Source organism: Ipomoea nil, unplaced genomic scaffold, assembly GCF_001879475.1.
Source record: "Ipomoea nil cultivar Tokyo-kokei standard unplaced genomic scaffold, Asagao_1.1 scaffold0205, whole genome shotgun sequence".
NCBI lineage: Eukaryota > Viridiplantae > Streptophyta > Magnoliopsida > Solanales > Convolvulaceae > Ipomoea > Ipomoea nil.
Genome location: NW_017616633.1, coordinates 415,295 through 485,195, shown reverse-complemented (window position 1 = coordinate 485,195; position 69,901 = coordinate 415,295). Strand labels below are relative to the sequence as shown.

Genomic DNA, 69,901 nt, shown 5'->3' with positions numbered 1-69,901 from the left:
TTTTTTTTTTTTTTTTTTGTGCGATTATGGTTTTTCTTCATAATTTGTATATGTTGTTAGTAGTTCACATTTTAGTGTTTGTGGTTGTATTAATTTCTAGTGGTTTAGTTGTGATATATTGATCAATGACTTTGTTAGGGTTTATTATTAGTAGATTGAACTTAGTGTGCTATTTGCTTCTGTTGTCTTTGGGTGCATCATCTTCTGTCTTCAATTGCATCATTTTGTTCCTTCGAGTGCATAATTTATTTGTATTCGTGTTTATAGTAATGTATATGAGTTCACATTTCTTTTTCCCCAAGTTTTTGTTGGGTTGATTTGGAGTGCACATTTTGTTTTCTTTGAGTGCACATTTTAGAGCCTTTAAGTGCATATTATAGCCTTCAAGATTTATTTTGCTTTGAATTTTTCCTTTTATGCCTTCAAATGCTCAATTTCATGCTTTTGAGTGCACATTTTGGTTACTTTGATTGCCCATTTTTTGAGATTGAATTGTATTTTTTATATTCAATTGTGTTTGGATTAGTGTACATTTTTATGCCTTCAAGTGCTTTATTTCATGCCTTCAAGTGCATATTTTGGTTACTCTAAGTGCAAATTTTTGAGCCTTGCAATCTTTTTTTTTTTTTTTTTTTTTTTTTTTTTTTTTAATCTTCTATTGTGTTTGGATTAGGTTGGATTTTAAATACTATCTAATCTAATTTTGTATTATGTTTTGTTTGACTATTTGTGTTTAGTTCCAAACCCTCGAAAAAGGCTTGATCAAACTAGGTCAAAACAGGTTGTAGTATATAAAAAATCAAGGAAAGGATCACGGAATACCTATAAGCATGTTGGCCCTAAGCAGTGCAACATCTCCTGTGAATTTGTCATGATCTTTACAAGTAAAGCAGCCAGTCTAGAAGCGTAGTGCCTACCCTACATTGAAAACAAGGTCATCTACACACCAATTCATATATGCCATGCAGGATTTAAGTGAGGTACAAAGGGTTGTTGTTGCTGAGCTTGGGTTTGGTAGTCTTTTAAGTTTAAAAATTGCAGAGATGCCTATTAGACTTGGGTATTGGGTTGTAGACAATTACAATCCTGTTGGTTTAACGTTTGTCTTTGCCAAAATGTGCCTTTCAATAATATTATTATATTATATTGTTGTGGTTATCTTACTTATCTACAATGTTAGGCTATTCTTATCTCTACAAATACCTCTCACCTTTAAAAATTGATCACACTTTCATATTATATTATTATATTATAAAATAAAAAACATATATACAAAAAAGTGGCATCGGCTTTGGCAGCAAAAAGCTGCCACATTGTAGTTTAGTAAGCACTTGCAAATTTGCAATACTTGTAATACACATTAGCATTAAATAAAAAAAAAAAATAATACTTTCTCTTTCTTCCACATCATTTAACACGGATACAAATTTCTGGGATGAGATTAGCCTTAGTTAGTTTGGCTAATTTTTTATTGAGCTAATTCTATTTTTAGTCCTAGACTATTGTGGCATTGCCACACTTAGTCCTACTCTTTTAATTTTATCATATTACGTCATCGACTTTAATTTGATTGTCACTATTGGTCCTCCGCTAAACTTTCCGTTAATTTACCGTTAATAATAAGGTCAATAATATAATTTAATAACTTGTCTCAAATACTAATCAAAATTCATATTTTTTATTATACTTCCTCCCCGTAACTCTCTCTGATAGGGTCAAGGCCACCAATATGTGAGAGTAGGTGCAGAAACTGTGGCCAGTGTGAAGCAGTCCAAGTCCCCGTTGTTCCAACCTTCAAACACCAACAGACAAGTAGAGGCAGTCCCCAAGAATGTGGCCTATACAAGAGGGTATTATCTCTCCAATTACAAGCCCATGTGCTGGAAGTGTAAATCCGGGGACCTACTTTTCAACCCATGATGAACTAGCTAAGTAGGAAAAGAAGATCAGATTAGAAGAAACCCAAATTATACTCAGATCATATTTCATCATGATGAACTACTAGCTAAACTGTGACTTGAATTAATTGTATTAATAGTCTGATTCTTCGCCCAAGTGAGAATTTCAATTTCTTTCTCTATTACTTTCCTAGTGATTAGGGTTAAATAATTCAAGGAGAGAGATGGATAGAGCAGAGGAGCTCTGAGAAAGAGATAGTACAGGCACCACAGAGAAGGACAAAGAGATAGCGCATAGAAGTTATGATACTTCTGAGAAAGGGATAGCGCAATTAACCCAAAAAAAAAAATAGCACGATTAACCAAAAAAAAAAAGCGGGGGATAGCGCGAAAGTTACGAGAGAAAGGAAGTCTAATAAAAAAGATGGATTTTGATATATATTTGAGATAAGTTATTAAATTACATTAATTGACCTTATTATTAACGGTAAACTAACGAAAATTTTAACGGAGGATCAATAGTTGCAATCAAATTAAAGTCAGGAATTTAATATGGAAAAATTAATAAAGTAAGATTAAACGTGGCAATGCCACAATAGTCTAGGATTAAAAATGGAATTTACTCTTCTTTATTTTTTATTGTTTTTTGGCAAATAGTTGGCTAATTATCTTGAATTTCAATTATATTCATGTATGAAAATTATAGACTTTGTGATCATCTTGGTATGGTGTCTTCGTTAACGGAGCTCTGCCGTGACATCGGTGGCGGAGCGGCGGGCATTTTAATTTGGGGTGGTACGGCATGATCCGATTCCCGTCCTCGTCGTAAATAATCTCCTCTTGACTGTCGTTGCGGACTTTATTTTTCTCTCCTAAAATGATATGATCGTCTTCTTCCATATGGAATCCTCGTGTTTTAGCTTCTTGTTGCGCACCTTCATGCTCATGCTCGACACCAGGTTCTTTTTTGTCGGCGGCCCCATCAGCGACGCCTGCGAGCTCGACCGGTAATGGTACGACGTCGACGGCATCGCCGACGGCTGCGGCAGCGGCTGGCTCATCACCCCGTCGTTCGCCACGTTGCCACCCTCCACCGCTGCCTCGTCTTCGTTGTTGTTAGAAGGGGGAGACGTTATGGTGTCTCCACCGTCATTCTTCTCACCATTATTATTATCGCCATCTTTCTCTACTCCCTGTAGAATAATTTGAGGTATAAGACTTCAGAATAGAGGTACATTGAAACTAATGTTGTAACAAGACCATAGATATGAGACAAAAAGAAAATAACAAAGAAAAATATTTATTGCAGATGATTATACTCTATATCTTGTTCATTACAAAGTTTGTGTGAGCAAGTAGAAAATACTAGTTACCACCGAGTGATAAGAGTGTTCATAGGCCCACATATTGGTATGGACGAGTTCCAATGGTTGTTTTGCATGCCTAAGGAACTTCCAGGAATGGTAACGAATGACTTTTTTCAAAAGCATAAGCTTCACGCATATGCTTGAGATAACTAATACAAGGTAAGCCCTTTACCATATTCTGTTTAGCAAGTTGCTCAAGACTTTTGAAATTTAGGTATACAGAAGGAAGATGCCAATGCCACGAGTCATCACCCACAATTGCACTCAAGCATTTATATTCGCCTTTAGAAATATCAATTGAAAACATTCAATTCTTTGATAAATAGGTTTTAAGAATCATAATACATTGTTTATTAAATATAATGCAGACAATGCTTTCTGTGCAATAGTTGCGGATTCACCATCAAGTATATAAAAATGCACCACACAGTGTTCAGAAATGCACCACAAAACGCACCACACCTAATAGTGCATTTTCGAATACTTTGTGGTGTATTTATGTGTACCTAATGATCACGGGAACCTTACCCCCCCCCCCCCCCGCACATACACACACACACACACATATATATAATTAAAGACATTATGATAAATTGATCTATACAACCTAAAATATAATCATTAACCAAACAAATTAATATTATATAATCGCAATCCAAACCAAACACATAAGATAATCTTACATTCTCAAAATCTTATATTACCTTCCTCGAGGTAATCTTATACGTAGTATATTACATGGGGTAATATAAGATTCCATAAACCAAACGCCCCTTAAGATACAAAATTTTATAACACAAGACACATAAACTCACAATTCGAGACACATACATATGTTATATATTTACTTATTTTCAAATCTGATTTAGGTAGAGAATTTTTGTTATATAGGGACATAATTTCACAGCACAAAACATAAATTCATCAATAAGACGCACAATATGTTGTGTGTTACACATCTACTAATTTGTTGTAGGCTTGTAGGTATAAAATTCACTCTTAAAGTACAAAATTTAATAACACAAATTACAAAAACTCACAATACAAGATAAATACACATGTTTTATAGTATTTAAAAAAAAAAAAAAAAAAACTGTAACATATATTGGACAACCAAATAGTCACCCGTCAAAATTAAAATTTAAAAACGTTATGGTATAGGACCAGGATCCATAGTGTACTGTGAACCCTAGTCAATGATGTAAGGATTGGTTATAGCGGTAGATGTAAGTATTGGTTATAGCGGTAGCATGTGGGTTGAACATAATCCTGTAATCCATGACTCCTCAATTGGTTCTCTCTTTCTTCAGGGTAACTATATCATACAAATTCAAACTTTACCCTTAGTATCAGCACTTGTCTAGCCCACGCAAGTACGCCAAACTAATCCTAAACTCTATAATCCCTGTTCAAAAGTCACTGAAGAAGATAAATTATAAATCATTTCGTTAGTTCTCAAGTGTTCACTCCTTGTCTGTACACTCTGCATACAAGAATCTTTATAACATTTGATCAATTAAGGTTTCTCAATGATCCCAAAATTTCAGAATCCCCATATTATAATTGGAGTAAAACTTTAGGCTGATCTTTAGAACTAACTGAGCAATCCTAATCCCGCGGGGCATCAAATAAACCGTCACTTTTATTTCTCTAAAAACTAAAATTTGGATATACGTCACCGACACTATAGATCGAGACCGTCTTCAATGTTTGGCCGGGCAAAGAAACTGCAAGTTGGAAAAATTAATCGTTGAAATTAAATCACATTGTACAAATCTGGAAATTAAAAACCATGATCCCTGCCTGATACAATTACTCGCTGCATGTTTCTAAATCTCTTTCGAACTCTTGACTCTTGAGTGTGAAGTCATTCTATATCCATTTGCAAGAAACATATTTATTTCTGCCACTAGAATCGTTAAACGTAGCCGACTATTGCAATACTCAATTCTTTGGAAATTAACAAAATTTACTCTACTACCCATGAGAAAATCTATTTACAGATTATTTCATAAGCCTTGAAAATACCAAAAAAAGTTATTAGACATTAAACATACTCGCATTTTAGAAAGAAGTTTGGGAATATATATATATATATATATATATATATATATATATATATATATATATATATATATATATATATATAGAGAGAGAGAGAGAGAGAGGGCATGCCTCTAATGAGAGCTCTTTTCAGAATGACTGGAGAAAGGAAGAGGCCTGGAGCAGACCTCCCTCTTTGTGTAGGGCTTGCAATCGGTCTTGCCGCTCGTTTATGTAATTCTGCTGGTCTAGGAGTGGCTCCCCTGCTTCAGGAGTCTCCGCCCTTCTCTTATAGTGCAACTAGACCAGAGCGAGCTAGCTGATAGAGCTCTTACCGTTTCCCTTTCTTGAATCGAATATGCGAGCCAACCTAAAGCGATTGATGAGTGGCCTAATGACTATCCAGTAATACTTCATTGTGATAATATATCAGCTATTCGGATGCCAGAGAACTCGGTATTTCACGCGAGGACCAAAATCATGTAGAAGTTCATTATCCAGACTCCTACGGGAGATAGCAATGGGGAATTTTCGACAATGGGCGAAAGCCTGACGGAGCAGTGCCATGTGGAGGTAGAAGGCCCACGGGTGGTGAACTTCGTTTCCCGGACCACCACCGGTAAATTCAGCAGTGTTGGAAATTTATATAGTAATGGAGATTAATGGTTCGGATGGACTACCATGAAAGCTTAAATAATATTTGGAGTTGTGGAGTTATAAATATTATTTTAGTTTGGTAGAAAGTTATATGGAGAATGAGATTGCTGGAAGGCTTTGGCCCTGTTTGGCAGAGCTTATTTAGGAGCTTATAGCTTATTTTAAGCTACTAATAAGCTATAAGCTCTGTTTGGTAATGTTCTTAAAATAAGCCCCTAGCTTAAAATAAGAGCTTATTTTGGAACGCTACTTTAGGTAGCTTTTCAAAATAAGCTCCTAGCTTCCTAACTTTTTTTCCATCTTTATCCTTATTATTTTAAAGAAATGACATAATTTACTCTTCTCAATTAAAACCTTTTTCTGTTCTCCTTTAATTTATCCGCAACTTTCACCGTAATTATTATTATTATTATTATTATTATTATTATTATTATTATTATTATTATTATTATTATTATTATTATTATTATGAGATTTGCAACAATATTGCTACTTCATTATGAGATACTAAATCATGATTATGCTAATAGTTTTATTTCAAAACGTTAATTTTTTTTAAAGACAAAATGTTAAATTTTAATATGCATGTAAACAAACTAATTTAAATTTTATGAAGATGTCCTTTTTAGTCTTTTTATATTTATCAGCTTGTCAAAAAGCTAATTTTACGAAACACTTTCAATCATAACAGCTAGCTTAACAGCTCTTCAGTTTTCAGCTCCGAGCTTATAGCTTTTCAACTTTCAGCTCCTAGCTTATAGCTTTTCAGCTAAGTTTGCCAAACAGAGCCTTTGTCTACTCCCCAACATTGGGGGATTATTCCCCAACATTGGGGTATTATTCCCCAATATAGGAGAATTGTGTATTTCATTTAGAAAATGATTATATAGCATGTAAGCTTCCAATTTTTCACACTTACATGCAAAAGTGTGCTAGAAAATTATAATATATATATATATATATATATATATATATATATATATATATATATATATTTGCACAGTTATTTGCATGCGGTTCACAACCTTACAAAGGTTCATAATTACATATATATTCATGTTGAACATGATTTATGTAATTAATATTCTCTTATGATAAATATATAATTTAAGATATATTTTATGGAAGATAAGTTTTTAAAACTGTAGAAAACTTCCATGTAACTTCTCCAACAGTCATATTTTCATTTATAAATAGTTTGGAGAAACATCTGAAAATATACATGTAATAAACTTGCATTAATCTTGATATTTCACAGTTCTACAATTCTACAGGAAATTCTTAAACAAAGCAACTTAAGAATTTCATTTATCTTCTTGTATCCCATAAGATTAAATCTTGAACCTGTTGCTTTTATAGAGGGAGATTTAAAGCTTATAGGAAAGTGATTACACGCCTGAAGATATCAAATGATCCAGTTTTTGTTCCCTGTTGTTTTCTGTATTTTGTTGTAATTCAAATGTATTACAGATTACAAGCAATTTTTCCAACAATCTATAAGCTTTAAAATTTATAAACCTGTGATCATTGGTCTTGCCTTGAAAGTTTTGAAGGCAAGATGTCAGGCATTGAAGAAAAGTTCTCATCACGGTAATATTTTCAGAATGAGATTCCGAATTTGTTGATGAGAGGATGACAGAAATCACTTTTGGGTTTGTCATTGTTTATTGTACAAGAAGATTTTCGTGTGGTTTTGCATGGTGTTCATGGCATGCTTATGTACATGTTGTACATGTGGTTTGAATACATGCTATGAAGTTTCATTTACGTTTTTACTCAAAATCATGGGCATATCAAATTATGCCAAGATGATTAGTGAGATGTGTAAAATGATTTTATTTAAATAAATCATTTTGTTAGCGATGATTTAATTGGCATGAGAAGAGATGTTCTCTCCACGGTGGGGTGAGTGGTTTTAGCGCATCAAAGGCCGGAAGAGATAGATTATCAAGGCAGATACAAGTTACAGGATGAGATCAGTACAATATCGTTTATATATTTGTCTCGGCCTCGGCAGGTACGTAAGTTTTATTTTAATTACTGGTTAAGTTCTAGATTAAGTCTAGAAGATATGCATGAGATTCTTTTGAAATTTTGCATAGCCTGTTAAATACAAGGATATGTTTATGCATGTGTATAAATATTTTTATATTGTCTTTTTCTCAGTTGCATGCATAGTATACAAGATACATGTATAATATGTTGGATCTTGAAGTGCTGTAAATCTATCAAATTTGGATTAATTTGGTGTCATCAATTTGTTGTTTTCTTATGCATGGTTACAATGTTTAATGATTGTAAGTTGGAATTAATTTCAATGTCATGCATGAAATTATTGATTATTTTAGCACACAGATAATTTTATCCTTGTGAAAGTGTGAAATATTATGTTATATATATTTCTGATTAAGGCAGGAAACCTTTGAAATATTTGTTATATTTCTGATAAAGGCAGAAAGCCCAGGAAATATTCGGTTATATTTCTTATAAAGGCATACAGAAACTTTTATGCATGAAGTATGCATAATTAAATTCATAAAAATTTATGAATGTATTTAACACACAGTTTCTCATATTGATAATGTGTTAAAATTTTGAAAGCTAACAAGTTTACTAGTTTATCTAGTATGGCTGGCAATTAGTAGTGAAAAGAAAGTTTAAATTTAAATAATGGATTATGATTTAAGATGTCATGATTCTTCAGTTTAGAAGAAACATGAAAAGTTAAAAGCTTAAAATCAAAATGGTTTATTCTCCAAAGTTGATGTTCTCTGAATGGAGGAAGTTTATTCTCCAAAGTCGATGATGACTCAAATGGAGGAGGTTGAATTTTATTTTAAGGAGTCCTCACTACTAATAAATTCAACATGATGATTGGAATTCTTGGTTGTAGAATTTGCAGGATATAAATATTTATTGACTAGGAACCTATAAAGGGGTTCCGGTATAATCAATTGAATATTTTATTTCACCAGTTCATTAATAGAATATTAAAATTCTATCTATCATCATGTTCAGTTGGCTAAGTGGATGAGATTAAAAGAAATTTTGATATACTTGAATAAAACCATTAATTATGGTTTAGTATATTTAATAGAAATTTCCATCCTAGAAAGATATTCTAATGCCAGTTGAATGTCTAATCATGAAACTTGTTCCTCAATTAGTAGATGAATATTTCTGCTTGGAGGAGGTGTTGTGTTATGGGTTTCTAAAATCAAAGTTGTCTTTTCAACTACGGCATCTGAATTTCTTACGCTGGCTTTGACATGCAAGAAGTTGATTGGCTAAGGAATTTGATTATTTAGATTCCGGTTTGGCCAAAACCGATGTCACCAGTTTTAGTACATTGTGACAGCGCTACTACACTGGCCAAAGCATATAACAATAAGTTATAATGGCAAGTTAAGACACATAGGCATGAGATATAGCTATGTGCGGGAGCTCCTAAGTTATGGTGTTGTAGCACTAGACTTTGTACGGTCCCGGTTTATTTTAACGGATCCGTTTGCAAAAGTCTTTGCAAGGGACATGGTTCTAAAGACATCGGAAGGGATATGGAAAGCCTAATTATTTAATTGCAATTGAAGGAAAGCTGAACTCACGTCTAAGTTATTACGTTAGACCTTGAGTTCAATGTAGATGAGTACTTCATTTTGTGATTTCCAAGCATCAAAAGTTTAATTAAAAATTATATCCCAAGAAAAAGTGATGCTTGGTTCTGCATTGTTGTAGGGATGAGTTTTTACTCTTAACTGATCTTTTGAAAAAATGCAAGGTGCAGTGCATGATATAAAAGATTAGCCTATGTGAGCATGAAGTGTGGCCGCTTCAAACAAGTTTGGGCTTTACTTGGTACATGCTCATTAATGGATACGGAAACATGACCTTTAATAGTGTCAAGTTATTTTAAGTTGTAGTTACTATAAAACTTGTGTGTATTACATCTACGTTTATTCAAAGAGACTGCGTGATTCAAGGTTCGTCCATCACTGCAATCCGAATTTATGTACCGCATATAATACTATGTGAAAGTTCAATCTCTAAGACACTTTCATTTATGCATAAGTTTTGGATCTATCTTGGTGCAGTATTAATTTTTACTATATAAATGGAGGAGGAATGTTGGAAATTTATATAGTAATGGAGATTAATGGTTCAGATGGACTACATAATATTTGGAGTTGTGGAGTTATAAATATTATTTTAGTTTGGTAGAAAGTTATATGGAGATTGAGATTGCTGGAAGGCTTTGTCTATTCTCCAACATTGGGGGACTATTCCCCAATATAGGGGAATTGTGTATTTCATTTGGAAAATGATTATACAGCACGTAAGCTTCCAATTTCCCAAACTTACATGCAAAAGTGTGCTAGAAAATCTACATCTAAAATTTTAATAAGAGCGAATCTTGTTATCTACAATTTTAATAAGAGCGAATCTTGTTAGACCCTTAACTGGAATAAAAAAATGTCGGTACAACACATGCTCTACCGAGTTGTACTTTTGTCTTTTGTAGTAGTACAATACCAACTGCAAATCCTAATATAACCTTAATGCCAACTGCAAATCCTAATATAACCTTATCTTTCTTATAATTTAAACAAATTTACACCGTCAGATTTAACGATTCTGTCAACAAAGCTGTGCGGTGGCAAATTTGAAATTTACGTCAAATTGAAAGGCAATTACGAGGGGGGATTAAGGCAATTCGAAGAAGCGATCTGGAAGAAGCACAATTCGAAAAAGCGATCTGGAAGAAGCACATCAAAGAAAGTACAACGGCGATTCTGGAGGCAGTTCGAAGAAGCGATCTCCGGCAGCAGTTCGGAGAAGGCAAATCCGGCGGAACAATAAGCTCATGGAGATTCTCTCTGGTCCTTCCTCCGATTAGCTTCTGTCTTTTCTCTGGTATTCTGGAGGCAGTTCGAAGAAGCGATCTCCGGCATCAGTTCAGAGAAGGCAAATCCGGCGGAACAATAAGCTCATGGAGATTCTCTCTGGTCCTTCCTCCGATTAGCTTCCGTCTTTTCTCTGGTAATTCGTTTCGCTGCCCTAATTTATCTCTTGCAAATCCGGCAGAAAAATAAGCTTTCACTTGCCTAATTTGAATTGAATTTTTGTAGCATTGATTTATAGGATTCAAACCCCATGTGAACAAACCTGTTAGAGTTCAAAAACTTTTTGAAAAATAATAAAAAATTGAAGAGATTTTTATCTTGTGAAATTTGGGCTGCTGGTGTTGTCGTGTTGATTTGTCATACAAATTATGGTGGTGGTGATATGCTCAGTTTAGGTAGAGTAGTGTTGGTAGATAGCATTATTATGAGATTAACCCTACATGACTGTTAGATTCAATAAAGAGAGAGAGAGAGAGAGAGAGAGAGTATCAAATTTCCATGTTCTTCCAGTGACGAAACATTCCCATTTTTCCTCTATTTGGCAGAGCATTGTTCAGTGGAGTTATGATGGAAGTTTATCTGCTTATGATCTTTCCAGTACAAGTGATTGTGTGTATGTGTATATAAAATTTGAATATATTGTATAAAGTAAGATTTGACATGCATAAATTTTACTAGAAAGTAATATTAAAACATAGAACTATCATCATGTAAGATAAAAGGGAAACTCATATCATCATACTGAATACTAATATTATATATTCTTTTTTTTTTTTTTATAACTCTGAGCTTTCTAGCATAGGCTATAGAATAAATATTCATTATTTTAGTAAGTTATGTTAAACGAAAGTATGTATAGTAAAGGGCAGAAAAGTTGTCAAGAATGCATAATTTGCAGCTAGCCTATAGTTTGATTTTAGCAGTAGGGTGGTGAGGATGGGGCACTACTTTTTCTTGCTTAGATGCAGATTCCCTTTAACTTTATATATCTAGAGATTTGCGAAGGTGGAACCAATTGTAAACTTCGTCTTTTGGTTCTAATCGGTAAATGATCACAATAAGATAAATCAACCTAATTTAGATATAATTAATCAAATTCTCTAAGAAGGATTCTGTGCTCCAATTGTGTCAAGGACTTTGTTTTCCTAGCATCTCTTTAGTATAAGGCCTCAAGACTATTTTAAGTAATGAAAGGCTGACATGATACTTTGAATGCAAGGTTATTATTAAATATATAGTTCTTGTAGTTTAATAAATATTATTGAGTATTATATGTCTTGTACAAATTTCTTTGTATTGTTTAGATTCCTTTCCTTTTCTGGGTTCAAATTATAAATCTTAATTTAAAATGCTTTGATTGGGAAGCAAACAAGCTTGACCATTCAGTATTAATGCCATAAAAGCTTTTATATACATCATTTAATATGAAAATATGAAACTGCATATACAAAAATTGCAACTCACATAAAACAAATTTACTTCCTATCCTGTTTTGTCTAATATAAAAATGTATACACAACATTTGAATATTAATCCTAATCAACAGCAGGCAGAGAGAGAGAGAAAGCCACAAAGGTATCAACAGTAGTGGAACAATTATGCCCCACGATCGCATGCAGAATAAGCATGGAGAATAACAAAAAATCTACTCTCATCTCTAATATCACTTGATTTGATGGTTATATAATGGACAGAGATGGTCATTAGAGCTTCTGTGTGGACTTATTTTTGTGATATGCTCAGTTTAGGTAGAGTAGTGTTGGTAGATAGCATTATTGTGAGATTAACCCTACATGACTGTTAGATTCAATAAAGAGAGAGAGAGAGAGAGAGAGTATCAAATTCCCATGTTCTTCCTGTGACGAAACATTCCCATTTTTCCTCTATTTGGCAGAGCATTGTTCAGTGGAGTTATGATGGGAGTTTATCTGCTTATATAATTTTCTTTTATAATACTCGGTATTTTATTGAGGTGCAGAGAAGAGGATTGGAATAATGCCTTTAATTTTACTTAGAATTTGAGCTAAGTGAGTTCGTGTGTTGTCAAAACTCGAGGTAAGATTGTACTTCATTTTTTGTAATGTTTACTGCTGGAAAAATTTAAGTAGTAAGATATCTGAGCTTTGTGAATTTGTGACAAGATCTATGAATTTGCCAAGTTCATTAACTTTTGTCTAATGTATTTCTACTTTTAATTTGAGTGGTAACACCAACTGAATCACATATGTTGAAATTAAAGACTGGTTTAGGAGGTTCAGTCAAGCAATTATTTGACAACCTAATCTTACTTGTGTTTAAGTAAAACGAAATGAGAGTGAAAACTCTATCAAGCTTAGTAGTATTTTATTAGGTGATTACAATCAGGATTAGATTAGTTCTGACTGGAAATGTTACCTCCCCACTCTCTATTTAGTAGGGAATAGTTGATTAGTTCACCTGTTTATGATTGGGTAAAGACTATATTGCCCTTGGTCGCTTTCAAAAAATAATATATGGCGGCACTCTGGCTAATGGAATGTTTACATGAAAATAACATCAAACTCTCATTTCTTTCAAGAATGTGTTGATAAAATTAAAAATGATGCTATAAGTGAAACTGCATAAAAAAATCATGCATGCTATATTCAATGAATTTCTTCCTTTCATACTGGAGTAAATTTTCACTCTCATATATATTTGTCTCCATCAGTTGTAATTTCGATCACGACTTGGGTGGCTCCAGTTCTATTGTTATCTAAGCTTCAACCTTATCTGCAACATATTTAGCCTTCAAAATGACATTCTTGAATTCCTTGTTTTCTAAGTTCCACATGAAGGCTTTGATTAGTGTTTTGTCTTCTTCATCCCTTAGTACATTATTTCAGGAAAGAGTACTTCGGCATGTGCTCTAAGCGGAGGCTTACATGCTCAGGGAAAGCTTATTTATGTTCTTGATGGTGACAATCTCCGTCATGGTCTAAATAGTGATCTTAGCTTTGGAGCAAAGGATAGGGCAGAGAACATAAGACGGGTTGGTGGGTTACTGAGTTCTTTTCTTGAAAAAGTTCTCATTTGTCCTCATGAATATTCTCATTTTAGTTTTGCTTGTAATACATAAGAGAGGTGGTCAAGTTGTTTGCAGATGCTGGATTTATCTGCATTGCCAGTTTGATATCTCCATACAGAGAGATGCTTGTCGTGCTTTACTTCCAGAATGAGATTTCATTGAGGTTTGTGCTTCTCATTGCAAGACTTCTAGATTCATTTTTGTTTCTTAGTGATATGATGCTTAGACAAGATAGAGCTTTTAACGTGAGATGTTATTTCTCTCATCCTTGTCCACCTTGCATAAACTTCAAATTGCAATTCATTTACAGCAAGGAATTTAATTGGGGGTGATTAGAAAGGAGTTGGGTTTATTATTTATTAATATTTGATAAGGATAGTTTAATAAAATGTCTAGATTTATATTATATTTTATAAATATATATGTAGAATATGTATTTTTTTATTAATTGTAGTAAGTATGATAAAGAACATATTTATCTTTAAATCCTTATTATTGATTTTTAGGATTGTAGTAAGTATGATAATAGGATTCTAAAATCTTAATATGTTTTTAAAATACAAACGTTGAAATCCCATTGAGTAACATCCTTTTTTTTTTTTTTCTCTGGAACCGATTTTTACCTTTAAATCCTTATTATTGATTTTTATAGGAAGTTTGGAACAAATTCAACTAAGAGGAGTAGTAGGAAGTGGCCAAGACATCAACCCAACTAAACTGCTGCTAAAGCTATTGTAATTGATAGATAGTCAGCTTTAGTTAGTGGTTTACTTGTTTTTTGCTTTATTCTAATTTAGCTCTTTCTACTACTCTTTTCATTATAGATAGTCAGCTTTAGTTAGTGGTTTATTTGTTTTTACTTTAATTCTAATTTAGCTATTTCGAATTTCTTTATCTTTTATTAAAATATATAATCACCAAGACTATTTCTATATCACCCTTTATTAATTTTGCTTTCTATCTCTCTCTCTCTCTCTCTCTCTCTCTCTCTCTCTCTCTCTCATTACTATATTATATGAATACTTTAACCAATTAAGAAACACTAATTTATAAATACACATTGGACATTGGTCTAATCGCGCAAAGCGCGTGTCAAAACTAGTTATAATATATATATATATATATATATATATATATATATATATATATATATATATATATATATATTTGCACCGTTATTTGCATGCGGTTCACAACCTTACAAAGGTTCATAATTACATATATATTCATGTTGAACATGATTTATGTAATTAATATTCTCTTATGATAAATATATGATTTAAGATATATTTTATGGAAGATAAGTTTTTAAAACTGCAGAAAACTTCCATGTAACTTCTCCAACAGTCATATTTTCATTTATAAATAGTTTGGAGAAACATCTGAAAATATACATGTAATAAACTTGCATTAATCTTGATATTTCACAGTTCTACAATTCTACAGGAAATTCTTAAACAATGCAACTTAAGACTTTCATTTATCTTCTTGTATCCATAAGATTAAATCTTGAACCTATTGCTTTTATAGAGGGAGATTTAAAGCTTATAGGAAAGTGATTACACGCCTGAAGATATCAAATGATCCAGTTATTGTTCCCTGTTGTTTTCTGTATTTTGTTGTATTTCAAATGTATTACAGATTACAAGCAATTTTTCCAACAAGCAGCCTCCCTCATCAACAGTCGCCTCGCATTGGTGGGCTACTTGCGATGTTTCAAAAGTGGTCAATGCCTTTTGAATTATGGCTTGGCCCTGGTAGCCCTTCGCGCACTTTCTTGCTACCTAAAATAGTAGAGTTCAGGCGCGGCTGCGACTTCCCTTGCGGTCACACCAATAGTTATGCAAAGAGTTGATTATCAAAATGCTCCCTTGACTATAGTGAAATTACCAGTTTGGTCCTTGACTATTTCTTTTGACAAATTAAGTCCCTCAACTTTAAATATCTTACACAATTTGGTCCTCCGTTTGTTTTGCTGTTATAAATCCGTTAACTTATGACCGATTTGTATTTTTGCTATAATCAAGAGATCATTTCGGCAATTAACTTTAGGGATAGGCAATTCAGTTCAGTTTTCTCGAATTGCATAGTTGCATGCTTCCATTTGAAATGCTTTCATGTTAGGTAAGGTTATGAAATTATCCCCTATATGGTTGATGTGTTGAGATATTATCCAGTTTGGAATGTAAATTTGAAACTTTAAAATACATTTGTATCCGGGATTGGTTGTTCTAGAGTATGGTAAATTATGCCCTAGAAACGTGATATGAACCTAGTCCAAGGTTAAAATAAAATGGAATAATGTTCCAAGGATGCTCTCAAAAAGTAAGATAGAGATGGATCAAAGTACCTTAGACCTCACGAGAAACCCTTTGTCTCGAATCCTTAAAGACTTGGAAGAATCACATTGTAGCTTCAAGTACCTCGATGATGCAATCTTCAATCAACTAGAGTCGGATCTATTTTCCATCGATTCAAGAACGAGTCCACGAACCTAATCTAAGGTTGAAGAAAGGAAGATTGATTCGAGTTCACGAATCAATTTGCTAGTCGAGTCCACGACTAGCCACTAATTGAGTCCACAATTAGCCATAAGGTTTCTTACACAAGTGTAAAGAAAAACTTAAAAATTTTATTGAATTAAAGCCTCCTCCAAACTGATATGGATGTGCCCTATTTATAGGTATAGGGGCAGCATTATAATTCTAAATACAATGGGAAAAAGAGTTCTAAACCTAATCTAGAAAACAAGTAAATAGAGTTTTATTTAGAAAAGGATTTAAGGAATCCTTTCTAAATACAACTAGTGTTTTCTCTTTTACGCCAAACAATTTAAATTAATGATGACAAAAAATAATAGGGCTTATTTGGGCCTAATTTAGTCACCAAAATCAGCACTTAAACAATTATAAAAAGCCTTGAATTCTTCTTCATCTTTTGCAAATGGGCTTGACTTGGATTTCCACCATCTTTGAATATCACCAATGAAGAGTTGTCTTAATCGTTTGGACTTGGGCCTTGTGATTGGCCCAATTGGTACTCTTGATGGATCTTCATTATGTTGGGCCGCATCATCCTCCCCTTCTTGAAAGTGATTCGACCTTGAATCTTGTAAGCATTGTCTTCGATCCATGATATCACTTGAAATGGACCACTATAATACTTTCCTCTATCGAATGGAATTATTATTGCGCCTTCTTGTTTCTTGCACCAATGATTCTTTAAGGATGTAGTTATGGGCCTTGTGATGAGTCCACTATAGACCCTTATTGGATTCCATGTGTACTGGTTCTTATAATTCTCCCCTTCTTGAAAAGGATTCGTCCTCGAATCCAAATCTTCAATGAAAGACAAATTAGCAAGCTCACTTTGTGTTTTATCACGCTCAAGGAACTTTTTCTTGGGATGCTTAACACGAGTAGCTCCAATTATCATCCTACAATCAACAAGTAAGGGAATTAAGTCTAATGACACAGCATGAAATTTAAACATTTTTAATGGTAATAGTTCAACAAAATGAGACATATTAAATTTAGCCATCTTGTTTGAATTATCAACAAGCACAAGATCTTTCCGCCTAGAGCTTAAGGCTAAACCAAACACAAAATCCATGGAAATATCAAGTAATGATTTAGATGCATTGTGGTGGTAAGTAGCACAATTATGAACATAAGATTCTACATATTTTTTCTTCTTTGGCCAATGAAAATATCCTTGCAAAACATCATCACTCTTTGGAAAATCAAATTGTCCCTTATGTGAATCAATAATTAAACCATTGCTCAAATCCAAGCAAAAAGTGCCAATCCCATTGACTTTGAACGAAAACACCTTGAGCAAGTAGTATTTCACATAAGAAGTTTTCAAATGTGCCTTATAACTTCCCAGTGATTCCTTATCTCTATAAAATAAAGTTTTAGTAAAATCAAAATTTAAGGAATCTCGGATGTATGGATGCAAACAAATTTTTAACACATCTAGCAAGTAAGTCATTAATAGAAACATGGCAAACAAATCTAGAGAATTTTAATGCATGCTTTTGAAATAAAAGTGAGTAAATATTTACTCCCCTTCTTTTCTCTTGCTTATTATCCTTTTCTGTTAGCAAGCGAGGCTGCACTTTGATAGCTCTGGCTGGTTCTTTCCACTGTACCACTGATAGCGGTTCCTTTGTTTGGCTACAATCTAAGTTAGAGGACTGGAGTGGTGATTGCAATTCCAAACATGGAGGTTCCACTTTTCTCTCTTTGATTTCTTCCTTCTTTGAGGCTGGTTTGAGAGCTTGCATCAATATCAATTCAATTTCTTTTACTTGTTTAGGATACAAACGAGGCAAGACATATGTAACTCCATTGATGTGAAACACATAAGTGTTCCTCATTCCATCAGAACTTATTTTTCTGTCAAATTGCCATAGTCTACCTAACAAGATATGAGCAGCCTGCATTGGGATATTATCATACAAGATTTCATCAGAGTAACTGTTAATAGACAAAGGAATAAGAGCTTGTTTGGTTACTCTAGCTTCTCCTGCATCAGTTAACCGTTGCAAACAATAAGGATTTGGATGATTAAGCAAAGGTAACTGGAGAAATTTAACCATAGTTGCACTAGCCACATTTGTGCAACTTCTACAATCTATTGCCATAGCACAAGCATTCTCTCTAATTGACCCTTTAGCACAAAATATATTTTCTCTTTGAGACTCATCTTCTTTGAAATGGTGAACATTCAAAACCTCCTTAACAACAACAGTATGACTAGACTCACTATCAGCATATTTAGAATCAAATTTTAAAGGTATAAATGGTTCCCCCTCAACATGTTCATTGGGGGTTTCAAAATGGTCACAAACCTCATCCTCAGATTTATATTCAAGACAAGAAGTAAATTTTTCAGATTGTGTTGTTATCTTAACTACCCTCTTGTTAGGGCAATCACGAGCTATGTGGTTTCTCCCATTACATCTATAACAAATCAATTCTCTATCACGTTGAGGCGTCACTACCTCACTTACTTTTTCCTTACCTTTGTCTCGTGAATCATCTCTTGGAGGAGGATGTTCATCACGCCTTTGATTGGTGGAACAAGTGTTGTTCCATCTTGATGCATCATTGTTGGACTTGTACATTTTCATCTCTTTGATTTTTGCCTCAGATTCACATGCAGCATACAAGGCATCATAAAGGGTGTCATATCTCTGAAAACTCATACTACATCGAATTTCTAAGTTCAATCAATGTACGAAACGAGCAACAATTTTTGTCTCTTCTTCATGTATGTTTCCCTGTTTAAGCAAAATATTTATAGTTTGGTGGTACTCATCAACTGACATTGTTCCTTGCACGGTTTCCTGCAATTTTCTTTCAAGATCATAGAAAAAAAAAAAAGATTTAGGGCGAAAGTTTAGACGCATATCTTCCCTCACTTGAACCCAAGATTCATAGGGAATAAAATTAGCAACTCTCTCTATTTCTTTTTCGCCACCAAGATAATGCATACCCCTTAAAAGATGTAGCAACTAGCCTAATTTTTGTAAGATCAGAATAATGCTTTAAATAAAAAAGATTTTCAATAGCATTCTCCCATTCTATGTATTCGGTAGGTCCTTTCTCACAGGTGAAGTTAGGAATTTCATGTTTAATGTTTCCTAACTCCGCATTACACTGCGGGATTCTTTGACTTCTAGGATCCACTCTTCCTGCTGGTGGTAGGTGTCGCTCATCATTGTGTGGTGGTTGCACTTGCTGTGAGCGTTGCTCCAAAATATTCATTCGTTTGAGTAACCTGTCTATCTTTGGTTCTAATGTCTGGGGCAGGTTTGGAACTTGTTCAGCCATCTGTATAGGAAAAAATATATCTAAAAAAAACAAGAAGATGTGTGAGTAGTCACGTTAGTGAAACCAAAAAGTTGGCTCGCTCCCTCACTACTCTCGGCTCGCAGGTAAGAGGTGGATTATATGGCTCTGGTGGTGTACTACACACTCTTACAAACACACACTCCACTCGTGTATCACTCAAGGCGGCAGATACTCTCACAAGCCTTTTTCCAAAAAGGAAAATTCTAGTCCGGAACTCAAGTTGATATGGATTCAACCTCAAAGTTCAAGAAAACGTACCTTGGAAAACTTCACAAGCCTTTGAGAGTAAGGTGTATCGCGAGGTAGGTAATAAAATTGAGAGCAAGAAGCAAAGAAAAAGGACAATACAAGCAAAGAAACTAAGCAAGATTTGAAAGAAAAAAGGAAACCAAAGAAGGAAGTATGGCAGAAAGATATGCAAGACCAATATCAACAGATAGAGACAAATAGAATGTAAGAGGGGTTCAAGTATACCACAACAAAATAGGAATCTATCAAGAAATCCTTCCAACCTTATAATTTTCCCCTTCCTTTTCCCTCCAAGATTCTCCTACCAACCTTATTCTTTCCCCAACCTTATTCTTCTTCTTTATTGCTTTCTCTTTTTTAGTTTTTTTTTTTTCAACTTTCTAGATATTTTTTTTGATTTTTTTGATAATCAACCTCCAAATAACTACTGTAAATATCAACAAAAATTTCGGACCAAGAAGATCCACACAACCCCTTCAAAACAGAACCAAGAATTTCAAGAATCACCCAAAAAAACAGAAACGCTACCCTTACTTCGAAGATCAATATCTCAATGACCGTAAGGAATTAGCAAGTGTATAATATATAAATAGAACGCCCCAAAAGAGATCTACAACATATCAAAATTTCAGACAAAACTAACTAGTAGATCTCAAGATATAGGTCATTCTTTGAAACTGGTCACAGAACGTTGAAATCTGGACAGGGTGTGATTGCGACATGATTGCGCGAAAATGTGCTTTGGATATAGGTAAGGGTGCTTGGGAGGTTTGAGGTCTCGTTGATATACGATGGGAAAAAGGGAAAACTCTTTCGGGATTGTTTTTCAAGAAACTGGAGAACATGTATCAAGATTCAAGAACACAATCAAGAATGCAAAAGAAATTTTTTTGGAGTTTTTTTAATAAATAAGACACGAAAAAAATAGTATGTAAGATAAGCACGAGATAAACCTAGGGAACCAAAGAAACAAAATTTCTAACGATAACGAGATAAACCTAGGCTCTGAATACCAAATTGATATGAACCTAATCCAAGGTTCAAATAAAATGGAATATTGTCCCAAGAATGCTCTCAAAAAGTAAGATAGAGATGGATCAAAGTACCTTAGACCTCACGAGAAACCCTTTGTCTCGAATCCTCAAAGACTTGGAAGAATCCCATTGTAGCTTCAAGTACCTCGATGATGCAATCTTCAATCAACTAGAGTCGGATCTAGTTTCCTTCGATTCAAGAACAAGTCCACTAACCTAAATCTAAGGTTGAAGAAAGGAAGATTGATTCGAGTTCACGAATCAATTTGCTAGTCGAGTCCACGACTAGCCACTAATTGAGTCCACAATTAGCCATAAGGTTTCTTACACAAGTGTAAAGAAAAACTTAAGAATTTTATTGAATTAAAGCCTCCTCCAAACTGATATGGATGTGCCCTATTTATAGGTATAGGGGCAGCATTATAATTCTAAACACAATGGGAAAAAGAGTTCTAAACCTAATCTAGAAAACAAGTAAATAGAGTTTTATTTAGAAAAGGATTTAAGGAATCCTTTCTAAATACAACTAGTGTTTTCTCTTTTATGCCAAACAATTTAAATTAATGATGATAAAAAATAATAGGGCTGATTTGGGCCTAATTTAATCACCAAAATCAGCACTTAAACAATTATAAAAAGCCTTGAATTCTTCTCCATCTTTTGCAAATGGGCTTGACTTGGATTTCCACCATCTTTGAATATCACCAATGAAGAGTTGTCTTAATCGTTTGGACTTGGGCCTTGTGATTGGCCCAATTGGTACTCTTGATGGATCTTCATTATGTTGGGCCGTATCAAAACGTGTTCACTATTCATGGTGAAAACGGATTCAAACGGTGCCGTTTTTATGGAAAAAAAAATTCGCTAATGTGGTGTTAAGGACGCGCGTTTGGTCAGATTATGAATTTTCTGTTATGAGATTATGAATGTACTGTAAATTCATAATCTCATAACAGAAAATTCATAATCGCATAAAAGAAAAACATTTATTAAATTATGAATTTTCAGTTATGAGATTATAAATTTACTGTAAATTCATAATCTCATAACAGAAAATTCCTAATTTTATAATAGAAATTTCATAATCTCATAACAGAAAAATTCATAATCTCATAACAGAAAATTTATAATCTCATAACAGAAAATTTATAATCTCATAATATAAAATTCATAATCTCATAAAATAAAATTCATAATTTCATAACTACACATTCATAAATCCATGCAATTATGAATGTGCAGGCATGGATTTATGAATGTGCAATTATGAAATTATGAATTTTCTTTTTATGAGATTATGTTGAAGAAGCTTGCGCGAAGAGGAAGTGAAACCGCAAAATGTGAAAATGAAGAAGAAAAAGTCACGCAGTTAATTAAGAAAAAAATAATAATAATAACGGTGCACTGTTACCGTTAGGACCGTGTTCACCATGAATGATGAACACAGTTCCATGGCATAACGATCCCTAGAGTATTTGATGGCACGTGGATAAGAACGTTCCGTGGATGAGATTGTAGAACATGTCAGATTTCGGTTTGTATTTTATTTTGTAAACTCTTTTCACTTATAAATTTAATAGTAAAACTTAATGCTTAGTTCTATCATGCATAAACAAATTGTTTCTCCTCGAGAATTAACTGTTTCACTGATTAAGTTATTGTATGCATTTTACTTTATTATTATTATTTTTTTAAGAATCTTTCTCAACTCTGAGGATCCATATGAATATTTAGTTAAACTCAACACTAAATTTTTGGCATACCAAAGTAATTGTTGCCTTTTAACATGAGATCAAGCTTAAAACAAAATTCTTGAGTATTATATTTATCATACCAATATTGTTGCGAATCTTCTACATCTCAATAAAGGCCTCATTTAAATTTTCATTGATGGAGATTTTACTACTTGATTTTTGTTGATGGAGATATTACTACTTAAATCTTGAAGTTTATTGGGCGGTATGTAATCTGGATGCTGTTCAAGCACATTAAACATTATGTCATCTTGCGAATTATTTCGAATATAATGATGTAGTGTAAATTTGGCCATAATAACATCAATTTGGGTCTAAACACTAAACTGTGTCATTTTAGCAAATATCTTCCATCTCTTCTTCAATACTCCAAACGACCTCTCAATACAACTTCGAAGAGAAGAATGTGCACGATTGAAGCGCGCGCACACACACACACACACACACACACACACACACACACACACACACACACACACACACACACACACACACACACACACACACACACACACACACATATATATATATATATATATATATATATATATATATATATATATATATATATATATATATATATATATATATGACAGTACTAATTCCCCTCGGTATACGGGTGTATGTATTAGATGTATGTATATGGATATATGAGTGTATGAACAATAAGGAACAACACAAGAAATAGCTCAATACTCTCTTTTATTAAATGTTGTTCTTTTTTTGTCTTTGTATATGAAGAGAGAAGGAAGAGAGAAATAGTGTAGAGAGAAGGAGCTCCAAAAAAGGATCCCTAAGCCAAAGGGCTAAGGGCCCTTTTATAGGGTCAACCGAGGTGGCGGGTTTGACCCATCTCGGGTTTAACCCGTCACCTTTGACCCCGACCCGCAGGCCAAGACCCGAACCGTGAGACCCCGACCCGACTGTAAGCGATGGCACGGACCCGGGGTATATAACTTATCATGAAGCCCCCACAGCCCGTGCTCTGACGACGAGTTACCGAGGAAAGGTTCGGGTTGAAAAAACAGGTTACACGGTTCGTGACATGTGTTGTTTGCCTCATTAAAAACCTTAAGCTAACAAAAAACCGAAGGGGAAAAAACTTTAGCCAAGGGAAAAGAGTACAACGCTAAACACAGTTTAATGGACCAAAAAGGGAGCGCCCGACCCAGCGGTCGGACTTGCAACGCAACTTGCGAAAGGTTGAACTCAACCGGTTCAACAACTGGACTGTTGAACGTGAGCGGGTGGTCGATTCGATTGCGATCTGGAAATCTAACTAACCAACTTCGGGGTTGGATTTGCTTACGACCGAGAGATTGGGTTTACTCGGGCGAAACGTTACTTGGGCGAATGAACGCGATTCGACCGACGAACGTGCTACTCGGGCATCCCGAACGCGATTCGACCAATCCACTCAGGAAAACTAAGAAGCGAATGAGCTACTCGGGCCGGTGTAGCCCCCACTCCCGTAGGTGCGAGAATTGTCAACACAAGGGAGTGGATACGATGGGTTGCCGATCGGGAAACGACATCGCGATCGGGAAATAACTTAACCGGGTATGTGATGCGACGATCGGGAACGGCACCCCTAATAAATGCTACATTCACATCGCTGAAAAGCGGTAAAACATCGCACAAAGATGGTAAACGCATCGCTAAAAGCAGTATCTCCCAAAGGAGGTAAACACATCGCTAAGAAGCGGCATCGCCCAGAGGAGGTGAATACATCGCTAAAGAGCGGCATCGCTAAGAAGCGGTATATACATCGCTGAAAAAGCCGAAACAAAATCGCTAAAACGCGGCATCGCTAAGAAGCGGAATATACATCGCTGAAAAAGCGGCATCACTAAGAAGTGGAATATACATCGCTAAGAAGCGGCATCGCTAAGAAAGCGGTAACAACATCGTTAAAACACGACATCGCTTAAGAAGCAGAATATACATCGCTAAGAAGCGGCATCACTAAGAAGTGGAATATACATCGCTAAGAAGCGGCATCGCTAAAAAAAGCGGTATCAACCGGTATAACCAGACTCATAGCTCCAGTGGTGGCAATGCCGACCTAACCGGTCGCAGAGTGCCAGTGGTGGCGAGGCCAACCTAACTGGTCTTAGAAACGCCGGAGGTAGCAGTGCCGACCTGCTCGGGCTGGAAAAGCGCGTAGCTTACTTTCACTTCTCGTCGAAGGTGGCAGTGCCGACCTACTCGGACTGGAAAAGTGCGTAGTAGGCCAACCGGGCGCATGGCCTCAGGCGACCCACATACCAGAATTTGAGCGACTTTGTAGTCGTTGGGTTTTTACCCCTATCGGTCGGTGCCGAATGGGGGGCATTTACCCTTTATCGGCTTTAACCGAAAAGTAAACGTTGGGTTTTTACCCCTATCGGTCGATGCCGAATGGGGGGCATTTACCCTTATCAGCTTTAACCAAAAAGCAGGTCCCGGTGCTATCGGGCAAGTTTTTACTTCTCGTCGGAGGTGGTAGTACCGATCTACTCGGACTAAAGAAGTGCGTCGGCCGACCGGGCGCATGGCCTCGGGCGACCTACATACCAGTAAACTGACCGGGCGCATTGCCTCAGGCGATCCACATACCCTGTGGCAGTGGCCACTCCTTAATCGACCGCGCTACCCTGTCCAGCCCCCCACTGTCGGAAGCACTTAAGTATAAGGGCGTGTGGCAGTGGAATTAGCGGCCGTCATGCATTAAGAAGCAGCAAGCGGAAATAGGAAACTAAAAGGCAAAATGGTGTAATGGTTGGGAAGTTGGTCTAATAGCGTGATTAGCTGGGTTTGATTCCTTCCTTCTTCCCAGCTCTTTTCCAGAATCTCTTCATAATTTTTTGCTTGATGGCAAAAACGTAGCTTGTTGTCACTTCCCCACAGATGGCGCCAAAATGATAGTACTAATTTCCCCCGGTATACGGGTGTATGTATGTGGGTATATGAGTGTATGAACAATAAGGAACAACACAAGAAATAGCTCAAAACTCTCTTTTATTAAATGTTGTTCTTTCTTTGTCTTTGTATATGAAGAGAAAAGGAAGAGAGAAATAGTGTAGAGAGAAGGAGCCCCAAAAAAGGATCCCTAAGCCAAAGGGCTAAAGGCCCTTTTATAGGGTCAACCGAGGTGGCGGGTTTGACCCATCTCGGGTTTGACCCGTCACCTTTGACCCCGACCCTCAAGCCAAGACCCGAACTACGAGACCCCGACCCGACTGTAAGCGATGGCACGGACCCGGGGTATATAACTTATCAATATATAAAGTATAGAGATTTATAGAATCTTATAAAATATTATAAAACTCATATAATTGTATAGAATTTTAAGAAAGATTTTAGAGATATAATCATAATAATACAATCAAGTAGATCTCCACCATCGGTTAACGAGGTGGAATAAGTATAAATAACCTCATGGGCTCATTCTGTAACAATCAAGTGGTCTCAATTGTTCGAATTAAAATGAAAGAGGATGCTTTGGGGTGAAGGAGTCGCCCAGATGAATAAAAAAAAATATAGGGGAAAGAGAAAAACCTAAAAAAAAAAATTATTTGGGAGGGTAAATGATGTAATTTATTTAATGAAATTTGTGGAGTACTATATCTATATCAGTATATAATATCTGTTAGTCCCAAAAGAGGTAAGGTGAAAGTCTAGAGGGGAGGGGGGGGGGTGAATATACTTTCAAACTTTTTCGCACAACACAACAATTGCTAAGCCAGAGATAAACCAAAACTCTTAACTAGATTGTTAGAGTATGGTGCACAGTGGAAATAAATAAAGATAAAGTGTGTGTGAGATTGTGTGAGTATATATCTCGTGTAGAGCAAGTAAAGAGCAGTATGTAAAGAAAGCAGTAAAGAACACAAGACAATTATAGTGGTCCGGATGTGGTGTAATCCTCCTACTCCACTTGCTCTTATCTCTAAGAGCAATTCACTATATCAACCACTTCTTGGTTCCAAGATACAATGAATTCCGTGATCTAGTGCTTTGATCACCAAGCCCACACTAATCACGCCCAGCGGCACCACACTGCTGCTTCGGGTTTCACGTCGCCGCGCTACTATCCCAGGATTTCACGACTCCGCGTTACTTTCCCCCCGTCTTCCACACTCCGGTAGAAACGTATCCCGTGATCTAGTGCTTTGATCACAAAGCCCACACTAATCAAGCCCAGTGCCTCCGACACTGCTGCTTCGGATCTCATAGTTCCGTGTGACAATCCAGGATTTCACAGCTCCGTGCTACTTTCCTCCCTTCTCTTGTTTTGCTCCAAAACAAGTGTTGTCTTGCTTCCAACTTCTGAGACTCTGTAGTTGATCTTCAATGATGCGTAGGTCTCTTTGATGAAGATGTAACACTCTTTGAAAGATTTCTCTTGAATGCTCTGAGTGTTTTCTCTCTTTGAATATATCAAGTAAAGCACTTGATATTTATGCTCTGTTTAGCTCTGTTTAAGAACTCTCTGAATATTTTTCTTTGAAGCTCTCTGAGTTCTTTTTCTTTTCTCACTTCTCACTTGAAGATTTTTGGTATGCTCTGTACCAAATGAGATTTTTGCTATTTGCTCTTTTTATGCTCTTTGTTCGTGTTCTCTGCTTTGTGCTCTTCGTGATCTTCAAGTCTTCATATCTTCATCATTTTATAGCTGGTAATGAGAATCTGTCCGTTGGAAAGAAACGATCTCATTTTTGAATTCTTGTATCTTTTGTCAGAGATCTTATCTTATCTTCTGGCAAAGTGTCAGAAAAGATAAGGTAGCCGTTGATAAAGCTTCATCTCCATGTAAATGAGTACCTAAACTTCATCTGATATTCCTCTGGTTTTCTCACGTTTCTTGGAAATATCTGGGTCTTAGTTTTGTGTAGAATGGCTTCTCTGATCAGCTCTGAAGTGGTCCTTGTATCTTTGGGATTTAAAAAATATTCTTCAATTTAATCCCATACTAATTAGACTAGTATTTTTCCTTGTGAGAATATTTTCACTGTAAGTTTTCTTCATCTTCTTCATTCTCACGTCTGGGTGTTCTCAGACTTCAAACTGACTTTGAACTTCCTCCCAATTTGAATTTCTCCTTTGTAATTGATACCCAATTTGAATTGCAATTGACTTGTAACTAGCACCCAATTTGAATTTCTCCATTGTAATTGGCACTTTGACTTCGAAATTGGCTCCCAGACTTCTCGCATCCCATACTACAACTTGAACTAGCTCCCAATTTCAATTCCTATGAAATCGGCTCCCAATTCCCTTTGAATTGACTCCCAATTCCCTTTGAATTGACTCCCAAGTGCCCAATGCCAAACTAGCGCCCAACTCCATTAGAGTTAAACTAGCGCCCAACTTGTAATTGACGCCCAACCAAACTAGCGCCCAACTCCATTAGAGTTAAACTAGCGCCCAACTTGTAATTGACGCCCAACCAATTTCAATTCCTATGAAATCGGCTCCCAATTCCCTTTGAATTGGCTCCCAAGTGCCCAACTTGTAATTGACGCCCAATGCCAAACTAGCGCCCAACTCCATTAGACTTAAATAATTTTTGTCTTCTCAAATTTTACCTTGTAAAATTGTTGATAGTGAGATTCAAACTTAAACCATTTCGCATAATAAATTAGGCATCATCCACTTCATCCGTACAACTTATTAGTTAAATCTCCAATCATATTTGATGAACTCCTTTCTTTCCATAGATGTTTGATCTCCAAGTCAAATTCATGCAATCTTCCAATCTTAATTTTCTTTCACGAAAATTCTTCTGGGATATCTTATTGAGTAGCATTGATGTGAAACTCATATTATTCATCTTCTTCCATTTGTCATTTTCTCAAGACAAATTCTTGATTTTAGGCTTTATATCTTCTTTTTCTATTTTCATGCATCTTCCTCTGTTTTTCTCTTTTGCAACTTAAATAATTTCCCGATCATGGTCTAAGACTCTACTAGACCTATAAAATAAAATTGGGGGTTCTACAAATACATATTTGGCATATCAAAACCATTACACTTTATTCCTAACAATATCAAAACTACCATATGACTTGGTTACAAGGAAAGAATCTATATGATGAAGGTAAGTAATAAGAAAGATTTCTGAGCCTCGGTCTGTCTACTTAATCAACCTTATCAATTTGGGTATTATCTTTATCTCCTACTCCTTGGGTATTGTCTGCAAATTCTTGGGTATTGTCTCCATCTTGGGTGGTGGTGGTAGGCATCTGTGTACTGTAGTAGTGGATGAGAGACATGACATCTTGAAAGAGGTTGTTGGAGAAGAGGCCCATTCTCGATACTCCTGAAGGCCGGGTTGGAAAATCGGAAAAACCGCTGGGTCATCAATACCATCGCCGCCGCCTGGGTGCGAAGCGAAATTTCCTACCAGTGGAGTGTGAGGGAAGGCGTCGGTGGAGTGCGAGGGAAGGCGTCAGAGGACCTATAGCCCCTAGAACAATGCATCAGCTTGACTGTAAAATCAAATTGTACCAAATTAAAAGCTAAACAATACACATTAACGCACTAGATATAACATTATAAAATTAAAATTACCTTTGATATGAGATCTGAATCATTCCAGCATTACACAATGCATCACCTTGATCTGGCTTTGCCAATGCACCAAAAGCGATTCCACTCAAGTCAAATCAAATTGGCACATCGTTGGACATTCATTTGTTATATAAATTTTCACAGGATTTCCTGAACATGCTAAATTTGAAATGCATTGTTCCTAAAGTTTACAATTAGTTCCTGTTGGAAATTTATATAGTAATGGAGATTAAAGTTTCAGATGTACTACCATGAAAAGCTTAAAATAATATTTGGAGTTGATGAGTTATAAATATTATTTTAGTTTGATAGAAATTTAATTGGAGAATGAGTTTGTTTGAAGAATTTGTCTATTCCCCAACATTGGGGATTATTCCCCAACATTGAAGATTATTACCCAATAGAGGGGAATTGTGTATTTCATTTGGAAAATGATTATACAACACGTAAGCTTCCAATTTCCAAACTTACATGCAAAAGTGTGCTAAAAATTATAATATATATATATATATATATATATATATATATATATATATATATATATATATATTTGCACAGTTATTTGCATGCGGTTCATAATCTTACAAAGGTTCATAATTACATATATATTCATGTTGAACATGATTTATGTAATTAATATTCTCATATGATAAATATATCATTTAAGATATATTTTAGGGAAGATAAGTTTTTTAAAACTGCAGAAAACTTCCATGTAACTTCTCTAACAGTCATATTTGCATTTATAAATATTTTGGAGAAACATCTGAAAAGGAGATGCAAAATTTTCTTGTTGCATATCTTGATATTTCACAGTTCTACAATTCTACAGGAAATTCTTAAACAAAGCAACTTAAGAATTTCATTCATCTTCTTGTATCCCATAAGATTAAATCTTGAACCATGTTGCTTTTATAGAGGAAGATTTAAAGCTTATAGGAAAGTGATTACACGCCTGAAGATATCAAATGATCCAGTTTTTGTTCCCTGTTGTTTTCTGTATCTTGTTGTATTTCAAATGTATTACAGAGTACAAACATTTTTTTCAAACAGTTCCCAAACAAAAAAACTATTTAATTAAATACACATAAATAAAGCAATACAAAGGATTTCTGCATATAAGTTTATAACAAGTTGCAATACTTCATATCATATTATATATCAGCATTTAAATATCATTTCTTATATAATTAAATCTCTATATATAATAAAGCATAATCAAGGTGAAAAATTTTCTCTCCATTTGGTGCATATGAGAGTTATGGAATATCAAGGGTTTAGGAACTTCATAATCATCATAAATAATTAAATAAAGATGAAAGAAAATCAAAGTGAATAATAATCAAAAAGAGTTTTGTGGAGTGGAGAGTAATTCACAAAATTAATTTGAGTAATAATTGTTGATCCATAATTGAAAATTAATATTGCAATACTTATGTTGTGTTTCTAAGAGCATCCCCGTTAAGAGATTGTTCACAGTTTTTTAAGAAAAAATGCCAACTTAAAAGAGAGAGAGGGAGGAGAGAAAAGTAGTAGGGTACTCCTGCAAAGACCCAAGTTTTTTCAGAGTTTGTGGGTCTCATCAAGAGAGAGAAGGAAGTTTGGGGGTAATTTTTTTTCCAGTTTTTTTTCCACATATTTTTCTCTCTCCTCTATCTTATTTGGCACCTAAAAACTTATCTATTAAGGATGCCCATATAAGCATTTAATATCTCCACATCAATTACAAATGACATTAGCAAAGTATGAATGCATTAATTGTGTTCACATTTACTGCAATAAATAAAACATTCTTACAAATTTCAATAACCACATGTTTCAATATTTACATGAACATCTACACATACTTCAACATTATAAATAAGTCATCATCCACAACCAATATAATACTACAATTATGTTTTGGTCATGGTTAGAATTAGAAAGATAATTGTGACTAAAATAGGGAGAAGAATATTTTTGGGAGCTTAGATCTCCTATAGAGCTTTATATTGTGTGATCTAGGGAAGATGAATACTTTTGGGAGTGAAAGAACTCAGGTTAGTTTTTCTGTTTCCACAACTATTAATTTTTTTGCTAATTTAGAGTATGTAAAAAATTTAATTGATAAATTTGTTAAATTAATAATAGTCTGTGCATCGCACTGAAAAATTACTAGTTATCATATAAAGACATAAAATAAAACAAAACTATTTTGTTATATTGACATAAAAAATACATATCTTATAGTTTATATACCTGATAACATTGTCCACGACCTTTGCCGCTTTGGTATAGATCAGAGCTTGATTTTCTGCCGCTATTAAGGAGTTGTATAGAGAATTGCTTACATTTCTATATCCACAAGCTCCAGAATCTACAAGATATAACTAAAAGAGAGTAAGATGTAATGTGCCTCACACAATGATACATTGATACTAAAGCAACATATATATTAATTGAATATAATAGTATACTTAGAATAAATAAATAATTTACCTTTTCTATGTAAGATGTAATTAAAAGAGAGTAAGATGTAATGTGCCTCACACAATGATTCATTGATACTAAAGCAACATATACATTAATTGAATATAATAATATTCTTAGAATAAATAAATAATTTACCTTTCTATGTTCATTAGGTGGACCGTACCGTGTTACAATTGTAAGGGCAAACGGCCATGTTCCAAACGGCCATGGCCGTCTAAAAAAAAAAATCAAATTTTTTTTAGACGGCCGTGGCTGTCTGTGGACGGCCATGGCCGTTTGGAACGAGGGCGGCGACCTTGAGGTCCAGATCAGGACCTCATGTTTGACAACCGTGGATGTCCGGCTGTCCTTGCCGGACAGCCACGGCTTTCTGTGAAATACGCAGGCACCGGCTGTTCGGCGCGGACCACCGGTGGCTGAAATTCTTTTTTTTTTTTTTTTTAATTTTTTTAAATATTTTTTAATAATTGAATAGGCAACCTGCAAAAAAAAAAAAAAAAAAAAAAAAAATCAATTGAACAAATTTAGCTGGTAAATGAGTTTATTTGACACTTAATTTAGTTCGTAATGGAATTGAGCACTTCACAGTAATAAATGAGCATATTTGACATTTCTCCTTTTAATTTATCGTAGGCTAGTCCGGTATATTGGTTGGCAATTGCCAATTAGCTCCGCCTAGTTTAATTGATCGTTGGTTAGTCTATCTTGTTGGTTGTGCAACTTCCAACTAAATTCTCAATGGGTCAATTAATTTGTAGGTTGGACTAATAGCTAGGTTAGGTCATTTGGGCATGTATTAATTCATTACTTTATTTATTCAATTGTTGGATTTGGGGGGACACAAACATGTAAAACAAAGGGGTTTATAAAGTGGAGGAAAAATTATGTTGTGGAATCGTGTCCACCTTTTAAAGTAGATACAATTTTAAAACTGATCATAATTGTAAATATAGAGTTCAAAAATTATGAACATAGATTTATGAGCATAGAGTTCTATATAATGAGTTAAATATAGAGTTCAATTATTGTGAATATGGAATTTAAAAATTATGAACATAGAGTTTAATAATTATGAATATAGAGTTCTGTAATTGTGAATATAGAGTTCATTAATTGTGAATATGAAGTTCAAAAATTATGAACATAGAGTTTTATAATTATGAACATAGAGTTCAGTAATTATGAACATAGAACCGTGTCTACCTTGCAAGGTGAGCACGGTTCCACGACATAACTATCCAAAGTCGAGTACTAAATGAAAATATTGAGTTAATTCCAGCAATGGTCCTCTGACTATTGTGATTTTCTAAAATTAGTTATCGTCTTTTAACTTACAAAATAGACCCTTGACTATCAAATTTATTCCACCATTGGTCCTTCCGTTAACTATCAGTTAAATAGGCGTTAAGTACCAAGTAGCTTGTGGTCCACTGGTATCTGATTTGCTCCCTTATGTGAGAGATTTAGTGTTTGAGCTTTGGTGTAGGTGAATCTTGTGTATGTGTGGGTGTCCCTCTTCTTTTGTAATAAAAAATAAGCGTTAAGTGATCGAATGGCTAAAAGGGTTATTTCCTCTTATTGCTCTCTTGATCAACCGCAGACTAGTAATAATAACCCTACTACTACTACTATTCCAATTCAATTATATTTTAAATATTGATATTACGGTGCAAGCTAAGCTATCTAGGCTGATAATATATTGTAAAACTTGTTTTAATGGGATGGCCAGGTTAGTTTAATTTGTGAGTAAATTAAACTAAATAGTGTGTGGTTGTGTTTGTAATTATAAGTGGGATCGTTATGCCATGGAACAGTGTTCACCATGGTGAACACGGTCCCAATGATATTAGTACATCGTTATCTTTTTTTTTTTTTCTTAATTAATCGCGTGACTTTTTTTTTTCACTTTCACATTTTGCGGTTTCACTTCCTTTTCGCGCAAACTTCTTCAACATAATCTCATAAAAAGAAAATTCACAATTTTATAACTGCACATTCATAAATCCATGCATGCACATTCATAATTGCATGGATTTATGAATGTGCAGTTATGAGATTATAAATTTTCTGTTATGAGATTATGAATTTACAGTAAATTCATAATCTCATAACAGAAAATTCATAATTTAATAAATGTTTTTCTTTTATGCGATTATGAATTTTCTGTTATGAGATTATGAATTTACAGCACATTCATAATCTCATAACAGAAAATTCATAATATGACCAAAGGCGCGCTGTTAACACCACATTAGCGAAGTAAAAACAGTACCGTTTGGACCCGTGTTCACCAACACGTTTTCAGGGCATAATTTGCCTTATAAGTGAATTTGGTTAATTATTTGGTGGATCGTATCGGAGTAACAAGCTAAGTATATTATATATATATATATATATATATATATATATATATATATATTTCATTTGATGTTGGAATATATATGTGTGTGTAGGCTGAAACCCAAAAAGAAGAAGAAGAGGAGGCAAAACGAAACAAGATTCGCGAGAGTGAAGTGATCACTTGGGCGATGGGTATAGATGGCGGAAGTATGGCCAAAAAGTAATCAAGAACAGTCACTTTTTCAGGTACCGTCTGCTGACTACCTATCTTATACTACTGCTACTGTATTAATCACTACTCCAATTTACATACATATTTCCACATACTATACTAAACTATACTATACTATACCCTCCTCAAATCTGAATTCATCTGATCACCATCTATGTTAATTAATTTAATTTATACATATATACTTCCTAATCTTATTAACTTTTATTATTTCACTCCATCCGTCATATATAGTACGTGTTGCATTGGGCATTATATATAATGCCTACAAATTAAGTTCTTGTGGCCTGGGCTCAATCAATATTCAAATTAAAAAATATATTACAAAGTATGAGTGGGGCGGAGTTTAAGAGTAAGATGTGATAGATTTTTTTTTTTTTTTTTTTTTTTTTAGTGCAATGGGTATATATGAAAGCTTGGTAGTTAAGTTGGGAATTTATTTAGTAACATAGATAGATACAATGATACATACGGAGCTACTATCGTTGCACCGCAACTTCATGCGGCGTGAAGAAGAGAGTAGAGAGATGGAGCGAAGATGCGTCCATTATTGTGACCACATATGAAGGTACCCACACGCATCTGTGTACGTCTCATCAAAAGTGCAATATACTTACCAAAGTTACCATTAGGAAGAAAAAAGCAATCAAAGAAAATAACCTTTTTAGCCCTTCACTTAACGCCTATCTAACTGGGTAGTTAACGAAATGACCAATAGTAGAACAAATGTGATAGTAAAGAACTATTTTGTCCAAATTAAAAGACGATAATCAATTTTAAAAAATCACAATGGTCAGAAGACTATTGCCGCTTGAATTAACTCTGAAAAGATTCATTCAATTGGATCTATTACACATCTGAAAACAAAGTGTAAAATACATCTTACTAATTAAATGAAAAGATTCATTCGATCAATTCTAATGTACAGCATAGAACATTAAAGAATTAGCATCCCTCAACTCCATTTTACACAAAAACATGAAGAATTTAACAGAATCTCTTTTTGGGGGGGGGGGGGGGGGGGGGGGGGTTTATGGGAGAATTTTCTTGGAAAAAATATAATTCCCTTCCTAATATAATATATACACCTATATTATATTCCCTTATTTCCTTCATCCATTTTTGGTACGTATACGTACTTTGTGATCATCTTGGTATGGCGCCTTCGTCAACGGCGGAGCTCTGCCGTGACATCGGCGGCGGAGCGGTGGACGTTTTGGGGTGGTACGGCGTTATCCGATTCCCGTCCTCGTCGTAAACAATCTCCTCTTGACTGTCGTTGCGGACTTTATTTTTCTCTCCTAAAATGATCGTCTTCGTCCATATGGAATCCTCGTGTTTTAGCTTCTTGTCGCGCTTCTTCTCGCCGGCGCCGGCGAATATGTCGTCCTTCTTCGGCGCTTGGCTCGACCCCAGCCCCGCCACCTTCATGCTCATGCTCGACGCCAGCTTCTTTTTTGCCGGCGGCCCCATCAGCGACACCTGTGAGCTCGACCGGTGATGGTACGACGCCGACCGCATCGCCGGTGGCGGCGGCAGCGGCGGGCTCGTCTCCTCGTCTTCCGCCGCCTCCTCGTCTTCGCTGTTGTTAGAAGGGGGAGACGTTAGGGTATCTCCACCGTCATTCTTGTCACCATTATTTTTATCGCCATCTTTCTCCACTCCCTATAGAATAATTAAGGTATAAGATTTCGGAATATAGGTACATTGAAACTGATGTGGTAATAATTCCGGACAAAAAGAAAATAACAAAGAAAAATATTTATTGCAGATGATTATACTCTATGTCTTGTTCATTACAAAGTATATTGAGAAAGTAGAAAATAGGATGAAAGCATTAAATTAATATCCCTACACAATAAGATTGTGACTAACTAAAATAAGAATTAATTCAACAATAAGGTTATTACTTTCAAAAAAAAAAAACAATAAGGTTATTAAACGATAAATAAATCAGAATTATATGATGATCCAACGTAACACTCCTACCTCTTGGACGTCTTCTTCCTTGCTACTCATGAAACCGCATAGCGCCGTGACGATGGACAAGGTGGTGGCAATGGACAAAACAAATAGCGACAACGACAAGAGAGGAAAGGCGGTGTAATGGTGGTGGTGGTGATAATAATCCGGAGGAAAAATTCTTCCCATGAATTATAATAAGGAGGATGAAGGATTCAAGGGAAGAAAGGGATTGAGAAAATCCGGCCTTCTTCTCTTTTCTGCTTTTTTTTTTTTCTTTTTATTTTTTGTTGCTTTCCTCAAGCCTTCAATTCTGCAAGTCTCCTTTCTTCAAAATCAAAGAAAGGGTGGCTATAATAGTTTCTTGTTTTTATGGATGAAGATGATGATGTTGAAGATGTTAGAGTTGATGAATGGTTTTTCTTTAAAGAAACAGAACGCTTAAAATCAGTAAAAAGCTATGTTTGCCCGTTAAGTATGTTAAACCTTCAAATCCATAATAAATGCATAATTTTGTTTGTGCCAACCCAATATTAAATTAGGATAATAACTACTTACGAAAAATGACACTTTTTTTCCATAAGTTATATAATTATAGCATTTTTTTCTCGTAATTATTCATGTAAGCATATTAGCCTCCTCAATTATTCTAAAAGTAACGGTTTTTTCCCCTGATATATTAAATTGACATTTCTACCCTTAAAGTAAACATTTTATTTATTTTTCTTCTCCAACAAATTATTGTGTATACGTAGAGATGACCACGGTTCGATTCGAACTGAACCGGACACTATAGCAATCAAATTAAAAGTTTCCTGTTATGATTCAGATCTAGAACCCAATATTCGGATTTCAATTTATTAAAATTATGAATCGAAAAAATTGGACCCTGAACCCTGAATCGACGGTTCCGGATTGGTTCGCGATTTTGAACCGTCTTTATTTTAAAATTTTATTTTTTATTTTAAAATAGTCTAAATTCAATAATAAATGTATTTATTTTTTTTAGTTGGAACAAGAAGCGGCCATTCCGGTTCGCGATTTTTTAATAAACTCTAAATATCGGGTTTCGATTCTAAATTGTAATTGGAATATTTCGATTTGGTTTCTATAATGTCTGTTTAATTTGAACCAAATTGTGGTAATAATTTGTTGGAGAAGAAAAATAAATGAAATATTTATTTTAAGGGTAAATGTGTCCATTTAACATTTCAGGGGAGAAAATAGTTACTTGAATAATTCAGGGAGAAAAATGCTATAAGTATATAACTCAGGAGAAAAAGTGCTATTTTCTCTAACTACTAATTAATTACACTATCTAATATACTTTAGTTTTTTTTTTTTTTTAAATGATACTAGTATTTTCACCCGTGCGATGCACAGAATGAAATTATTGTAATATATTAAGAATATTTAAATCGATATATAATTATTTAAGAGTTAATTTCACCAGAGGTCGGTTATCTTTCCTGACAATTCCAAATTTAATCCTAGACTATAGTTATTAATTATTACGATTTATTCTATATTATAACTCCCCTCCAAAATTTTCCCCTAATATTTTTCTCCATGATGGGGCTGAAAATCATTGGTGCTCATAACTTGGGTGACTCCATCAAATTAATTAGAAAATGCCATCTAAGGAGGGAAGATTGGAGGGGAAAATTTTGGACGGGTTGATAGTGACGGTAATAATGTTACCGGAAATATAATATTAGAATAGCGTTACGTGAAAGAGAGAGTAACAATAGTTGTATTGCTTTTGTCTCAGTATAGAAAATACAGTGTGTCCCCCCCTTGCTAGCTGAGGGGAGTTCTATTTATGCTAAGTCCAAACGGTAACAGCATGAAGAGTCATAATTGGGGAGCTGAGGCTAACGGCAGTAGCATGAAGAATCATGAATGAGGCGCTCAGCTTTAATTCTCTCCCTTCAATGCAATGAATGGCCATAATGTTTCCATCCGTTGGTGTTCTGCCCGTTGGAGTTCTGCCTGTTGGAATTCCACACGATGTCGGGTTAAATATGGTGCCGGGTCAGGTGTGCCTTATGATCCGGGTCGGGTGCCAGCACCATTATCCTGTCACCAGTCCCCCCTACTCCTGAGTCTACGGATGTGTTTGAGTTGACTTGGGAGTAAGGCTGAATTTGCTTGATATCGTGCCCGGTTGATCCCGAGTATGTGATTTTATTTTCCAAATCACACGTGAATTTTTTTTTTAATTTTTTTTATGCTGGTCGAGACGGGCTGCGGCTTAGGCTGGCCGAGGTGCGTGCCTCCGGCCGATCACGGCCGAGGCATGGCCTCGACCGATCGTGGCCGAGGCGCGCACCCCGGCCGATCGTTCGTGGCCGAGGCGTCGCCTCGACCGCTCGTGGCCGAGGCGTCGCCTTGGCCGATCGGGGTTGAGGCGTCGCCTCGACCGACCTTGGCCGATCGTGGTCGAAGCGTCGCCTCGATCGACCGTGGCCGAGGCGTGCGCCTTGGCCGATCGTGGTCGAAGCGTCGCCTCGACCGATCGTGGCCGAGGCGAGCTCTGGCATTTTTTTAATTTTTTTTTTGGATCGAGGCGTCGCCTCTGCCACTTGGCCGAGGCGTCGCCTCGACCAGAAGGCCGAGACGTGCGCCTCGGCCTGTGACTGAGGCGCTGCCCGTTTTTTTTTTTTTTTTTTTTTTTTTTTTTTTTTTTTTTTTTTTTTGGATCGAGGCGCCGCGCCTTGGCTTGTGGCCGAGGCGTGCGCCTCGGCCTTGGCTGAGGCGCGGCCTCAGCCATCTGGCCGAGGAGTCGCCTCGACCAGAAGGCCGAGGCGTCGCCTCGACCAGAATGCCGAGACGTGCGCCTCGGCCTATGGCTGAGGCGCTGCCCGGCCTTTTTTTTTTATTGTTTTTTATTTTTTTTTATTTTTGGATCGAGGCGTCGCCTCAGCCATCTGGCCGAGGCGTCGCCTCGACCAGAAGGCCGAGACGTGCGCCTCGGCCTGTGGCTGAGGTGCTGCCCGACCCTTTTTTTTTTTTTTTTTTTTTTTTTTTTTTTTTTTTTTTTCGGCCGAGGCGCATGCCTCGGCCACCCGAGTTTTGTCTCGGCCAACCCGTGGCTGAGGACTCGGTTCTCTAATTTTTTATTTTATTTTATCTTATCTTTATTATTATTATTATTATTATTATTATTATTATTATTATTATTATTATTATTTTTACAATGCGGTGTCGGCCGACTTTTGGTTGATCAAAGGTGGTGTTGAGAACCTTTTGTTTGAGCAAAGCAACCTGGGCAGACCATGATTACAAAATATTGTTTACAGGTCTGGGCGGACCACGACTACAAAGTATTACTAATAATATCTAACTAAATGTTCTGAGCTCCATACCCGATCAATCATCCTTGCAGATGGTGTGGACTTGTAGATCCTTTCTGCCAATCTTTTTGCATGCTTTTACGTAATAACTGCGGGCTGCTCGCTGGTCTCCTTTGACGACTCCTACCCCATTCGGAGTTTGGAACTTCATACACAAGTGTTCCACCGACACTATGGCCTTGAGGTCCACCAGTGCCGGCCTCCCCAATATGATGTTGTGCGCACAAGCGAGTCTTACCACGATGAATTCTACGTCAAGTTTGCGAATGTTAGGGCTCGTGCCTATCTCCACTGGTAAGACCACTGACCCCTCTGTTTCCACTGAATCACCCGTAAATCCAGAGAGTGGGGTACGTACTTCTTTGAGATGGTTCCTAGGTATCCCTAACTTGGTGAAGGCATCGTAGTACATCACGTTGACTGAGCTTCCTGTGTCGATTAAGATGCGGTGGACCATGACATCGTTGACGTCCATCTTAATCACCAGGGCTTCACGATGGGGTAACGGGCCCTCTGGGAGGTCATCATCAGAGAAGGTGATGGCCTCCTGTCTCTGTTTCTTTTCTCTAGAAAGACTCACCACTTCTCCCACATATAGCTGCCGGCTCCACTTCTTTCTTTCCGCGGGCGTGACGCCCCCTGCGGGTCCACCATAGAAAAAGTGTATGGTGTGCTTTTTTTGTCGTCTGGGCGCCACCTCGGTTTCTTTCTCGCTATCATTCTGCTCAAATATTTGGTCGTGTTCTGTTTTTTTGGCGTTCGAGGTGGACGGCTCTGTGCCATCCTCATTCCTCCAGACATTTTTTGGTGGATTGTGTTGCGGCTGTTGCTGCTGCTTGGATCGCTTGACTAAATGTCGAAAGTAGCCCTGCTAGATGAGTTCTTCTATTTGTCTCTTCAAAACGTGACACTCATCCGTATCGTGGCCGGTTTACCTATGGAACCTACAGTACTTTGTTTGGTCCGCCTTCGGGGAGACCTTCATGCACTCCTCGGGGAATTCTACTATTCCCATCTCCTTAGCTTGCTTTAGAATGACACTGACGGGATGGGTAAAAGGAGTTAGATTACGCAAGGGAACCATGTGAGGTCGTTCGTGGTCTCGGCCTTTCCCAGCGGTCGGGTGGTTCGAGAGTGGTGCCTGGCTGGGCGGACCCGCTTTCCCAGGCTTCCCACCTTTCCTTCCATCCTCTTCGTCCTTCTTCTTCCTGTCGACGTCCTCTGCTTCGGCATAGCGGCTAGCCGTCCTTATCAGATCTTCGTAAGAGCGGGGGTGGTGGGCGTTCAACTGCTTGTGGAAATACCCTGATCTTAAGGCATGGATAAATATCGGGATCGCCGCCTTGGAGTCGAAGTCGTAGACATTATTGACTTCCTTTTTCCATTTTATCAGGAAGTCTTTGAGGCTCTCGCCTCTATCTTGCTTCACTACACAGAGGTGAGAGAAGGGTTTCTTACGCTGTATGCTACCGGAGAAGTATGTCAGGAAGATCATGGACAACTCCCCAAAGTTTTGGATCGACCCATCAGGGATGGTGTTGAACCAGTCTTGGGTCGCTCCATCCAGGGTGGACAAGAACGCTCGGCACATGATGGCGTCCCCTGCCCCGATCATTACCATAGCAGCCTTGTACCTCGTCATGTGGACGCGTGGGTCAGTGACCCCCGTGTACTCCTTGATGGCGGGCAACCTAAAGTCCCTCGGCAAAGGTATGTCCATGATGCTTGGGGAGAATGGTGCTGCCATCCGTACCTCGGGTTCCGGCGACTGCTCCCGTGCCTCCACCCTTCTTGCTAACTCCTCGATTCTTCTCTGCAGCCTCTCGACCAAGGCTGACTTATCAGGGTGCCGGCGCGGGGCCGGCTGCCGCTCCTCCAAGTGTCGGTGTGGAACCCGCTCATCAACGCGTCGCTTCCCCGCTGAGTGCCGTCGCGGAGCCGGCTCTTCGACGCGTCGCTCCTCCAAGTGTCGACGTAAGGCCGACTCATCAACGTGTTGGCGTGGGGTCGGCTCCCGAGACTCGCTCACCTCCTTTGTGGGTGATATCTCGGCTTCTCTATTTTCGTGCTGGCGAGGACCACTAGTAGAGGATCCCTCGGCCCGTGATCCTAATCTTTGCCGCACGGGCGCCCTTTGTCCAAATCGTTCTGGTGCAGATTGGGAAGGGCCTGGTTGTCGTCTGGCCGGTCCACTTCTTTGGGTCTCCACCCTTATTTCCTGGGGCCGCGGCGGGGGCACTTGGCCTTGTAGTCCCACCGCCACTTGGTTTAGTGCCACCGCAACCGCTTGCTGGATAGTCGCCTGGAGGTTCACGACTTGGTTCGCCCCTCCATTGTGGAGCTGGTCTCGGAGGTCCTCTCCATTGTTGAGTTGGTCTCGAAGGTCCCCAGGCCTCCCGTTGTTGAGCTGTTCTCGGAGGTTCCCTCCGCGATTGTTGGTGAGTTGGTCCCGGAGGTTACCTGAGGCATTGCCATTGTTCACGTTGCGGGAACCGTGGGAGCTGCGGGACACCATTCTTTCAAGCTTGCTGTTGAAAGAGGAATGAGTTTTGTGTGTCGTAGCCTGCTTGAGTATTGGACTCAGGCTCTCAATGAAAGCACCAATGACGGTAATAATGTTACCGGAAATATAATATTAGAATAGCATTACGTGAAAGAGAGAGTAACAATAGTTGTATTGCTTTTGTCTCAGTATAGAAAATACAGTGTGTCCCCCCCTTGCTAGCTGAGGGGAGTTCTATTTATGCTAAGTCCTAATGGTAACAGCATGAAGAGTCATAATTGGGGAGCTGAGGCTAACGGCAGTAGCATGAAGAATCATGAATGAGGCGCTCAGCTTTAATTCTCTCCCTTCAATGCAATGAATGGCCATAATGTTTCCACCCGTTGGTGTTCTGCCCGTTGGAGTTCTGCCTGTTGGAATTCCACACGATGTCAGGTTACATATGGTGTCGGGTCAGGTGTTGCTTATGATCCGGGTCGGGTGCCAGCACCATTATCCTGTCAGATAGTATTACTCTTTTTTCAATTGTCCACAAAAAGTGAAATTTTCTCGCTTTTAAGGCTCTACACCCTAGGCCACTAGGATAGTAGAAGGTAAATCACGGTGATTCAACGACTTATTAGGTAGGAGGACTAGTGTTGGTCTAGATGCCCACAAGAAGTCCACCACATTAGGTGTAACTCTCATTTTGTTTTAAATTATATATTAATGATCAAATGAGAACCCCTCTTTCCGTGAGAACATACAGATCAACCAATATGAGTGCACACAATCGTACGTTTACATAAATGTACACAAACTATTTTATAGAAAATTATGTACATTGTGCATTGAAATCCCCATACAGCACCTATAGGGAGTCAACTTTGAAACTTTGTGATTATTAAGTCAATTATCCAACTAACTCAAAAAAAAAAATGATTATTCTTTTCTCAATACGTTATATATTTATATTGCATAACATAGCTCACTCTATGGGCTGATTCATATTTTTCGAAAAGAGAAAATTACACTTTTGGTCCTGTGACTATTGTGATCTTGTTAATTTCGATACTCAACTTTAAAAATTAACAATTTAGTCCTGTAATTATGCAATTTTTAACACATTTGGCCCATCCGGCCAAATCACCGGCCAAATGTCGACGGAAAAAACGTAAACTTTTGTAAATTATTTATCCATGGGGCAAAATAGTCATTTCAACTCATGTCTTCTTCTTCCTTGCACCTATTTCTGAACTGAATGCTCCGGCAAGCCTTGAACTTAAATTGTATCCATCTATTGAATATTGTATACATAAAGTTGAGCAATAAAATCTGAAGATACTCCATTAAAGTGATCATTGTTCATCAGTTTAAAAACTCATGATAATAATATAAGAAAACAGAAAGAACAAAACAGCATATACATAGTGTGAAAAGTGTATACCTGATTAAATTCAAGAACATCATATTTGAAGCGAATGTGGTCCCCTTATCACAGTGGATATTTACGGAAACATCAGGAATGGTGACACCACCGCCCGGCAAGACAAGTTCACCGGCGGTTCCTCTCGTCGAGAATTACCAATCTGCTTCCGGCGGAAACTTCTTGACGAACTTCAAGAGGAAATCACTGGCGAAATCGAAGCCGCAGCCGAGAGCCGCCGTCGCCCTGAGCATTCAATTCAGAAATAGGTGCAAGGAAGAAGAAGAAGACATGAGTTGAAATGACTATTTTGCCCTCATGAATAAATAATTTTTAAAAAAATTCATTTTCCGGCGACATTTGGCCGATTTGGGCGGGTGGACCAAATGTGTTAAAAATTGCATAGTTACGGGACTAAATTGTTAGTTTTTAAAGTTGAGTACTGAAATTAACAAGACCCAAATAGTCACATGACCAATATTGTAATTTTCTCTTTCGGAAAGGAAAAAGATACATAGAGTACTTTAATTTATAATTATTGAAAAAACATGTGGATCTTGAATGCAAGACTTAATTCTAAGGTTCCTACTAAATTTTAATATTCGTAGTTTAATTTGGTTAGCAACAGATTCTATGACAGAAAGTAAAACAGATAATAAAACGAATAATAAACGGAACTAGACACCATGATGTGTTCACGCAGTTCGGAGCCTTACTCGTACGTCTGCGGGGCTACTCACGTCAGCCCATTCACTACACTACCCTACCGACCCAGCTATCATCTATGAGGAGTGAGGACTGATCGTGCAAGCTAGACTTTATACTGAAACTTGGTGTCTTCAACAGCAGTAACAGGATGGACGATATAGAGGACAAGAGGTATTAAGATTGTGTATCTAGTACTTCGTAAAATCGACATCTTCTCACTAATCAAAGTTGCCTTCTATAGAGGTGAGAAGAGAGACTTCCAAGGCTGAAAGAGCTGTTGCTTGGTCCTCAAAAGCATCAACACCTTATGATCTAGATCCGCATAGATGTAGGGTCTTGATAGGAAACAACCTTTCAAAGAGCAATTCTGAAGACTATCACTGCAACTGTTTCTGATCCAGAATAAAGCATAGTGTATTATTTCTGTCGTGAAATATAACGACGAAAATAATTATTTTCGTAAATCCGTCGCTAACATTTCCGTTGCAAATTTGTTATTCCGTCGATAGTTTGGTTAACTAAATTAATATATTGATTAAGTGTATAGTTATTAATGTATGTGTGTTTGTGTTTCACACACACACACACACACACACACACACACACACACACACACACACACACACATATATATATATATATATATATATACTCAACATGAAATTTAACACGAAAGTTACAATAGGTAAATGTTTAGTACAATTTTAAATATAAAATAAAAATAATTATTTTCGATATAATCAAAATGAGTAATTTAAACTTCTAGTAAAAGTAATCATAAAGATTAATATTATTGTAGATAGTATAATCGATAATACAAATGATGTCCTAACAATTTTTATATTATAATAAATTAAATTTATAATTCAATATTGATTAAACTGTAAAACTTAACTTAATTTTTGTTAAAAGTGAAATTTATTATTTCCCTCTGAAGTAGGTGTTCTTTATACAAGGTACAATTTTACTTGCCTCATTAATTACCTAGAAACATGGTCGTTCAATCAAAATAGGGGTCCAATGATAATTGTTTGATTTCATTAAATACAATTATCTAATATAGCATTTGTGCATTTCTACAACAATGATAATAATAACAAAAACAACAACATCAATGATGATAATAATAATAATAATAATAATAATAATAATAATAATAATAATAATAATAAAGCCATAAGATTTCAGCCAATCAAATGGCTTCAATTTCTTGCCCAAACAAAACTGTGCCGTTTTGGATCTCAAGATATAACATTGGAATTTTTCAAATTTATTTGCTAATAAAATATAACAAATAAATGTGTTTATATTTGAATTGAATACTAAAGCTATAATTAAAAACCCTTTTTGGAGTCTCAATTTCCTGGGAATCTGTTCAGGCAGCTTTGATATAAATGCTACTGACAACCATTTAAATCAATCAATTAACAACTAATATATACAAATACATACATACAATTACGAAATAGAACATCGCACAGTTCATCTGCAATTCAAATTTATTTTCAGCTTTTCCAATGTAGCGTTTCTTCTTCCCATGTACACTCATAATTGATTTGCAAGCACACAAGCACGGCTGATTTAAATCTTCTCAGATTTCCTCTATAAATACTCGGTACTAATTCAATAGTTCTCTACCATCATTCTCCCCTTGAAGCTAGGCTTGATACATCTTTCTTTGTGGCTTTACTCATTCTAAAAATTTGCAAATGGCTCCACTTTTCATTTAAGGTAAAGACGGGGATGTCTACGTACAAAAAGAGCAATCAGATTAAGGTTGATTCGTACCTATACTGTTCCAGAAGGTCGCAATTCAGACAGCATCAAGAGCCAAGAATGTGTTTTATGATAGTGAGGTAAGCTATGTGTCTATTTCAATTTTCAACTGAAAATTTAAAAAAAAAGTATTTATTGTTAGTAAAATCATTTTTCAGTCAATTGAAGTATTATGAAGAAACGTACAAAATCCACTGTCATAGGAAACAAGAGGAAAGAATTAGTAGAAACAAGAGAAAAGAATTAGTAGAAAATAAAGGTAATATTGCTTACCTCTCTTATTCTTCTGCTTATTTGTGTTCTCCTTATTTCCTGCTTAATTCTCATTAACTGTTCTTCTTTCAGACGGTTTTAATTCATCCTTGCACAACGCAATTTACAAAAGCTGATATTACAAACTATAGTACAATGTGTGAATACAATATTGTTTTTATTCAGAGCACCAAACAATTAACAGTAGAAAATTGCATGTGAGAAAGGACAATTCGATATGATTTAGTACTTTTTTTTCACAGAAATGCATATGCATAAAAATAAGACAGTTTTTTTTTTTTTTTTTTTCTTTCTTGCTTCGTTCTTTTTTGCAGGATGAAGTCTGGCCATACAATAGACCTAAGGAGTTTGAGATTGTTGTGTAAGCACAATTTAATTTGATTTCATCAATACTTACCATTATGGTGTATAGTATACTAATCCATTATTTTTTTGCTAGGAAAACCAAGATGAGGATATCAACATTCATTACTGGAAAAACCTAAGTCAAAATGTTGGTGTGTATACTATAGATATAGTTAATAAGTTTGGATTCAAGCACAAGTCGATGAAGTTGTAATTAAGTATTAGATCGTATATTAGCTTATTTGGTGATATATGCTATATAATTCATGAAAGTCTGTATAAACTATATTGCAAGAAAATAACAGGTGAAATCATTCAGTGCAGATTAACTATCAAAAAGTGTTTTAGATGACAATCATATTAGGACAAAAAGTTTTTCGAAGCGTATAAAAGACTTTGTGTTTCATCTGTTTGTGAATTCTTAGAATAGAAAAATCAAAATCTAGCTTCATGTTTTAAATAAACTATATGATACATTGAGGGCCCTGATTTGAAAATAAAGCCTTTTAACTTGGATTTCAAAAACTTGGATCATATACTTTAAGAAAACATAAAATAATTAGGTTTTAAATATTCTCATTTAACTAGGAAAAATGTGAGAAACATTGTTCCATTAGAATTCTATAAATTCAATAAATTGCAGACTATTGAATATTTAAATTTGAATGTTACCTGATGTTGTCTTCTTCTATTCCGTACTTAGGCTGTCCCCGACCCTGCAATTACCCTCTATTTCTAAATGATGTGGCATTTTATTAACAATTTCTATTTATTTTAATATGCCACATGTCACTTAGCAAGCTTGCTCTGCAACAAGCTTGCTGTTGGCAGCTTTTGTTGCAAAAATGCAGCAAAAGCTGCCGATGTGACTACCTTTTTTTTTTTTTTTTTTTTTTATTTACGTAACTTTTGATTTTTTTTTTTGTTTTGTTATATCCTTTATATACATATATTTTTGTTATATAACTTTTATTGTGCGTTTTAGTTTTTTGTTTGGTTATTTCTTATATATATATATATATATATATATATATATATATATAGTTTTGGTTAATGATTTTTATTTTTTATTAATTAATTAATTTAAATGTTTAATATTATTTAATTTATTTTAATGAAATAATATATTTAAAAAGTACATTAATTTTCATTGATTTCTAAATACAATGCATACAAATTAATTTCTTCATATTTAGTCATCTAATAACTTCTTCATTTGCTTATCGTACAACTGTTTTTGCATTTCATTCATAGTTGATGTATCTAGTTGCATAAGCTCAATGAGAAACCTATTTTTATCCTTTTGTTGTTGTTGTTGCAACCTCTCTTCTTGTCGCTTCATATATTGTTTCATAAGATTTACTTTTTCCATCTCCACTGTCATTTGCATTTCAACTTGCTCGCCATAACTTTCTGATGCCGTTGACTGTGTTGGTGATTGCTTTCTTTTTCCTTTCGCCTTAGAAGCGTCCCTTCCCAAGGGACGAGGGCTAAACACTCCCCACACGGTGTCTCACTTGATTGTGAAAATGTATTTGATGATGATGATGTGAATTTACCTGACTCCGTATTTTTTGTTCGCTTTGGACCCCCGGTCAAGTGAACATCAATGCCCCTCCCAGCTTGGCTACACCATTTCTCTTCATTCCTTAGCACTTTCCAAGCATGCAAAAATATAAAATTTTCTTTCTCAATCTCATGATATAATTGCATGGCCCTATTTCTTTTATCAGCTTCATTTAAGCCACTTTCCCTCCGATGCAAAATTTGTTCATAATAGCCGACGAATTTTGAAACTGAATGATTTATCTTCCCCCAACGATTCAGCAATGCCTGTTTGTTTCTTCTTGCTTGCTCGGGTTGGCTTCGATACTGATTGTAAAATTCTACAATTCGATTCCAAAAGCAATTACCACTTTGATCATTTCCAGCTGCACTATCTTTACTAATGTTGAGCCATGCGCTACATAACAACATGACATACTTATTTGTCCATCGACTTTTCAATATGCTTGTGGGTCATGTTTCTTGAGGAGTTGGCATTTCTTGAGTGGAGTACTCAGGAAATTCTGGCAAAGGTATATTTGTTGGAGGAGTAGGATGAGTAAACCTAGTGGGGGTAGACATTGAAGTAAAAATGGAATATGATGGATGATAGGGTGGTAGAACAACTTGATACAAACTAGGTAATTGTTGATAATTGACATTGCTCATTCCGGGAAGAAAGGAAGATGGATAGATTGGGGGTTGTGGGTTTTGATTGGCTTCATTAGTATCATTATGTGAAAGTAGTGTGAACTTAAAAAATGGATTGGGTGGAGGACGTGAAGGATCCATTTGAAGGTGTTACAATATTTCGGAATGGAAGAAGGCAAAGGATGGATGAAGTGATATGCATGGCAAGAATGATCCATTATTTATAGGTAGGATGATTCAAAAATTTCTTACAAAAAATGATATTCTCTACCCAAAATTTCCTACAAAAAATGATCATATTCCAAACCAAAATGTCATATTCAAAATGATGATATTCTCTTCTTACAAAAAATGATGATATTCCTTACTTAAATGTCATATGCAAAATGATGATATTCCTATCCAAATTTCCTTTAACAAATGATGATATTCCCTACCAAAATGTCATATTCAAAATGATGACACACACACACACACACATTTGTTAGAAATTTGGATAGGGAATATAATCATTTTTTGTAAGAAATTTGTGTAGAGAATATAATCATTTTGTGTAAAGAATATAATCATTTTTTGAAAGAAATTTGTGTAGAGAATATATAAATATATGTGTGTGTACAATATATATATATATATATATATATATATATATATATATATATATATATATATATATATATATCTTGTTACTTGAATTGATTCTATTACTCATTTTACTAAATCTCATTATTCTTTCTTCTTCTCCCAATCTCATTACTCTTTATGAGATGGATGAGTGGAACTCAATTGGTGATTCTAATTCATTTTATTCTGAATTTTCTACCCAAAATTCTGAAAACTCACCCCTCTCTGACTCGTCTTCTTCTTCATCCCAAGACCCAGATAATCCTTTTTCTGAGCAAAATATCATACAGTGGTTCATGGATGATACTCTATCGAACCTACTAAACCTACGACGAGAAGCTATAGAAAATGAGGTTGCATCTTCTCAGCGTAGAAGAAGGCCAAGACGGGTCATTGAGAGAAATCGTGAAGAAGCAGATCAACGATTATATAATGACTACTTCTCTAATAGCCCAACGTACACCGACGATTTATTTCGGCAAAGGTTTCGAATGCTTAGAAACTTATTTCTTCGCATAGTTGAAGGTGTTATAAATTATGACCAATATTTTCAAAGCACTATAGATTCTACCGGTAGAAGGAGTTTTTTGCCGCTACAGAAGTGTACTGCAGCAATGCGTATGTTAGTGTATGGGAGTTTTGCAGATGCTGTTGATGAGTATATACGAATGGGTGAGACCACTGCAATTATGTGTATGAAAAGATTTGTTCAAGCTATCAATGGTGTGTTTGGGGAAGAGTACCTGAGAAGGCCAACTGTTGTAGACGTACAAAGGCTAATGCAAATTGGAGAACAAAGGGGCTTCCCAGGTATGCTAGGGAGTATCGATTGCATGCACTGGGAATGGAGAAATTGTCCAACCGCCTGGCATGGACAATATGTTAGAGGAGATCACGGCTATCCAACCATTATACTTGAAGATATGGCATGCTTTCTTTGGTCTCGCAGGTACATTAAATGATATCAATGTGTTGGACCGATCCCCAATCTTCCACGAGGTCTTGGAAGTAAAGCGCCCCAGGTAAATTACGTTGTTAATGGTAACCATTACAATTTGGGCTATTACTTGGCAGATGGAATATATCCAAGTTGGGCAACCTTTGTGAAGTCAATCCCCTTACCTCAAAGTGCAAAACATAAATTATTTGCAAAGAAACAAGAAGGTGCAAGAAAAGATATAGAAAGATCCTTTGGGGTGCTTAAAGCACGATTTGCTATCACTTCTAACCTGGCACGTATGGGTTCCAAAGAAAACACTTGGACAAATTATGAGAGCATGTATAATCATTCACAATATGATTGTAGAGGATGAGCGAGATTCATATGCTATTGATTTTAATTATACAAATGAAAGTGTGAATTGTAATGTATCTATACCTGAAAATAGTCCTAGCCACTTCATTCGAAATGAGGATTATATTCGAAATCATGAAAGAATTCGCAATAGGCCAACAAACCGTCGACTACAAGAAGACTTGATCGAGGAGATATGGAATCGGTTTGGTGGAGATGAAATAAATGAATAAATATATTTGCTTTCAGTGGAATCGGTTAGTTGTAGTTTCTTAACTTTTAATGATTTCAGTGTCTTCGGATTTGTAATTTGTTTAATTTTAGTTATTTCGATGTCTTCAAATTTGTACTTGGCTTAATTGTAGTGATTTCAATTAGTTCGAATTTGTAAGGTTCATTTGAGGTTTAGTTTTACAATTTAAATCGTAATTCAAATTAATAACACGAATTATTTTAGATTTAAATTTTCCGTATATCTATTTTTAATATTTAAAAGTAATTTATTTTAAAAACTACTCCGTATATTTTTTGATTTGAGGTCATTTTTATTATTTTTAGTATTTAATGTAATTTATATATTGATATACATAAATTAATATATAAAGAAGAGAAAATAATATTTATTAAGAAAAAGATATTAATTTTTTAAAGTGATGTGAAATCGGGGTCCACTTTAGAAAGTTGGTTGAAATTGTAGGGATGTAGTGTGAATATTAAATGATTTGTAAATTGGGTGATTTGGAAGTGGGACCCATTTTAGAAAGTGAGAGAAAGTGGCTGGGATGGGGTTAGCCTTATATGTCTCTGACAATGATAGCCTTTTTAATATTCCTGCTCTGTGATGAAAAAGTACCAAGTGTACTTAGTACTTACAATTTAGAGACATAAAACAAGTAAGTGTACTTAGTACTAACAGTTTAGAAATAGCATACTTTTCAAAAACTTATTACTCTTAATACTTTATAAAATACATGAACCAAGTATTTTTTTAGCATTTCCTAAGTACTAAATAGTATACATATCAACTACATCAGTCGGCTTAAAAATCACATTTGCACATGTGTTAGAGGTAATGATTAAAATAACTTGAAAACAATAATTAAAAGTTACCTTGGTCCAACTGCATCCAACAATAGTAGCATGTCCACTTTCAAATTGTTTGATGGCAGGTTGAATACCTCAAAACATTTCTCTGGATCAAAGAACTTTTTCATTTTCAAAAGCACTACATTGCAATAACCATAGGCAGTAGAATGAAGAAATTAGAGAAGTCTATTATTATATTTCTAGCAAGCCAAAAGGGTGCAATAAAAAGCTTGTGCCTAAGGGTGGCCTATAGTCATGTGATAAGTGTAGCAGAATTTGGGCTGAAGCTATTTTGAGATATCGTTTGAAAGTGAGGGTGGTCGATGTTAATGGAGATGCCCCATTCTTGCTTTGGGAAATGGAATGTGTTGATCTAATTGGTATGACAGTAGCAGAATTGAAAGCATTATATCCAAGGGTAAATATCATTTCACCATCTACTTTTAAAAATCTTTGAATCTTAATACTATGAGTGAACTAATGCAGACTATGAACTTGACTTAGGAAAATGGGAAGATACCTATGGAGTTAAAGACTTTGGTTTGGTCTATCATTGGTATTTAAAATTGCTGCTAGAAAGGAACAATTTGACAATCTACTTAATGCATTTTGTGGTAAAAATTGAGAAAGACAGTGCATTACTTGCAATTCACTGTCCAGCATTGCCTGATTCCTAAAGCAGGGATCGCCAGAATTGCCTGATTCCCAAAGCAGGGATCGCCAGAAGATCAACATGACACTAATGATGTAAGGTTCCTAACTAAATATAATTCTAATCTATAATTAATTGTTATTTTATTAAATGGAATATAATCTCTAATTTGCAAAATGTTTGCAGGAATTCTTCAAAGAGGATGATGATGAGGCTGAAAGCCCTGTAACTGCTTTGAAGCCAGAAGGAATTGAGTGGTGATGCAAGTGGTTCAGTGAAAAGAAATCTTCTGGATGAATTATCATCCACTAAAACCTCAAAAAAGAATAAGCAAGTGAATGTGAAGCTGAAAAAAGTGACATTGACGTAGAGTAGCTTGGTTTCTGACAAAATCTTTTTGTACTGGTGGGTTGTGAAACAATATTTAGAACTATATTTTGCCCTGTTTGACCTCTAAAACATTATTTTGGACTGTGGTTTTTTGCCCAAGTGCCAATGATCTCTAAGTCTGAACTATTGATTTCTATGTGACAGATTTATATTAGCTATCTTGCAGTTTTCTTAAGTTACTTTCAGGCGCAGATTCAAGAAAGATGGTGATGCAATGGAATAAAGAAAGATTCAAGGAACATGCTGAAAAGACAAAATGTTTAAAGATATGACATATGACTACTATTTATAGGCAATGTGTAACTTAGGCCAAGAATTTGCTATTGACAATCTAGACAAATAAATTAGTCATTAATAATAATAGCATATGTACCTTTTTTGTAGATTTAACCACATTCCACATTTAACAGTGAAATGACTTCAGTTTTTGACACATTCAACTTCACTTAAGTTGACAAATGACTGTAAATGAGTTGAATCCTGCAAAATTGGAAGACAATTTAAGGCAAACTGATATTACAATAAAGAAACTCTAATTCAATTACATGAACTACAAACTAGATTAACACTACCTACAAAGTATAAAAAAAAATTACAACTACTAAATTCAAAAAATCATATTACCTTATACTAAGTTGTTTGCCTTCACCATTGTCCGCTTCACTTGCAAGATATATCCGCCTCTAGCATTAATTAAACATTTGTAGTTTTGCAGCTTGAAAAAAACTTCCAATCTGTATGATAAAATCCAAAATCAATTAACTACTTAGATTGAATGTAACATATGCTACTTGGCAAATTTGCATAGTAGTAAAGAAAATCTTTAAAAATTAAAATAACATGCTACTGTTGATCATGTTAACTAACAAAGTGTTAGATATTAACTCATGAAAATCTTGGCATGTTTGTTATGTGTTGACATAATATTAACATGAACCATGAAATAACTATTAAAGAATAAAATTAGTAGCATCAAATAAGTGTTTGAAGATATTAGTAGATCATCAAATTCCTTATTAAAATAAATTAACATTTGAGCACAAGAGAAAAAAAGTGACGGTTGTGAAAAAACTTTATCCTATTGGTTAAAGGTAGAGTTACAAATTCAAGTAGTACTTCTAATTGACATTTAACAGTCTAAGTAGACAAAAAATGGTGTTTTGCCTACATCTATTTTGGTAAAATGACAACACACAAGAGAGAAATATGCTAAATTGTTAGTGTTCATACATAATTTGTGAAAACAACTGATTCATTATGTGAAAAGAAGTTAAGACAAAATTGTTAGTGTTCATACATAATTAGTGAATTGAACTGATTCAATATGTCAAAAGAAGTTAAGAGTAATACAACATACTGTTAAAATGCTATGATGACGTGTGTTTATCAAAGTAATCATTACTCTGCAAAAAAACTTTTCATTTCCACCGACAGAAAGAAAAATCACAATTAAGAAAATGAAACAAAATTTGAAAAAGGGGCTGAGCAATTACTTAAATATATTCTACCTGCTAAATCACATATAAACACTCACTAACATATCAAAACTATCCTACTGAGGTGTATGATGCCATTGGAGAAATATGAGTCAAATTACAAAGTCTACCATTATAGGCAACAAAAGAAAATAAACTGCAGGAAATAAACGTAAAATTGCAAACTAATCTCTTAGTTTTCATAACATCTTCTGTATTCTCCCCAAAGCTTTCTTAGTAGTCACCTACTGATCTTCTTTTCATGTCACCAAGTTAATCCTCGCACACAAAAAACAAATATAAATATAAAGGATTAGTAACTATGCGAAAAAATAAGAGTATAATTATAGTATTTTACCAACAAAAAATCAATTTAGAAAACAAAGATGGCCTGAGATTTATTATTATTATTATTATTATTATTATTATTATTATTATTATTATTATTATTATTATTATTATTATTATTATTATTATTATTATTATTATTTTGTATCAAAGCCATGAGTCATAGATTTAAAACCTCAGTTATGTACACTGTTTTCATGAAACTGCAGGCTGGTCTAAGGTAGTAAAGCAACAGAATTGAAGGCAGGCACTTACAGAACCAAAAAACACTAAATCTTAGCTTTAATTTCTCTACCTTCTGCTCAAGTGCCATTTACATAACCAAAACACAGAAGAAAACAAACACTATACCTATCAAAACCACTTAGTACTAACAATCCAAATATAGCGTCTTAAGGGTACTTACTAAATATCATACTTATCAAGTACAACAACAAGGCTAAAATTACTTATGCACATGTTTTAGAATAGCCATATTAAGGCTACTTACTAAATATCATGCTTATCAACTACAACAAGAAGGCTAAAAACTACTTATGCACATTTTGAAGAAAAAAAATTTATCAAAAGATGTTTTAAAAATAAAAGAAAAAATTTAGCTTTGAAAGCTATGTGTTCATACACCTTTACAAACCAATTTGATCAACTTCATACACCATGTAAGCTATCTCTGCCTTCTCGATGTAAAAATGAACTTGTGGCAAACAAGTTGCAATTATTCTATTCTATACTTTCTAGCATACATAGAAAAAATAATTAAGAATTTAGATGGAAACAAAAAATATTTTAAAGCAATCAGACAACCTAAACTTTTTAAAATACCATACTAAAGACCATACTTAGTAACTAAAGTATAACAATAAAGATTACTACACTCTATAACTATAACAGTTGTCAAAAAACCATGAAGATAATTACAAGTCTAATGCCTAAGTGTATAAAAATCTTATGGCTTGAGGTATTTAAATCCATGATTAACAATTTAAACAACAATTTGGCCATGTATGGAATAACAACTGAATGAATCTGGAACATGCTAGATTTAAACTTTCTTTATAAGCTTTCTGTAACATGCTAGATTACCAGGAAACACTTTGCAGGCCAGAGAAATAAGCAATATATGCATACTAGCACAATATTATTTCACTTTGGTTCTGCCAAGCATTTAAAAACACTAATTAACAACTAGATAATAAAAAAATCATCACAAATTTGCATTGTAAAATATTAACAGTCTAAATGGTAAATTGGTTGACAATTTTTCTATCATATACTACAGTCATTTATACCAAATTAAAGGTCAGCAAGCATTGCAAAATACTAACAGTCTACAAGATTGATTCTACACCCAAAAAAGGAGTCATTTTTACAGTGAAATATGAATTCTGCTGAACTGAAGGAAAATAATAAAGGTGGTTTTTTAGCTTACCTTAGTTGATCGAACAATATCTTCAGTTTCATAAATTACAGCTATCCAATTTGAGAGTGAACCTAGAACACTAAAAAATTGGAAAAATTAGAACTATATTTCTATGAAGTAATATAAGCATTTATTCAATTAAAATTCAAGAAAAATATACATGCATGCCCTAAAAACCATCAAATTCGAAAAACCTAAAGATCATATACAAATTATAGTTGCTGAGGTTACATATTTTCGCTAAATGCACAGAAAATGCGAGTAAGACTTATCTTTGTTGGTTTGTTGCTTTCTCTTCCAATTTGTGTTGTGCTGCATGATCTTGGAACGTTTTTGCAGATAGTTTCACTGTGTTTTTATCTACACTTTGTATTGAGAAAATAAATTAGGACTTGTGTGTAGATAGGTACAAAAAGATGCGTCGATTGAAGAATGAAATAAAAATTACTTGATAGGGTAGGTTCTTTCTTTCGCCAGCATTGATAATCTTCTTTCTCCATTGAACTGTGTGGTAGTAGGGTTTGGATGTGCTGTGTTTTGGGTTTGAGAGATAGAAATGATCGAATTGCGACCATATATGCGCGATTTGGGGGCTGTTAGAGCTTCGATTGTAGGTTGTTGTTAGTGATTTGGCAAGGTTTACGTTTCCGGTGAGCTTAGAGGGGTTCAGGCAAAGTGACGAGGAAGGAGACGGGAAAAGCGGAGGGGAATTTGGTTTCTGATTTGGGGGTGTTTGGTTTTATTTGTTTATGTTTTTGGGTCGGGTATGGTCAACTGGGTTGGGTTAGAATATTGGGCCGTAAATATATATATATATATATATATATATATATATTATTTGTAGTATATGTTATGTTTTATGAGATTTGGATATGGAAATTTTATCCGAGAACATTATTCTTTTAGTTTTATTGTTTGAAATAATTTGTTTAGATATTATTGTGATCCATTAATTTGTAATACTTAATAATTATTTTGTATTGTAATTTTTTTTAATTTGTGCAGCTTATTTATTATTTTTTTGAAATGATTTATAATAGTAAAATTGTTGTGTAATTTTTAAAAATTGATTTCCTTTATTGATTATTATTATTTTTATTTGTTGCAATATTAAGTTAATATTTGTAAAATTTTAAATTAAATTTAGATTAGTATATGGTTATTAATGTATACTAAAGTGTAATTTTGAATGAACAATTAATATTTGTTTTTTTATAAAAATAATACAGAATGGATAATGTTATAAATCATCTTATACTTTTTTTAATATGTGGTTTTGTTTATTTTTTTGGTTTGTTCTGATTTATTTTTAAAATTTAAACAGTTTGAGATGTTTAAGGGTCCCCAACCACTGTTCAACCTTGAAAATTGGAACTCCAGTTATGCTGAGAAATATAGATTACTCTTTGGGACTGTGTAATGTTACATCGTTGATAGTAACACAGTTGGAAATCATGTTATTGAGGCACAGATCCTATGTGGCAACAACGCAGGTACAAATGTGTTGATGCCAAGGTTAGCATTGACTCATTCAGACCCAAGACTTCCATTTAAATTTCAAAAAAGTAGTTTCCACTTATGATATCATATGCAATGACAATCAACAAAAGTCAAGGTCAAACGCTTTCATATGTTGGTTTGTTACTAAAAAAAACAGTTTTTAACCATGGCCAATTGTATGTAGCAGTTTCTAGGGTGAGTAATCCTAACAACAAGTCTTAATTTGTGAGGAATCTAGAGGTCTTTTAAACAATACTCAAAATGTAGTTTACAAAGAAATCTTTAATAATGTGTAATTGTTTTGTTTATGGAACGCCAATAAATTATATTTTGTCTATTTATTACATCTAAAACCTTATTGGTCCTATATCTTCAATATAACAATCTTTTATATATTGTACCATAATATCATGGACGTGCAACGCACGGGTGCAACTACTAGTAATAATAATAATAATAATAATAATAATAATAATAATAATAATAATAATAATAATAATAATAATAATAATAATAATAATAATAATAATAATAATAATAATAACTGGTGGAATTTTCGCACGGTGTATTCGCTGTGGGGAAATTTCATGCGAGCCAAGTACTACAGCCGTGTTCACCTGGTCGCGAAATTAATGCAATGTTCTGACATGCGCACTTGGAAGCGCATGCTCAGCGTCAGGAATGAGGTGGAGGCTGTCTTCGGCTAGCGCCTGACTCATGGCGACGTTAACCTCTGGTGGGATAACTAGTCTGGACTTGGCCCGCTAGGGCGCCTTTACCCCTTCCCAAGGGTAGAGTACTCCGGTTATTTGCTGTCTGACTACATTCAAGATGGGGAACTGGACCTTGTCGGCCTATGATGACCTACTTCCAGCCGGGTTGGAGGCAGACATGTCCCGTTTAGGCCAACGAGTGGCTGACATTCCTATTTGGCCGGTCGTCACGAACGGTTTGTTTTCTTTTTCCTCAGCAAATTCTTTATTAAGACCTGAACCGGTCAGTTCTGACCCTCTTTTGAGTGCATGTTGGCATAAGCATCTTCCCTTTAAGGTGTCCTTTCTCGTTTGGCGTGTATTACGGGGTTGGTTTCCCACTGATGATGCCTTGGCTAGATTTTGGCACCTTATTGTTTCCAGATGCTGGTGCTGTAGTAACCCTGTTAAGGAGACCTTTGACCACATTTTTTATGCGGGGGACACTGCTAGGGCTGTCTGGAGTTTTTTTCTGGGATCACTTGGCTTGCAATTCCGTCATCGGGGTCTACAGACGTTGTTGACTAGTTAGAGGCGGGTGGTTTCACATAACCGTCTTGTTGCATTTGTTATTTGCGAGTTGCCATATCTCATCCTTTGGGAGTTATGGAAACACAAGAATGCATGCTTGCACGGTAGAGGCTCACCGAGTGTGCCTGGGGTGGTGTATGGTGTTGCCAAAGGGATGGCAGAGTGCCTCTTTAGGCGGTGGCCGAGGGAGCACATTCTGCCGCTAAGCTGGTCTGTCATCGTATCCTACATAGATTCCGCTGTCCCGCGACGTGTGGTTCGTGCTATTAGATGGGACCCCCCTCTGGAGGCTCCGTGAAGCTCAATCTTTCATACTCTGAGTCTGTGGGTGGGGCTGCTGCTTTGGTTCGTAATTGGGGTGGTGGTTTCTGCTATGCTTTCTCCATTCCGGCAGTGGACGGGTTTCGTGATATATTCCGTGTTATCTTCCGCTGTCTTGAATGGTGTTTGGCAAGGGGTTTTAGGTCTGTGGTCCTGGAGTCTGTATTGTCTGAGCTTAAGGGTTATGTTGACCCCTCCGTTCCCATCCCATGGGTTTTAGTCTTTGAAGTGTCACGCTTCCGGTTTCTTTGCTCCTATGCATCTGTATCTGTTCTTCAGTGTCTACCGTAGGGCAATCACCCAGTGGCTGCATTGGCAGATTGGGTATGGGGTAAGGATGGGGAGTTTATCTTTCTTAATTTGTTTGACTTACCTCCGAGGGTGCGCACTTTGCTGGTCCATGATGATGTCCCCTCGGTGTTCTTTGAGGATTATGACCCACCCTGAACTCATCCTTTCTTCTTGATGTTGGTTTTGGTTGAAAGAAACAGATTTGAAAAATGAAAAAAAAAAAAAAAAAGAATGAAAATGAAGTATGAGGAAAGAAATGGAGAAAAGGAAAATGAGAAAATGAAAAGAATTAAAAAAGAGAGAGGAAAAAAAAAATGAAGGAAAAAATAAAAGAAATGAAAAGAGAGACTGAAAAGTACGTTGCTTAGAGGCAATGATGGCTTGGCTTTACGTCAGGCCTAGCCTCAACAACGCAGGTGTCAGCGGTACAAGAGGCACCCTAGTCCGGGTTGAACGGTGGTCAGGCAGGATATAACAAATCCGTTGACCTAGTCAGGCTTGCTGCTCGGCCAATAGTAGCCGAGTCCCTTCTGGGCTCCGGGTGGGCGGGATATATATGATGGGGGTTACCTTTGTTCGCGTCTGCCTGTTATTCCCTTATACACTGCATGTTCAAATCATGATTTTAAGTTGTATTGGATTAGGAAATGTGGCGTTTGCTTGTTCTATCACATTTCATTTTGCAGGTCTTCTTTGGCTTCTGAGGTATTGCTGGTCTTAGGCTTATTTGGTTTCGCCCTTGTGCGTTTCTTAAAATAGACCACGCCTCAACGTTGGTGCAAGCGGTAAGAAATTGCATCCTAGCCCGGGCTGAACAGTGGCCTAGTAGGGGTTTATCAAATTCGTTGGCGGTAGTCCAGGCTTGTTGCTGGCCCATAGTAGCTAATCCCGTTAGGGTTTTGGTTACTGTTCGTTGCTAGTGCCGTTGGGGAGGATTGTTGCTATTGGCTGGGCTGTGCTTTTTGTGTTGGCCTGCGTGCCCGTATATTTTGCCCTGCGTGCCATTTATTCTTTTTTGGGCCTCCTTTGTGGGTGTTTGCCTAGTGCTGATAGTTGGGCAGCTGTTGTTGTATATTTCTGTCCTTGTGAGATAGCCCTGCAGCAGCCGTTATGCTGTCGAATATCTTACAAAATGGGTTAACATTCTTGGAGGTTTTGGCCAGCCAATAGCTATAGACGAGACGTGGATGTGAAGCATTGCGGCCGTGTTGGCACTGTTGCATCGTTGCATTGTGGTGCAGAGTCGTGACATTGCAACTTTGTGGTGGTGCGGCATGGTGGCGCAATAGTACATGGTGGCACGCAGATGTAGACTATTATCCTAAAAACAGCCGTTATGCTGCGGGATTTTGCAAAAATTGGTGACGCCGATAGGGAGATTCTGCACCTCCATTTCAGCATCCCCTTTTATTTATTTTTTTCTCTTCCTTTATTATTCTTTAGATTTGGCCTATTAGTTGGGCTTGAGTCCATTATTTTATTCCTTCATTCTTTAGGCCAGCCTGTTAGGGCTTGGGTCCATTCCTTATTTTAGTTTCTTTAGATTATTATAGGCCCAATCTTAATGGTTGAGTATGTTTTATGGTCACTTTTGGACCATCAGTTGTAAGACATTTTGATTCCTTTGTTAATAAAGCTTTTGTTTTGAAAATAATAATAATAACAACAACAACAACAACAAATTAAATTTGTGTGCATAAGGAGGAGGAAAAAGGATAATAATAATAATAATAATAATAATAATAATAATAATAATAATAATAATAATAATAATAATAATAATAATAATAATAATAAAAGTTTTTGTACATTTTTACAACAACAACAACAACAACTAATTGAATTGAACAAATGAATTTATTTTGTCATTTTATATATTTTCCTATTATTTAACTTTTATAATTCTCAATTTACAATTATTCGCTTTCGCATTATTCCGCTATATTCCTAACAAGTGGTATCAGAGCGGTTTATTTGAGAATTATTTTAAAGTTGTCGACTGTTACCAAGTTCGATATCAAGAAGTTCGACGGAAAAATTAGCTTTTCTATCTGGAAGGTTCAGATGGAAGCCGTTCTAACCCAAAACGGTTTGAAGAAAGCACTAGCTGGGAAGAAGAAGAAAAAACCAGCTACAATGACAGATGAAGATTGGGAAGATTTGGATGAGAAGACACGTTCAACCATTATTTTGTATTTGTCTAAAGAGGTTCTACGTGAGGTGGTAAGTGAGATTACTACATCATGGTCCGAGTTGGATTCACTTTACATGGCCAAATCTCTGGCGAACACGCTACACCTGAAGGAGCGTCTGTACACAATCCATATGACGGAAGGTACTTCTATTAAATCTCACTTAGATGAATTCATTTATATTTTATTGGACTTGGAGAATATTGATGTCATAATTGAATATGAGGATCATGCTGTCTTATTGCTAGTCTCTCTCCCTAAATCATACAAGCATTTCAAAGAAATTATGTTTTATGGTAATAGTAGTGATACCCTTACTTTTGATAGTGTTAAGTCAAACATATTGTCCAAAGAAATGTTTGACTTACAAATTAAGTCTGATGACAAATGTGAAGGCTTGACTGTAAGGGGTCGCTCACTTGAAACATAGAGTAACGATAAAATTTTTTGATCCAAGTCCAATGGACGTAAGTCCAACAAATCCTGTAAGTACTACAAGAAGCATGGTCATGATGTGACTAAATGCTTCAAGCTGAAAAACAAGCAAGAGAGAGAAGAGAAGTCCGCTGAAGCTAGTGTTGTTGAAAGTGATTTAGATGGTGATGTGTTGTTATATGTTATCTCCGGTGGAAAACGGAGCAAAACTGAGTGGGTTCTAGACTCTGGTTGTACATTCCACATGTGTCCTCACAAAGACTGGTTCGTATCTCTGGAACCGGTGGATGGTGGAGTTGTCTTGTTGATAATCCTAAAAAATATGCTAGTTTTTAGGAGCCGTTTATAGGAGTTTTGTGCTCGTTTTAATCTAAAAGTCTTTCTTTTTATAGGAAAATATCTTAAAAGCACGGGTTAGTACGGAAATGCCTTCATATTTATAATTTACATGTTTTCAGGTGTTTTGGACGAAAAAAGTTGTAAGAGGAGTCGAAAAGAGCAAAGCCGAGAAATGAGCCCACACAAGGACCAAACACACCGTGGCCATGCACGAAAGAAGGAGGAAATGAGAATTATTTCCAATTTATGCCAACTTCACGCGTGACAAGGGGCGTGATACAGCATGCAAAGACAAGAGAGAATTATCCCCCATTTACGAAGCCCTCACGGAGTGAGGACCTGAGTAAATCCGAAATTACGGAGCCGAACGGAAGCTGAGCGCGGAGGAGAATTATTCCTCATTTACGCTGGCGTCATGGTGTGACGTCGTGCATAAATGGGAGGACGAACCAAAATGGCTATTTAAGGGCAAAAATTCTGATTTGATTGTTGTTGGCTTGAATGTCTTGTTGGAAGAGGAATGTTTATAATGACTCTTGTGTGTGAGTGCACCACATGCTTGTAGGTTTATGAAGGATTATGTTGTCAAGAGATTGTGACATAATCCTAGCCTCCTTTCCCTTGCATTTCCCGTCCTAGATCCAAGAGGATTAGACCCGCAAAGGGATGTAGGCAAGGTGTTTACTTATTTGCCTCGTTGAAGAAATGAGCACCTGGGTGTCATATCTACCTACAGAAGGCGTATAGACAGAATTGGCTACGCATTAGCACCCATCTCTCTTGGCCAATGTCACAACATCATTCCACCACTCAACCCTTGGCGTAGCTAACTACACAATACAATCGGCACACAATCCGAGCCCATCTTTCTTTCTTTTGTTTTCACTTTTGTTAATGTTCTTTTATCTGGTATCTTCATCCATCTCAACTTGATAATGCAACCCCTTGACCAAGAATTTATAAGCCCAAAAATCCTCACCATATCACTCACTCAACGCTTCCATGTTATCACTCCTTTAGTACGACACTCGGGGTGGTTCTCACTCCCCGTTTTATCCCATCTACCATTCCATATATAACCCATGCACACTTAATCTTTTGTCAATGCTATAAAAAATGAGAACCGTAAGAAAAGCGTTACGTCACTTGCTGGGTAATGATGCACAATGCAAGGTTAGTGGAATTGGAAGTGTGCAGATTAAAACTCACAATAACGTTTTCAGGACTCTTACCAATGTTCAGTATATTCCTTATTTGAAATGCAATCTAATATCCTTGGGCACCTTGGAATCTCTGAGGTGCATGTACATAACTGAAGGTGAAGTTTTGAAGGTTATAAAAGGCTCTCTTGTTCTCATAAAAACTTCTCGTTTTAGAATCTTGTACGTCTTGCATGGCAGTACTATGACAGGTTCAGTAGCAGTATCCTCATCGATGTCTGATGCGGATCTCACTCAACTATGGCATATGCGTCTGGGGCATATGAGTGAGAAAGGCATGCATCTCCTGAGAAAGAAAGGCCTCCTTGGAGGTTCAGGTACGGGTATATTACAATTTTGTGAGCATTGTGTTTTTGGAAAACAGAATCGGGTTTGTTTCTCTACTGCTACACACCGTACCAAAGAGGTATTGGGATATATACATTCTGATTTATGGGGACTGACTAAATTCCAGTCTATTGGGATATCTTATGTCTATTATTGATGACTTTTCTCGTAAAGTCTGGGTCTATTTCTTGAAACAAAAAAATCAAGAATTTTCTATTTTCAAAAAGTGGAAAATACTTGTTGAGACTCAGACAGGGAAAAAAATCAAGAAGCTCAGGACAGACAATGGCTTGGAGTTCTGTGAGCCAGATTCCAATGATTTCTCTGCGGCAAATGGAATCGACAGGCACAAGACCTTGCCTGGTAAACCCCAGCAGAATGGTGTTGCCGAACGTATGAACAGGACTCTGCTAGAGAGAGCTCATTGTATGCTCTCTAATGCTGGGTTGAGGAAACGGCGTGATTTTGGGGCCAAGGACGTTTCTACTGCTTGCTATTTGGTAAATAGATCTCCACATTCATTCCTTGATTTCAAAATTCCAGAGGAAGTTTGGTCAGGTAATCCTGTTGACTACTATATCTTAAGAGTTTTTGGATGCCCTGGTTATGCTCATTCTAGTACGAGTAAATTAAACCTGAGAGCTATCAAATGCATTTTCCCTAGTTATGCGTATGAGTCAAAAGGGTATCGTCTATGGTCTCCTGATTCTCAGAAAATCATTCTGAGTCGAGATATCACTTTTGACGAAAATGCACCACTTTCTTTTGGAAAAGTTCCCAGTACAGATGAGACGCAGAGGACTGGTGAGAATGTGAAGTTTGAGTTCAGGCTTATTGATATTATTACTACCACTTATGGTAATACTAAAGATGATGCCTCTACTAGTATCGCACCTCTCGTCGAGCCACAACGAGAGTATTTCATTGCTATGGATCGTCCTAGGATGACAATTAAAAAACCTGCTAGGTATGCTAGTGATTAATAGGAACCAGCACACATGGAATCCAATAAGGGTCTATAGTGGGCTCATCACAAGGCCCATAACTACGACCTTCAAGCATCATTGGTGGAAGAAACAAGAAAGTCGAAAAATAATTCCATTTGATAGAGGAAAGTATTATAGTGGCCCATTTCAAGTGATATCATGGATCAAAGACAATGCTTACAAGATTCAAGGTCGAATCATTTTCAAGAAGGGGAGGATGATGCGGCCCAACATTATGAAGATCCATTAAGAGTACCAATTATTGGGCCAATCACAAGGCCCAAGTCCAAACAATTAAGGCAACTCTTCATTGGTGATGTTCAAAGATGGTGGAAATCCAAGTCAAGCCCATTTGCAAAAATGAAGAAGAACTCAAGGCTTTTTATAATTGTTTAAGTGCTGATTTTGGAGATTAAATTAGGCCCAAATCAGCCTTATTATTTTTTGTCATCATTATTTTAAATTGTTTGGAATTAAAGAGAAAACACTAGTTTGTATTTAGAAAGGATTCCTTAAATCCCTTTCTATATAGGACTATATTTAGTTGCTTTCTAGATTAGGTTTAGGACTCTTTTTTCCATTGTATTTAGGATTATAATGCTGCCCTATACCTATAATAGGGCACATCCATAGCAGTTTGAAGGAGGCTTTCAATCAATAAAATTCTTAAGTTTTTCTTTACACTTGTGTAAGAAACCTTATGGCTAATTGTGGACTCAATTAGTGGTTAGTCGTGGACTCGACTAGAAAATTGATTCGTGGACTCGAATCAATCTTCCTTTCTTCAACCATAGATTTAGGTTCGTGGATTCGTTCTTGAATCGAAGGAAACTAGATCCGACTCTAGTTGATTGAAGATTGCATCATCAAGGTACTTGAAGCTACAATGGGATTCTTCTAAGTCTTTGAGGATTCGAGACAAAGGGTTTCTCGTGAGGTTTAAGGTATTTTGATCCATCTCTATCTTTACTTTTGACAGCATTCTTGGGACAATATTCCATCCTTATTTGAACCTTGGACTAGGTTCATATCAGTGATGATGAAACCAACTTGGTTTCTTAATTATGCTCTTTCAGTCACATAGGAGATTGATGGTGATCCATCCTGCTATTCTGAAGCTCTTCCTATTGCTAAGTTCAAGCAGTACTTGAGTTTAGTCGACTAGTCCTATGTTGTTAATTCCACAATGGATTTGATCCAAGGTGGAGATTGTTAGGAAATAATGTTTGCGGCTCAAAGTCCATTCAAATCCATGAAGACAGTCTTCCACGTTGCATGCTTAATTACATCCTCCAAGTTCGCACATGTTCTCCGATTTTGGCTCTCCCTCATGTAATTTCCCAACAACTCTTTTCTTTGATATGTATAAATAGATTAGGCTCTTTTGCTTTGTATTTTTCACTCATCAATCAATAATTCAATTCATTGAATTTATTCTCTTTTTCTCTTTGTCTTTTAGCTATCTCACGTACAAATATATATATATATATATATATATATATATATATATATATATATATATATATATATATATATATATATATTCCCATTTTATATTGGCTTCCACTTGGTTCTGCAATTCACGCATATGGATTTGTTGTTGATGAAAGACGTTAAGAAGTTCTTGGTTTTGAGCTGTGATGAACTTCTCATTATGTTGGTTTTTTTTCCTCCAATACCTTTAGAAAGTTCCCATTTGAGAGTCCAACTTATCTTGGATTTTTCTTGCAATTCTTCCAACTTCAACTTGCGAATTCTTGTTATTTTCAATTAGTATCTCCACATTCTTATAGAGTTTGTCTCCATTGTCCTCTATAAGCTCCTTTTGATTTGAAAAAGATTCGCCAACTTTGGAGCAAATACCTTGTTGCATAGCATCCAACTTGGCTAACAATAGTGTCAAAGCATTTTCTCCATTTCCACCATTATTATTCGACCCTCTTTCATAATAAAAAAAAATGGTACTATTTCCTCTCTCTTTTTGAGTCCATTCAATCTTTCAATAGGGTCATGCTATCAACATTCATATCAAGAGACAACACAACACTTAAATCATGAGAGTTGTGAGAGTTACCTTCTTCGAGAATAATTCAAATTTGGCCATCTTGTTGATTAATTTCTCCTTGACAAGATTGTTCCTCAGGGGGGTCTGTCATGGCAGTGGATGTATGAGGCATATCAAGATCCATTTCAACTTCAATTTCCCCCCCTAAAATAATGGCTTTATAGTTGTCAAGCTTTCATTCAATTGAATTCATTCAACAAAGTAGAATCAGCTCCTTCTACATTCACTTCTTCATCACTACCATACCCTGTTCGAACTTATTCTGCTTCCTCTAATTGTCGTGCATTTTCAAGTTCTTGATTGAAATGAGTTTCCTCATCCTCCAATTGGCTCTTCTTCGGTTTGTGGTTGATGGTGCATTCGATCTAACTCATTTATTTTGAACAAAATTTATTAGTGGAACATTTGAGCTCATTGACCCTGTTCTGTCACTAGACGACTTTTTCGGCTACTTGTAGCAATGGCCCAGCATACAAAAATTTGAGATTAGCAACTTACTTTGGGTTTTCTCAATTTAATTCCTTTCACTCTCAAAATCTCCAATTATAAAGCCATAACCCAAATAATTGTTAAAATCACCTTTCAACAATGGTTCAGCTTTGTGTAATGGTTCAAGAGAATGTCCAGGCAGAATAAAGAAGAAGCAGCCAAGAACGACGTCGCATGAACTAAGCAATTGATCGTTGAGCCTAACTAAACCATACGGCGTCGTCTGAGAAGTTAGTTGAGGCAAGTTAGTTAGTGAAGCCTACGATGTCGTTTAAGTTTTCAGCTGGTGTATTAAAATGAATAACAGCTTGTAACCGTTTTTTTGTTGAACATTCTAATGCAATTTCAGAATCCTTCTTCTCTCTCAATCTTCACTTCCTTCTCTAACCTTTCTGTAACCCTAGAACCATCACATTTGGTATCAGAGCCCTCCAATGGAGGCACGATTGAATCAGTTGGAGCTCGTGGTAGCTGATTTTACTGGAAAAAGATGAAGCTGTCAGTGAAGGAGTTAGTGGAAAAGTGTGATACTTGCCAGAGATGCAAGGCTAAGAATGTTTCCTTACCTGGATTGCTACATCCCTTAGCCATTCCTGAGCAAGCACGGAAGAGTATTTCCATGGATTTCATTGAAGGGTTGCCTAAGTCCCAAGGGAAGGAGGTGATCCTAGTGATTGTAGATAGGCTCACCAAGTACAACCACTTTATTGCATTGACCCATCCATATACTACTGATAAAGTGGCCATGGTGTTCATTGAAAATGTTTATAAGCTGCATGGCCTACCTGAGGATATTGTTACTGACAGAGACAAGGTATTCCTCAGTAAATTTTGGCAAATCACCTTCAAGCAATTGCAGATCCACCTGAGCATGTCCACTGCTTACCATCCCTAGTCAGATGGACAAACTGAAAGGGTCAATTAATGCCTAAAAACATACTTAAGGTGCATGGTTTTCAGCAAACCACAGGCAAACATAGTTGGGCCAAGTGGTTGCACCTAGCTGAATATTGGTACAACACTAATTTTCATTTCTCTCTGCAGTGCACTCCATTTCAGGCTCTCTTTGGCTATCCACCACCTATGATGGCTCTAAGGGCTAGCCAAGGAACTGGAGAGAGGGACTGGTTATTTGAACAGGAGGAAATGATATCAGTGCTCAAGGATAACCTCAGAAGGGCTCAAGATAGAATGAAACAACAGGCAGATAAAAGGAGAAGTGAAAGAAGTCTACAAGTGGGGGATTGGGTCTATCTCATGGTTCAGCCTTACAGACAGATTTCAGTGGCTGTGAGATCAAACATCAAGCTCACATCTAAATACTATGGTCCTTAGCATGTGATTGAGAAGATATGACATGTGGCTTACAAGCTAGCATTACCATCATCTGCACAAATCCATCCAGTATTTCATATCTCTCAGCTGAAAAAGAAGATTGGGAACCAGGTTTCTCCATAACTAGAACCACCTTTGGTGGGACAGGAAGGGGAGATGCTTGCTCATCCAATGGTTGTGCTTAACAAGAGGCTTGTCAAGAGAGACAATAAGGCTGTAACTCAAATTCTTGTGCAGTGGGCAAATCTTCCTAAGGAGTCTGCTACTTGGGAAGACTTTTATCACATCACTCACCAATTTCCTACATTTGATCCAGGGATTAATTAAGTAATTAATCTTATACCAATTGGTAATTTAATTCCTGAAATTCAATAATCGGGGACTAGTAATTGACTAGTCAACCCAAAGTCAAGTGTTGTACCTAAAGCTTTGTGAATAGTTCCCTTGTTCCCTTACACATTTCATCTTAGTAAGGGTAAATAAGACATTTCCCTTGTAATAGTCTTCCAAGCTAACCTAAGAGACACATTTCATTTCTCTCAAACACTCTCCAAAATCATAAGCTCTCCCTTCTCTCTAAAAAGCTAGTTAGCTTTCTCTCCAAGCTAAATCTAGGGCTACCAAGATCTTCCAAGTTTGTCTTCAAGATTCTACATTTCCTACTTTTGAGCATCTAAGAGGGTAAGATCTAAGCTCCTTTTGTATTTTCAGTGTTTTCTAAGGTATCTTTTCCTAAAGGTGAAATCTTTATGATGTTTTGGTGTGTTCTTGAAGTGGGTGTGGAAAGGGGACCTTGTTAAGAGCTTGAGGAGTGTTGTAAGTGCAGGATAAGTCTTCAAGTGGTAACTCATGCTCTACAAAATCTATTTTTCTTACCTATATGATGATTTATTGGA

The 69,901-nt window shown here is 36.0% G+C and overlaps 2 protein-coding genes and 2 long non-coding RNA genes across 8 annotated transcripts; 2 read left to right on the top strand and 2 right to left on the bottom strand.

The window, feature by feature from the left end:
- The first annotated feature begins 33,614 nt into the window (after positions 1 to 33,614).
- Positions 33,615 to 46,346, top strand: LOC109190940. Its single transcript, XR_002055823.1, has 3 exons — positions 33,615 to 33,626; positions 41,173 to 41,176; positions 46,262 to 46,346. It is a non-coding gene; the product is annotated as an uncharacterized LOC109190940 (long non-coding RNA).
- LOC109190921 lies at positions 35,254 to 36,750 on the bottom strand. Its single transcript, XM_019341526.1, has 2 exons — positions 36,399 to 36,750; positions 35,254 to 36,074 (listed from the first exon to the last, which is right to left on the bottom strand). Exons 1-2 carry the CDS (start codon positions 36,558 to 36,560, stop codon positions 35,556 to 35,558), a joined length of 681 nt encoding a protein of 226 aa, XP_019197071.1. The 5' UTR covers positions 36,561 to 36,750; the 3' UTR covers positions 35,254 to 35,555.
- On the bottom strand, positions 45,754 to 56,314 carry LOC109190929. Of its 5 annotated transcripts, none has more exons than XR_002055822.1 (9): positions 56,232 to 56,314; positions 54,337 to 54,733; positions 53,604 to 53,713; positions 53,353 to 53,459; positions 51,962 to 52,076; positions 47,410 to 47,453; positions 46,393 to 46,480; positions 46,132 to 46,228; positions 45,754 to 46,038 (listed from the first exon to the last, which is right to left on the bottom strand). It is a non-coding gene; the product is annotated as an uncharacterized LOC109190929 (long non-coding RNA). The 5 variants fall into 5 exon arrangements; XR_002055821.1 differs by lacking the exon at positions 47,410 to 47,453 and having other exon boundaries at positions 54,337 to 54,382; positions 54,700 to 54,733; XR_002055818.1 differs by lacking the exon at positions 47,410 to 47,453.
- An 11,846-nt stretch (positions 56,315 to 68,160) lies between these two features.
- Positions 68,161 to 69,332, top strand: LOC109191075. Its single transcript, XM_019341648.1, has 3 exons — positions 68,161 to 68,484; positions 68,715 to 68,960; positions 69,153 to 69,332. Exons 1-3 carry the CDS (start codon positions 68,161 to 68,163, stop codon positions 69,330 to 69,332), a joined length of 750 nt encoding a protein of 249 aa, XP_019197193.1.
- Positions 69,333 to 69,901: the final 569 nt, after the last annotated feature.

What these genes read in the sequence shown, in the direction of transcription:
- LOC109190921 (XM_019341526.1), bottom strand. Translation starts at nt 36,560, where the DNA reads ATGGGAAGAATTTTTCCTCCGGATTATTATCACCACCACCACCATTAC. An exon ending in AGGAAGAAGACGTCCAAGAG is followed by an intron (nt 36,075 to 36,398) that starts GTAGGAGTGTTA and finishes ATTATTCTATAG; the next exon opens with GGAGTGGAGAAAGATGGCGA.
- LOC109191075 (XM_019341648.1), top strand. Translation starts at nt 68,161, where the DNA reads ATGAAGCTGTCAGTGAAGGAGTTAGTGGAAAAGTGTGATACTTGCCAG. An exon ending in TTGTTACTGACAGAGACAAG is followed by an intron (nt 68,485 to 68,714) that starts GTATTCCTCAGT and finishes TTCTCTCTGCAG; the next exon opens with TGCACTCCATTTCAGGCTCT. An exon ending in ACAGACAGATTTCAGTGGCT is followed by an intron (nt 68,961 to 69,152) that starts GTGAGATCAAAC and finishes TTGGTGGGACAG; the next exon opens with GAAGGGGAGATGCTTGCTCA.